This window comes from Nelumbo nucifera, chromosome 4 (genome assembly GCF_055504915.1).
Source record: "Nelumbo nucifera cultivar China Antique chromosome 4, China Antique-T2T, whole genome shotgun sequence".
NCBI lineage: Eukaryota > Viridiplantae > Streptophyta > Magnoliopsida > Proteales > Nelumbonaceae > Nelumbo > Nelumbo nucifera.
The window spans coordinates 1,373,594-1,445,463 of NC_142652.1; the positions used below are offsets into that span (position 1 = coordinate 1,373,594).

Consider the following 71,870-nt stretch of genomic DNA (forward strand, 5'->3'; position numbering starts at 1 on the left):
AGTCGTCTCCCCTGTCTCCCGAGCTCTTGGTGGCCCCAATGCCGAAAGACTTCAAGATGCCCCCATTAGACAAGTACGACGGGTCGTTCAACCCCAATGACCATGTGGACTCTTTCCAATCTGAGATGCACCTAGCTAAGACTGATGAGTCTTGTATGTGTGTGGTCTTCTCCACTATGTTCAAAGGGGTAGTCCACAACTGGTACCGAAATCTCACACCGGGCTCCATTAAAAGCTGGTCACAGTTCGCAGGCTTATTTACCTCGCACTTCATCACTAGCCAGAAGTGCCCGAAGTCACAAGAAAGCCTTCTCAACGTAGTTCAGGGAAGGGGAACCGATCAGAAGCTATATTAAGCGCTTCAACGATACCTGCCTACAGATACCAGACCTTGACCCGGCGGTAAGACTCTCTACAACGAAGAAAGGAATAACTCACAAGGAGTTCAAATGGCATGTGGTGGCCAACAAACCAAAGGACATCCCCGAATTCCTTAAGCTAGCCGATCAGTTCATCGGTACCGAAGAGGAAATCAATCAGAAGGTCGACAACCCACCAACAAAAAAGAGGAAAAGAGATAATGAAGAAACAAGTAGTGGCGGACAAAAAAGAAGGAAGAGCAAGTCCCCAAGCAGGGGAAGAAACAAATCCAGAAGCCGGTCTCCCTCGCAAAATCGCAAATCAGGTCGGCGCTCTAGAACCCCACCTATCGAAAGAACGAACTACACGCCATTGAACGCTAAGCAAGGAGAAATCCTAATGGCCATTAAGGACTCCTCCTTCGTAAAATGGCCTCCCAGGTTAAGGAGAGATCCTGCAATAATGAACCGAAACGTCTACTGTCATTTCCATAGAGACCACGGGCACAACACAGAGAATTGTAGGAACCTCCGCAACGAGATCGAGGAGCTTATCCGCCGCGGATACCTAAAGAGTTTCATACAGTGAGAAGAGAGAGGCCAAGCAGATCGGCAAATAGATCGACAGGGCGACCAGAGAAGGAATGCCCCCGAGACCAGTTGGCAAAATGAGCAATCGCCGCGACAATTGCCTGAGGAAAGACTGATCCGCAGGGTAATTAATATGATTACCAGTGGGTCCATCATCGCGGGGTGTACATCAGCAGCCGCGAGGACCTCAGTCTGCGAGCTAGAAAATGAAGAGGAAAACCCGCCAAAGCGACCTCGGCTTGAAGAATCAATATACTCCATGAAGGACGATGCATGTGAGATCCAGTACCCTCATGACGATGCCCTAGTAGTAAAAATGAGAATCAATAACTTCAAAGTGAAGCACATCTTGGTGGAATCAGGCAACTCAATGGATATATTATTCAAGGAGTCTTTCGACAAACTACAGCTACAGTGGAGCGATCTAAAATCGGCAAATGCTCCTCTGGTAGGCTTCAGCGGCGAGGAGGTCGGACCTCTCGAACGAGTCACGGTACCCGTAGAGGCCAACACGTGGCCAAATATCGCGAGATTTGAGCACACATTTCTGGTGGTCACGACTCCCTCTCCCTATAACGCCATAGTAGGTCGACCCATTACGCACATCCTACATGCAATAGTATCCACGTACTATCTGGCGATGAAGTTTCCAACTGACTATGGAGTTGGAGTTGTGCGAGGTGACCAACTTGAATCTCGCAAATCTTACGTAGCTGCTCTCAAAGGGAAAGCGAAGCTAGTGGATGATGTCGAGATCGAGCGGCTAGCGAAATATGTCGACGAGCGAGCTGCCCTGACAGAGGAGACAGTCCACATCCGGTCTCAGCTGATGACCTGGCCAAGACTCTCTAGATCGGTGCCTCGATCAATGAACCACTCCGCTCTCAACTACTAAGTTTCTTACTAAAAAACTTGGATATTTTGCTTGGTCCGCGGTAGAAATGCCCGGAATAGACTCCAAGATTCCAACTCACAGATTGAATACCAACCCCTTAGTTAGGCTAGTAAGATAGAAGAAGCATAACCTTGCCCCAGAACATTGGAGGGTAGTCGATGAAGAGGTCGGGAAGCTCCTAGCGGTCGACTTCATTAGGGAAGTTCCATAACCCGAGCTAGGTGGCCAACCCAGTTCTGGTAAAAAAGGCCAATGGCAAGTGACGCATGTGCGTCAAGTACACCGACCTGAATAGAGCCTGCCCGAAAGATTGCTTCCCGTTGCCCAAGATCGACCGCCTAGTTGACACGACCTCAATGCATGAGTTGCTGAGCTTCCTAGATGCCTATTCCGGTTACAGCCAGATTAGGACGGACCCTGCTGACGAAGAGAAAATTGCTTTTATAACTGAGCTCGGATTGTACTGTTACAAGGTCATGCCCTTCGTATTAAAAAATGCCAGGGCAACCTTTCAGCGCCATGTAAATAAAATTTTTGACCCGTTAATTGGCAATAAAATAGAATGTTATGTTGATGACATGGTCCTGAAGACCCAGTTTTCAAATTTTTGTTGAATGATTTACAAATTGTTTTTCAAATTTTGTGACAATACAATATGAAGTTAAATCCAAACAAGTATGTCTTCGGAGTCACCTCGGGTAATTTCCTAGGCTATATAGTCAACTGACGTGGCATCGAAGCCAACCCGGATAAAATAAAAGTCATCCTAGATATGAGACCACCACGCAAATAAAAGAGGTTCAGAGGCTGACTGGCCGGATAGCCGCCCTGAACCACTTTATGTCAAAGTCGGCAGATCGCTGCCTACCCATTTTCAAAGCCATAAAAAAGAACAAAGACTTTGAATGGTGAGGTGAGTGATGAGGCAGATCGCTGACTGATCGGATTGCTGCCTACTGCCCCAGTTTTAACTCGACCCGAGGAAGAGGACGTATTAAAGTTGTACCTCTCTGCGAGTGACGAGGTGGTCAGCTCGGTACTATTCAAAGAAGTAGATCGGGTCCAACGACCCATCTACTATGTTAGTAAAGTTTTCTAGGCCCACACTATCGTCGTCCTCACCAACAAACATCTGAGGCAGATTCTGCTCAAACCCAAGGTGCCTGGCAGATTGACGAAGTGGTCTATCGAACTAAGCGAGTACGATATTTGGTATGAACCTCGGGCGGCAATCAAAGCCCAAGCCTTGGCCAATTTTGTAGCAGAATGCATGTTCAGTACCGCGACCCCCGACCTGGCCGAGCTCGAACACACGATGGGAGCTTCAACCAGCGTGGCACTAGTCTTGGATAGAGTGGGATCGACCTGGGACGAGGAGCCCTGGATTTTCCAGGTCGACAACTCATCCAACCAGCAGGGAAGTGGTGTAGGACTGATTCTGTACGGCCTGAGCGAGGTGAAGCTAGAATACGCTCTCCAGTTCGGATTCGCGGCATCAAACAACGAGGCAGAGTACGAAGAATTGGTCGTTGGGTTAACCCTAGCATGGGAAATGAAGGCAGAGTACCTCGTCATATGCAGTGAATCACAGCTAGTAGTCAACCAAGTCACCGGTGAGTATGAAGCCCGTGACCCCACTATGGCTGCTTACTTGGCCAAAGTCAGAGAAATCCTACGCGACTTCGCCTCCTACTTCATCATACAAATTTCGAGGTTCGAGAACGCTGAGAACGACGCATTGTCCCGATTAACCAGCACAAACAGTAACACCATGCGGACCGTGTACATAGAGAACTTACCTCGGCCTAGCATTCTCGGGGGGGGGGGGGGGCAGAAGAGGTCGCTCTCGTAGCACAAGCAGAACCGAGCTGGATCGACCCACTCGTAAGTTATCTACTCCATAGGACACTACCTGTAGAACACAATTACGCTTAAAGGGTAGAGTGCCAATCAGCTAAGTACGTCCTTATATACGAACAACTGTATAGAAGGTCTTTTACGCTCCCCTACCTGTGCTGCTTGCGACCCTCAGAGGCCGAGCATGTACTCTACGACACCCATGAAGGCTTGTGCGGCGGACATTTGGCGGGTAGAGCTCTTGCACAGAAAGCGTTGCGGCAAGGCTATTATTGGCCCACGATGAAGGCAAATGCACTCGATCTCGTTAAGAAGTGCGATAAGTGTCAGAGGCATGCCAACATCCACTATCGACCTGCTGTTGATCTGAAATACCTCACTAGCCCATGAACCTCCGCGTAGTGGGGAATCGACATCCTAGGCCCTTTCCCACCAGAAACAGGACAGAGAAGGTTCCTAGTCATAGCAGTGGACTACTTTACCAAGTGGGTGGAAGCCAAACCCATGGTGATGATCACAGCCTGCAACATACAAAATTTCTTTTGGAAAAACATAGTATGTCGCTTCGGGCTACCTCGGGTACTTATCTCCGACAAAGGAAAGCAGTTCGAGGATAACAAGTTTCAAAACTGGTGTACCAAAATGGGAATTCAACAAAGTTTCACCTCGATGGCACACCCCCAGGCGAACAAGCAAACAAAATTCACTAATAGAGCAATACTTCGCGGATTGAAAGCTCGCTTAGCTCGACCCAAGGGGTTGTGGGTAGACGAACTGCCCAGTGTCCTTTGGGCCTACTGAACTACCATTAAGACCGCCACTGGTGAAACCCCTTTCAACCTCACTTACGGTACAGAAGCGGTGATCCCAATAGAAATCGAGGTACCTACACTACGTTTGGAGGCTTATGACAAGGGTTTACGGATTGAAAGCTCACTTAGCTCGACCCAAGGGGTTGTGGGTAGACGAACTGCCCAGTGTCCTCTGGACCTACTGAACTACCATTAAGATCGCCACAGGTGAAACCCCTTTCAACCTCACTTACGGTACAGAAGCAGTGATCCCAACAGAAATCGAGGTACCCACACTACGCTTGGAGGCTTATGACAAGGAGACGAATGATGACGAGCTCCGTACCAACCTAGACCTGGTAGAAGAGGTACGAGACCTGGCTTACATCCGGACTATAGCTTACCAACAAAGAGTACCTCGGTACTATAACGCCCGAGTCAGAAAATGACACTTCTACGTCGGCGACCTAGTTCTTCGGAATGTTATGGTACCTGAGCCTGGTGTTGGTAGGCTCGGACTGAATTGGGAAGGTCCGTACCGAGTAAGACGGGTGTTTAGGGAAGGCACGTATGAGCTTGAGACTTTGGAAGGAAAGCAAGTACCTCGAGCATGGAATATCGACAACCTGAGAAGATACTACTTGTGACTACCGAACTAGTCAAAAAGGATTACCGAACTGGAGAGAGGACTGCGAGCCACTCCTAGAAGCCTAAGGGCCATGTTGCCAAGATGACATAAGACCTCGGCACTACGATAAGTCCTAATCGCCTCTTCGGCATAGGCAGACAACTTCTAATCGCCTCTTCGGCATAGGCAGACAAGTCCTAGTCGCCTTTTCGGCATAGGTGGACAAGTCCAAGTCGCCTCTTCGGCATAGGCAGGCAAGTCTTAGTCGCCTCTTCGGCATAGGCAGACCGATTCTCACGCCTGAGGCATAGACAGTTCGGGTACAAACCCTACGACGTCTAGCCCACCTTGACACAGAATAACAGGTTAATCCCATTTGAAGTCAGGCCCGATGGCTCAGCACTAAGGGATAACCAACAATTAAGCGAGTAACCCGTGTGCAGACAAGTCGGGTATATACCCTACAATGTTCGCCCTCCTCGGCGTACAACAATATGAAGTTATCCCTACTTGGAGTCCAACTCGTTAGCTCGACAATTTGGGGTAACCTACACTTAGAAAAAAATTCACTCCTATTTGGTTTAGTTCGCTAGCTCAGGAGTTATCTACACTTAGAAGAAAAAAGAAATTATTGCACGAAGATTGCAAAAAACATTTGTATTTCATTGATATGGAATTTCGGGTAGAAAAAAAAATTTACAATGCACCAAGCTCGGTGTATTACAGAAGGGGGTCCAAGGAAAGAGGCATCTAGTCACTTCAAGGTTTTTCATGCTTATTGGAGGATTCGGCAGGATCCTCTCCATGCAGCTCTCGCCAGCACCGGTCTCCTCATCTTCATCGAGCAGGTCGCTGTCGCTTTCTGCTTCGGAGTCCGGATCTTGGGCATCTTCGACGGCCATCTCCTCTGTAATCCTCAAAGTGGTTATGACACTGAGGTCGAGCTGGGGGAACTCACATCGGGTCAGCCACCTGCTAAGTTTGAATCCTTTGCGGTAGCTCTCCCCACCTACCTCGACCATCTCTTTCTGGTACTCCGCTGAGGACTTGTACTCCTTGACAGCCTTAGCCTTGGCCTCCTCCATTGCTTGAAGAAGTAGCACGGTTCGCTCCTTCACATGAGCCTTGAGGTTTTCCACCTCCCTCTTCAGTGCCGCCTCTCGCTCCTCTCGCTCCCTCTTCAGTGCTGCCTCACGCTCCTCGCGCTCCTTCTTCTCCAACATCAGCAAAGTAAGCAACACCTTCTTAGCCCGCACATCATTCTTCAACTGGTTATTTTTGTTGCGGGCTAAGTTCAGCTCAGCGTGAGCCTTCTGGGAAGACTCCTCGGCTCCGAGGGCCCGCTTCAAGTTCACCTCAGACTAATAAGCCAAGGCGTGGATGGTGGAATTCACCTACCAAGAGAAGAAAACAAGCGCCAGTGCAAAAATCCAAGTACAAGACAGATACAAGATGATAAGTCCGAGAACTTACCACCATGCAGTGAGTAGCCACTCGGGCTCCGAGATGAGCAACTGGCAGTTCAGCCCAACTAGCAACCTCCTCAGCAAATACCGTGGCCTTGCTCTTGAGAAGGCCAACTTTCGGAGACAAGATACTCCAAACTGCGTCGTCGCTGCCCGAAGAAGCAACAACTGCAGGGACGGGCTACGAAGACGTAGCCTCCTCGGGCACGTAGGGTGGGGAGGACTTGCCTGAGTCCTCTTCGACCAGGTCTATCATAGGAGGTTGATTGGCAGTTGATGGCTGCTCAGGCTTTGGAACGACTATTGGTGGGGGCTCAACGCGATCCCTCTTGGTGGCTCTCTTCTTCTTCCCCTTCTTCATGCTCCCGAAGAGTTCGTTGGCGGGGATGTCCATGATAGCTGCGACAAAATCGAGTTGTCAGAAGCAATACTAAGGTAAAACAGAGAGAAAATACAGCAAACAACGACATACCAGGACTCAAACCAGCTTGCAGGAGCTTCTCCTTGATCACGAAGTCTTCGAACTTCAGGCCGAGCTCCGCCCAAGATTGGAGCGCCTCCCTTGTCTTCAGGTCCAACCTAACACCGGGGTCCTGGATGGCTGCCCTCCCATGAGTCAGGAAAGGCCACCCTCAGTGTTACAGACCACGAAATAGCGTATCTTCCAGGCCGGGACCTTGTTCGGGAGCTCGTGCAAAAGTTTGAAGCCAGGACGAGGTGACAAATAGTAAGTTTGCTTGTGCTCGGGTAGAGCACAAGACGAATTCTTCTTGATGGAAAGGATAGAAGAAAAAATGTCGAGGTCAAGGGGAAGATTGTAGTCGTGGAAAAGTGAAATGGTCCCTATGACATTGCGGATGAAATTCGGGTGCAACTGATCTATGGTGATATTGAACAACTTTATGATCTCGACTATGAGAGAGTGAAGTGGAAGGCGAAGACCAACTACGAGCTGCTCCTCGAAGATTGCGATCTCATCGTGACCGTGATCCCAAGGGGAGTTACCTAAGGGAATGCTAGAGACGAGGTTGTTGCGAAGTCTGTACTAGGCTACTAGGGTTAGGAGCCTGTCCGCCATCATTGTCGACGGGCCAAATTTATCTAAAAGCCGACCTCGATGTGAGGTGGAAGCCAGGTTACCTGAGGCCTCTCGCTCCCGTTGAGGTGAGTTCACCTCGGGAGGACCATGGATCTCATCTTGGCCCGAAGTAACCTCCTCGGTAGGACGAGGATCTACGGCCTGAGCCGAGGTACCCACCTCGGCTCTAGCGGATTCATCGCTCCTGTCTAAGAGACTATCGAAACTAAAACTAGACATGCAAGAAAGACACGAAATCGAAAAAAAAAAAGCAAAGGGGGACTCACCAAAAGAAAGACCGAAGAAAGGAAGGTGACATCGGAAAGACACCGAACTAAAAGAATCGAGCACGACCTCAGATTGCGGATCTGCGGACTTGTGGCGAAGGAAATGAGCCCCTTGGCCCCTATTTATAGCCAGTGTATCCGAGGATCAACGGTCGAGATCAACATGATCCAACGTCTCCTAGGATAATCGGTTGCACGACCCCTGAGGTTGAAATCGATTTAGCGCGTGTTTTGACGTCCGTGGAGTTTATAAAACGGCGTGACATCCACGCATAACTTAGATGTGACCTGGTTATTCCTGGTTGAGCCGGGCGGCCGAACAGGTCCGACCAATGATTCACTTGTCAAGCCGCCTAGACCTCGTGCCAAATCCACCTGGACTTGTCATGAACTCCCTGCACCGGGTTGAGACCCCTGGCTCGGGGAGTGGGGGGCAATTGATGAAGGGTGATTTGGCCCGACCTAGCGAGAAGAGGACACGTGGACATGACCTGACTAAGGGATGACAACTTAGCCTAGCAAGCCTAGTTTGCAGCGTTTGAACTCGGGTATTCAGCCACCTCGGCCTAAACTCACCTCGGCATCGAAGCAACTCGGCATCCAATCCAGTTCGGAACTAAAGAACCGAAGTATCAACTCGGGGCTAACAACCTGAATCGCCACGCATCCGACTCTAGAGGTCTCTCTAACAGATTCTGAATCTCTCGATATCACGATGAGGTAACAGATCCCGACTCTCCCGAGATCACGATGAGGACTTGTCCCAGCTCCATCACAGTCGGAAGTGAAACGATAAGCCTTAGCTACGTAGTGCTCCTTCGGAAGCGGAACGAACCATATCTCCACACCCCGGAGATCCCAGAGCTCTTTCGTGAGACCCACGACAACTCCGGTATATAAAGACGGGAACCTCAAGACAAAGGTACGCGTGATTATTCTATTCTCTAGTTCTCAAGCTCTCAAACTCACAAGCATTCAGCTCTTATTACAGTATACTAACTTAAGTATCGAAGCGACCTCGCCGGATTAACCACCCCGAATTCTCTGATCCACTGTCTTGCAGATAAATCTAACTCACTACTCTACTAGAAACCAGATCGCCCTCCAACTGAGAATAATCAGATTGCGCAACAACGGGAGCATTCCTCACCTCACCTGTTATCCCAACTGTTATTACATGGCCAGGTTGATGATGTTTCTTTAATCCTCTCCATATACAGAACCGAAGAAGAGTTTCCAAAATTGGAGTCCGGATCTGCTCCAAACAGATCGCCCCTCACTGACCTTACAATTTATCCTTACCGTGTTTTTATTATTCATGCGGAGATGTTTTTAACACAGGATGAGATGTGGCCGTGAGATCGTTGGAAGGCTTGGTTTATTAGGAGCAAATCCCAATTCCCAAAATTAATATAGACCACCCTTTTGTGTCTCCTGCCTGTCAGGTGGATTGAGATTAATTGGAGAACGCGCAGACACGCATGGTCAATGAGGGCGTCAAACCTACAATCGATTACTCTCACTCCCAACGGAAAATTAATAAAGAAGTTTGGAGAGAGATGGGAAAACTAAACCGGACCGGACCCAGACCAACTTGAGAAATGAGAACACTGCCATCTGCCCAAAACCGGTAGATGATTGGGGAGGGGCGAGAGAAAACAAAAGAAACTTCTAAACTGTTTCCAGCCTTTGAATAGACGAAAAAGTTGTCTTTCGTTTGCCAACACGACTTTGACTGACCTTCACAACAACTCATGTTCTTCTATTTGGTATTTACGGTCCTCTCCTCTCCTCTAATTCTTTTACTCATTAACAGTTTCAAAATTGGTAATGTATACACCACTACACCTAAAGGGCAAAAGGTCATTATTGGGTTGTTGATGCATTATGACTATGTCATTTGAAAAGCAAAAGAAGGATTGCACGATGATTACAGGATTAATTAGAAATTTTCTTAGTATGCGACGTAGGTTTGACCGCCAATCTTTATATATATATATATATATAAAGCCTCCATTCTCCAAAAAGTCGGCAAGAAAAAAAAAAGTGAAGGAACAGAAAGGAAGAATAAGAAGAACATATCTGATATCTCTTCTTCCCATACTTCCAAACCTCAATAATTGTCTCTCGGTTTCTTCCAAACTCATCCACCCAGGCCTCCAAATCTTCACCCGCCGAATCGGATTACAGTACGTCCTTGGCTTAATTGTATGCACAAAATGGGAACAGACGATGGCAGAGGCACCCTGCCCGATCACCACTCCGACACGGAGAGCGTCGGAAGCGAACGCTCCTCCGCCTACAGTGGTCCTCTCAACAAACGAGGCCGAAAGAGCGCTCGCTTCAACCTACCTGAATCTACTGCCAGAACCATCTCCGGGGTCGGCCGCACCAGTAGCAACAGCATCAATGCTGCGCCCGATGATGACGCCTACGTCGAGATCACCCTCGACGTCCGCGACGATTCCGTCGCTGTTCACAGCGTCAAACCCGCCGGCGGTGCAGATGCCGAAGATCCCGAGCTCACTCTCCTGGCAAAGAACCTCGAGAAGAGGTCCTCCTTTGGTTCGTCCGTCATGCGGAGTGCTTCCTCGAGGATCAAGCAGGTCTCACAGGAGCTGAAGCGGCTTGCTTCGTTGACGAAACGGCCATCCTCGACTCGGTTCGACAGGACGAAATCTGCCGCTGCTCATGCCTTGAAGGGGCTCAAGTTCATCAGTAGCAAGACTGACGGCACAGCTGGTTGGGTCGCTGTTGAGAAGCGATTCAATGACCTCACAGCTTCCACTAATGGGGTTCTCCCTCGAACCCTCTTCGGGGAGTGCATAGGTACGTAACTGACGGGTCTCTTCCATGTCCAAAAGAATTCAGGGACGAGTTGGCTTGGCTCAAAGGTCATGCCTGTGACTCGTGACTTGCTATATAATATTGTTTCTCATTAAGGTTTTTGTGATTTCGGGTACAGGAATGAACAAGGAATCGAAGGAGTTTGCTGGTGAGCTCTTCGATGCGCTGGCCCGGAGGAGGGGCATCACAGGAGATTCGATTACCAGGGACGAACTCAAGGAGTTCTGGGAGCAGATCTCTGATCAGAGCTTTGATTCCAGGCTGCAGACTTTCTTCGACATGTAAACGTCATCTAACGATTATCAACTAATTAGTGTCTTCTAATTAATAGAATTTGGACTTGATTAGCTAATACGAAATGGCATTAATCATCAAATTAAATGCAGGGTGGACAAAGATGCCGATGGCAGAATAACTGAAGAAGAAGTCAGAGAGGTAAAGGGGATAAGGGGTTAAATACTTAAATGATAAGAGATAGGAAATCCCGGGTATTAATTAATTAAGAAACTAACTTGTACTATTTAATTATTTTGTGAAGATTATCAGTCTCAGCGCTTCTGCAAACAAGCTATCTACCATACAGAAACAGGCCCAAGAATATGCTGCATTGATTATGGAAGAGTTGGACCCAGACAATCATGGTTACATAATGGTAATGTTTTTAATTTCCATTTAAAAAAAATAAATAAATATTTGAATGGGATTGTATCAACATGAGCTCGACTGAACAACCCAGTCGATACATATATAGCTAGTAATTAATTTTTGTTTGATTCTTGGGCACTAAATAATTAATTTGTTTGATGGAGAGCAGATTCACAATTTGGAGATGCTACTGTTGCAAGCTCCCAACCAGTCGGTAAGGGGAGGAGAGAGTCGGAACCTGAGTCAAATGCTGAGCCAGAAACTTAAGCCCACCCAAGACAGCAACCCACTGAGAAGATGGTCCCGAAAGATTAGTTACTTGTTGTTGGACAATTGGCAAAGGGTTTGGGTACTGGCGCTGTGGCTGGGCATAGTGTCGGGGCTATTCGCCTACAAGTTCGTGCAGTACCGGAACAAAGCGGCCTATGAAGTTATGGGCAACTGTGTTTGCATGGCTAAAGGTGCAGCTGAGACGCTCAAGTTCAACATGGCACTCATACTGCTACCGGTCTGCCGGAATACCATTACCTGGCTGAGGAACAAGACCAAATTAGGAGTCGTAGTGCCTTTCGACGATAATCTAAATTTCCATAAGGTACGTACACGTAGCTAGCTAATTAACAAAATTATTCAAAATTAATTAATAGGTACGTAGGTGGTAGGGTTCTAATTAATTAATAATGCTTGTGCTTGTGCATGTTTAAAGGTAGTTGCGGTGGGAATTGCAGTGGGTGTTGGAATACACGCGGGGGCTCACCTAGCGTGCGATTTCCCAAGGCTTATGTCTGCAAGTGAAGAAAAATATGAGCTAATGGAGCCATACTTTGGGGAGGAGCAGCCATCCAGCTATTGGTGGTTTGTGAAAGGAGTGGAAGGGGTAACTGGGATCATAATGGTGGTGTTAATGGCAATAGCATTCACACTAGCCACCCCTTGGTTCAGGAAAGGCAGGCTCAACCTCCCCAAACCCTTGAAGAAGCTAACCGGTTTCAATGCCTTCTGGTATTCGCACCATCTGTTCGTCATTGTTTACGCTCTCCTCATAGTCCATGGCATGAAACTCTATCTCACCAAGGAATGGGAGAAGAAAACGGTACTTTTCCAATACACACTTAATTACTACTTAATCTTAATTTGTACCAGCCGCTTAATTAATTAATAATTACTGCATGTGTTTTGTTAATTAATGTCTGTTGTCTGTTGATGACCATATATCTTAATTATCTAGCTAATTAGCTTCTTCTTAATTAATTATATACCCCCTACGTGCATGTATATATGGCAGACATGGATGTATTTGGCGGTTCCAGTGATCCTCTATGTTTGTGAAAGGTTGATCAGAGCATTCAGATCAAGCATCAAGCCTGTTAAAATCCTAAAGGTACGTAAAATGATAATAATCAAGTTAGTTAAAGGGCCATGCGTGCCGCATTTTGATGATGATCACCTCCTTGTACTTAATTTGCTGTTCTGAAATTAATGGGTTTCTTTATTAATTGTTCTACATTGAAGGTTGCTGTTTATCCTGGAAATGTTCTGGCGTTGCACATGTCCAGGCCTCAGGGTTTCAAATACAAGAGTGGGCAATACATGTTTGTCAACTGTGCTGCAGTTTCACCCTTTGAATGGTGAGTAGAATTGCCAAGCCAATTAAACTACTATTACAATGTCAATGTATGCATGTATATATATATATATATATATGTTGGCGAGCGTACCATACGATACACCCTGACTGGCTGCAAATTACTAATGTGAACAAATTTATTTAGTACATTGATTAATTAATGGATGACTAGCTATCTATATATGCAACAGGCATCCATTTTCTATAACATCGGCTCCCGGAGATGACTACCTGAGCGTTCACATTCGAACTCTTGGCGACTGGACACGGCAGCTCAAAACAGTTTTCTCTCAAGTGTGTCAGCCACCAACCGGGGATAAGAGCGGCCTTCTCCGGGCCGATCACATGCAAGGAGGGAACGCGCCAAAGTAAGACATATATGCATGTTTATTTCTCTTTATCCCATTGGCCGGCCGCGTTGGTATTGATGAGATCATCAGTTGAGCGTATAGTAGTAGTAAAAAAGAAATAATTAATTAATTTGTGACGATTGTGTTTGTTACGTTGATGAAAAACAGTTTCCCGAGGGTACTGATCGATGGGCCATACGGGGCACCAGCGCAAGATTATAAGAAATACGAAGTGGTGCTGCTGGTAGGACTGGGCATTGGGGCAACGCCTATGATCAGCATAGTGAAAGACATCGTAAACAACATGAAGGCTATGGAAGAAGAGGAGTCAGCATTGGAGGCCGCTACCCATAATCCAAATAAGAAGAACAGTAAAGCTAGTTTTAAGACGACTAGGGCCTACTTCTACTGGGTCACCAGGGAGCAGGGTTCATTCGACTGGTTCAAAGGGGTGATGAACGAGGTAGCGGAGATGGACCAAAAGGGAGTCATCGAGCTGCACAACTACTGCACCAGCGTCTATGAAGAAGGCGACGCCAGGTCCGCCCTCATCGCCATGCTTCAGTCCCTTAATCACGCCAAGAATGGGGTCGATGTGGTGTCTGGTACCCGTGTCAAGTCCCACTTTGCCAAGCCTAACTGGCGTAATGTCTACAAGCGCATCGCCCTCAACCACCAAAATGCTCGAGTTGGTCAGTTTGTTAATTTACTGCTTAATTAATTCCTCCATACTCCATCCACTACTCACTACTCACTTATTTTCTTATAAAATAAGATATATAAAACAATAATTAACTAAAGCTATATATATATATATAGATAATCTTTACTATTAATTTTGCATTTTAATTAATTTTATTAGATCAGTAATCACCACATGCATATCTTTATTATTAATTAAATAAGTTAAGCTTATGGTGGGAATGGTTTATTTGCGATATTGTAGGAGTTTTCTACTGTGGAGCACCAGCACCAACGAAGGAGCTTCGGCAGTTGGCCTCCGACTTTTCTCACAAAACGTCCACCAAGTTCGATTTTCATAAAGAGAACTTCTGACTTCAACGCATCCCAATAAAATGTCTCCTCCTCCTCCTCCTCCTCCTCCTCCTTGTGTAGTGTGTACATGCTCTCGCCGCTTTCTTTGACGTTTATTTTATTTTTATTTATATTTGAACGTGTTCATGCAAGCCAGTGATGGTGGAAGTTCTAGGACCACCACCCACCCACCCACCCACCCACTCAGCTGGTTATTAGGTCGAGATGGGAATAAGGGATTAGGTAATATGCGTGACACGTGCCAAGTGGATTGCCGAAAATGCATGAGTGGGATAACTCAAACCAATACTCAAATTGAAAATGAATATCTTCTTTCTTTAGTTCTTTCTCTCTCTCTTTGTCTTCTGTAAAGGTTGTAACAAACTCATACAGTTTAAATTTGTAAATGGACATAAGGTTGTCTTCGCCTATTGCATGGATCCGGAGGAGTATAGATTTACCAGTGAAAGTGTAATAGACCAAAAAGCATTTTTAAGATTAATTAATGAAGTTTGATACTCTTCACTCTAAGCATTTGTATCTTCATATTGTTCAATATAATACGAAGGAGGAAATTCATAAAAAGAAAATTGCTTCATTCCTTTATTAATTTGTTGTTTTGTTTGGAATATTAATAAAATCTCTGAATATGATTAAAACTAGGGGTGAGCATAATTGGTTAAAATCCAAAAACTGATCTAAAATTTTGGTTTTGGTTTAATTGATTCGGCTTAATCGGTTTTTCGGTTGGATTCAGTTTTACTATTCGGTTTATTTATATTTCAGTTTTCGGTTCTGGTTATCATATTTGATAAATTGGTTAACTAAAAAAATTGATTTAATTTTATAATTATATATTTTTAATATTATTTATAGGAAAAATTTTATATTAGTACCCCATACTTTGGGTCTAGTGCCACTTTGGTCCCTAAACTTTAAAATGCGACAATTTAATACCTGAACTATCAAAATGTGCCAATCCACTACCTGTCATTAACTAACCCGTTAATCGGTCGTTAAGTGCCATTTGAAAAGACATAAATATCCTTCGAGTGTCATCTAATTCTCATTATCAACCATCCAAATGTTGACAAAAAATGAATAGTCCCAAATCCTTACCTTTTCTGTTCAAGAAAGTTAAGGTCACTAGAATGGCCACTAAGACGTATTTCTTAAATAGAAGAGGCAAGGATTTGAAACTGATCATTTTTTATCAACATATGGATAGCTGATAAAGAAAATTAGATGGTACTCAAAGGTGAATTGACACATTTTGAAATTTTGAGTACTCAATTATCTCGTTTTAAAATTCGGGGCACTAAGGCTAAAGTAGAAGGTGTTAATCAGAAATTTTCCCTTATTTATATTATACTTTATAATTTTATATTAATAATTAGTAAATTAATACGTATTTGATTTAGCTATTTGCCAAATTTCCAAAATAAGCATAACGTACGTATTAGGTAAAGTCTAAAAGGAGTGAAAGTCTGAAAGTCTTTCACACTTTCACTCTACGACTCTTCATCTTCCTTCCTCAATCTATAACGTACGTATTAGGTAAATTCTAAAAAGAGTGAAAGTCTGAAAGTCTTTCACACTTTCACTGTTCGACTCTTCATCTTCCTCAATCTGAAAGAGTGAAAGCCTGCGCGGGCGTCAAAAGACAAAGACTAAGCCGCTAAGTCTTCCTTCCAGACTCCAGACTCTAGAGACCATCAGACCAGAGTCCCAGACCCAGACGGCCAGACTTCCGCTCTTCCTTCCTTCATCAGACCTCATTCGTTCTTCTTCACATCCAGTTTCCGTCGGCGTCGCCCTTCGTTCTTCTTTTTCTTGCCGTCGTTCTTCTTCTTCTTGCCGTTGTTCCCAAACAGCGCCTGGCGCCTACGCCGCCGCGCCGGCTGCCGTCGAGTGTTTAATCTTACTGCCGACTTGCCATCATTCCCAAACTCCTCCTAATTAAAATCCAAAATGCTCACCAGTCACCCCTAATTAAAATCCAAAATATTATATGCATCCCTGATCCAAACGTCTTAGCTATTGTGGCTAATATAAGTGTCCATTTGGGAGGGATTCTGAGACGGGACCATGCAGAGATGTTAGAAGCTGTGTTTGTTAAAAATCTGGAAAGCCAACATGAACTTCTGTCCAAACATCCAAACCACTACTTAAAGGCAAATGCATCCCAAAGGCAAACGGCAGAAGCCCTTCGGGCTCTAATTTAAAACTTTGACACAGGGAACAGGGTTATAAGGCGGCAGTAAAGTAATGAAAGGGGTGTTTTAAGTGTGGGTGCATCAGGAAATCTATTTTCTTTTTTTTTTTTTCAAATTTATGTGACAATTTTTTCACCCCACTATGGGGAAGTTGTAAAAATGTTCTTTTTAGTAATGATTTTTTTATACTTAAAACAGCAATTGTCATTTATCTAAAAAATAAAAAAACATGAATAAATAACTTACCAAAAAGCTAAGGGAACTTAATATGATTAATTGCAAACTTGCCCCCATATTGTTCCACAAAGGCCCCCATTGATTAATTGCAAATTTGCCCCGTTAATATGATGCCATGTTGTTCCACAAATGCCCCCATTAATTATCAACTTTCTTTCTTTCTTCGGTGATTAATTCAAATTTAAGAAGTATGACCAATAATATAATACGCTTTGGCCAATATATATGGCTGATCTATTTGAAATAGCTTTTGTTGCTTTGATGTTGAAGCTAGGGCCTATAGGGAAAAAAGCTTAGTATGCTCGATGATTCATGAATAACAAAGCCACCTTCCTGCCATGTTTTGCAGGGTTAATTACTAGTTTTCTTTTTTGAATTTTGCTCAAAGTTAGGTGAGGCTCAACTTTATTTGAAGACCTCAACTTAATTACTCTCCTCCCCAACCTCCATTTCTTAGTTCTTTCCCCTCCCATAAAAAACAGCAAAAATAAATATAGAATTTATATATGCATATTTTAATAGAATAGACATATAAATGTAACATATATAAAAAAACTTCATTCCGTATTTTTTAATACAATAAACAGTGTATCAAACAAGTATTCATTTTTAATTATACCAAATGTTGTTGCCATATATGAAACCGAAGGCAACAAGGTAATTTCCTTAGCATTCGAGGCCAATTAGTCTGATTTATAAATAAAAGAAGAACACACGTCAAAGGCCCCGACTACTACAGCTTCGAGAGTGGGGGGGGGCAAGTGATGTAGGGATACTTGGCAGGCCTTTGATCGTGCCATGTGGCGTTGGCTAGATCAAATCCTAGCCATACATCACCAATTGCTTCCAACCACTCCTAAGGCAAGGTTAGCTATAAAAGTGGGCACTCAATTCAAGGTAAGGATCCATGTTATCATTCTCGGCTATTAAGGACTAAACTCTAAACTCTCGTCTCTTGTTTGGTCTAACACCTGGGGCTTCTGACGTGTGTTCTTCTCTTCTTTACAAATCGGACCAATCAGCCTCGGATGCTAAAGAAATTACCTTATTAACCTTGGCCCCATATCTAGCAGCAACACCAAATATATTATTATTCATTGTTGAAACTCAAATTTGTTTTGATTTTTTCCATATCATATAGTCATAGGTTTGTCCTATACATGTTTGTTGAAATCTATGCTTACGACATTTGATTAACCATCATTTTTAGATATAAGATCATTTCTTTTTTTTTTTTTTTGTCTTATTCATTTGACTTTTCAAGAATGCCTAAAGCTCATTTTGGAAGGAGTACAAATACAAATACATACAAAATAATATAAAATATATAGTTTTGCACTCTACATATTTACATTTGTACTCCTTCCAAATTGACCGGATAAATGCAATTATCTGGGTAGGTTTGTCCTATACATGTTTGTTGAAATCTATGCTTACGACATTTGATTAACCATCATTTTTAGATACAAGATCATTTCTTTTTTTTTTTTTTTGTCTTATTCATTTGACTTTTCAAGAATGCCTAAAGCTCATTTTGGAAGGAGTACAAATACAGATACATACAAAATAATATAAAATACATAGTTTTGCACTCTACATATTTACATTTGTACTCCTTCCAAATTGACCGGATAAATGCAATTATCTGGGTAAGTTTTTCCTAAAAAACACTTATCCGGGTAAGTGCATTTATTCATGTTCTTTTATTTCTCAGGTAAATAGGGCAATGACCATTTTAGCCATAGAAATTCATTATTAAAAGGGACATTTTTGTCCAATTCAAGTGTTAATAACCTCCCCCTACGTGGAAAAGTTATTACCCACCTAGAAGATGAGTATCACTTTCCTGAGTAGCAAAACTAAACTTTCCTTGGTCCCTATGTAAAACTGAAAAAAAAAATGAAATTCTTGGTCAATACAAATCCCATTAACCAAATTTCCCCCTCTCAAAATCTAAAAAAAAAAAACACCCCCTAAGTAAAAAGAGCGCCTATCATTTTAATTATGAATTCTAAATCATTTCTGTACTTAAATTTGATATTTTACTAAACTTAACTTTACCGTAACGTCTGTTAACAGAGAGGTAGTGGAGCTTTGAAATTTGAAAATAGAGGGTACATAATTGTTGGAAGTGAACGTTTGGGCCTTAAGTGTCACTGTAGTTTACTACAATTTCCCCCCCAAAAAAAGCGGGTGAATATGATGACCAAATATGGACACCGCTTGGGTGCTTGTCATTTTGTCATTTTGTCAATTTGTCATTTCATTAACAAATTACACACAATCAAGACAGATATTGCAGCCACGAAAATCTAAATTTAATGACAGTTTGAAAGTTAATGTATATCCTCCCGAATGGTCACTTTCAGAAGATAATCTTGATTAAGAAATAGGACAATATGGCATGAAACAAACAAATATAGTACAATCCATTATCAATTTATTATTATATTTTGGGTAAATTGCTCAAAATCCACCATCACTTTTTATAAATTTTCTTAAATTCTCCATAATATTTTTTTAAAACGTTCAAACGGTAATTTCACTAACATACATTGCTAATTTACTATTTTACCCTTTATTAAAAATAAAACACTCGGATTTCCATTGTAGTCTGCCAAGCTATTGGTGAAAGTGATTCAAAGAGAAAAAGTACACAAATGGGAAGAAAAAAGAAAAAGGAAAAAATCGATTACGTGATCATTGATTAATAGATCTCAAAATGCAGAAGGGGTGATCTTTCATGGCTGGAAAGTAAAATGAGACGCTTCAGAGATCAAAAAGAGAAAGAGATTTTTCTTTTTACTTTTCAGAAAAGGACTTAGTAGATTGGATCGAAAATTCGAAATAGGAGAAGGGGGCAGTACTGGAGTTGAGAGAAGAGAACTCTACTGAATTTCTGTTATTTCTTCATCACTCCTCTTGGAGAGATTACACGAAACGAGTCCAACTCCATCAGGCACCAGCAAGGAAATCAAAGCAGTAGCAAATCAATCCATATCTTTATCTTCTTAGATATTCTCTGTTCTCTCTTTCTTCTAATTTTCTTTTTATTCTCTCTTTATTTTTTCCCTACCTTTTTAGCTCTTCCTTATTCTTCTATAGTCTACACCCAGTCACCAGCATCAAAGCGAGCGAGCGAGCAATGTCCCGTCAGATACCACGGCCCACAAGCAAGCCAGCGACCTTCACCTCCTACAGGTCATACGGGGCATTTCGCCAGAGTTCACGGCGGTCTATTCCCTTTCTAGATTGAGTTGATAGGGGCCTTTGGCTAATGTACGTTCAGGGGTATACCAGTCAATTACCATCTCCTCTAATGAGGTTTTCAGTACCACGAGTCCGTCGGTCGTTGTGTGGGTAGACTCGATTTATTCCGATTTTAAGCAATCTGTCTTTCTCATGTTTCACCATATGGATTACCTATCTTTCGGTTTCCTCTCGCAACTCCCTTCGGTCTCTGGTGGGCGTGGTTCTGTAGTTCTTCTGGCCTTCCGATGCAATTCGTGCTTCCTTCAAACCTCATGAATCTGCTTTCGTTCCAGATTCTAACTCTTCCCCCATTTCAGCAAATCTTCCTTCTTTCCGACCACTACCACGGTCTTCTCCAAAACAATCGAGTAATGGAATCTCATCCACTTCATATGTGACCGCACCGTATAACGATACCAAAACTATTAACTATCCAGCAGCTCCTGCTATGCATCAGTAGCATTCCCACAAGACAATCCAAGACCATTTGCAGAAGGAAGAAGTATCCAGTGAGCGGGAATCTTATATATGAAATAGGATTGGGCGCTTAAGGGCATTTTGGTTAAAAAAATATTTAACAAGTTGATTTACCATTTATTTAGGGGCAGTTTGGTCATGAAACTTGTATTTAAATTGACGTGAACAACTTGGGCCAATGAGAATTCATATAAAAAGTGAAAAGTGACGGTGGATTTTGGACAATTACCCTTATATTTTTTGCTTAAGTCTTTCCTAGAAATTAAAAATGTGGGAAATGATTTAATAGAACTTACGAGAGATTAAAGAAAGTATATTCAATTCAGGGAGGCTTCTGACGTTTAATACTACTGGAGAGTGGAGAGAGACTGAGGTGGAACAAGTCCCACCAAGCAAAAAATACAAGTCCAACTTTCACTTTTTGCCATTCTGGTCCGAACATCTTGATTGCAGGAAGATAATTGAGAAGGCTTGGGAGTCTCCGATTATTGGTCCGAATATCTCGTGAACTCTGGTTAAAAGAAGGGGACCGAAACAAGAAAATTTTCCACCGGGTCACAAAGCAAAAAAATGCGAAGAACAGTGAAGTTTGGATTAAAGGGATAGATGGCCAATGGACTTTGGATCCTGTAGAGGTATCAAATGCTTTTCCAAACTCTATTTGTCAAGTCGGGGGTACAGCAGAAACATTTAATCAGAACTCACTTCAGCACATCAAGTTCCCAGAGCATTAACAATATCATGTGGAATCCGTAATGTCACCCCCAACTCCTGAGGAGATTCACAGTGTAATCAAGCAGATGAATCCGCACAAAGCACTAGGTCCAGACGGATTCACAGTTTACTTCTGTTAGCAGTACTGGAATATTTTGGGCACTGAGATCTCTGACATGGTGATTGATTTCTTTCACACAGAACAGCTTCCACAAGAGATAAATAAAACCAATTTGGTTTTCATTCCCAGAAATAATTCCCTAGTGGACACTTCCAGTTACAGACCCATCAGCCTCTACAATGTACTTTATAAAATCATTTCCAAATGGATGGTTTAGAAAGCCCATCTTGCAAGAACAAATCTCTTCAACTCAGTCAGGGTTTTTAAAAGAAAGACAAATCTCAGATAATATACTTGTAGCCAAGACAAGCTAAGAATTCAAAAGAAGGGGAAGGGTCACATTGCCATAAAGTTGGATATGTCCAAGGCTTTTAACCGAATGGACTAGCAATATCTTGGGGGAAGTTTAAAGAAAATGAACTTTCCCTCAAAGTGGTGTAACTTAATACATCAGTGTATCTCTACTCCAACACATCACCATTTTTAGCTAAGTAGAGGGTTACGGTAGGGAGACCCTGCCTCCCCCTACCTCTTCATTATTGGAATGAAAACTCTTACCCAACTGCTGGAGAAAGCCGCTATCGAAGGGATTATACAAGGTGGGGAAAATGATTCAAAATGGGCTAGGAATTACATATCTACTATTTGCAGATGATGTCATATTATTTTGTAAGGCTAATCCTGCACAAGTCCGATCCTTGGCCCAAAACCTACAAGATTTTGAAGCTCTGTCTAGACAGAAAGTAAACTACACAAAATCATCCATCATGTTCATCAGCAGGAATGTGCTACGTCATGTACAAACGGGTTTTAATTGAGAGGGAATTGGAAGAGATTTTATACATACAACAGCTATCTGGCAACGGGTTTAACTGAGAAAGGGGAGGCCGGCAATGATCAGAAAACAAGACCAGAGGAGTAAAATTATGATTTCAATACAAAATAAGAGGCAAGTGATCATGTCATGTACAAACGGCTTTAACAATATGTAGTATATTTAACTAATTGCATAAAAGTAAACCACCGGCACTGGGTGGGGTAGGGTATTATATTTGAGTATTTATCACATACTTCATGGTATATTTAAGTAATTTAACTAAAACAATTTTAGTATATGGTATTTGGGTTTAACTTATGAATATATGATCTGCCAGTCTGGATTAAATAAATATGATTAAACTTTCTTTTGTTTTGTTTTGTTTTTGGTAAAGATAAAAGATGACTAAACGTTAAACTTCCTCAAATACATTATCTTCTACTCTACACATGCATCCGAGCTAATTATCATTATCAACATGGTGATGGGGTAGCTTCAAACCCCTCGTCATATTTCCTCCGATCAAAAGATCAACCTCTCCACTAGAAAAACTGAGAAATCTCTTCTGAAGACCATCCAAATCAGAGAATCCAAACATGGCTTCGGTAATGCTCACCACACCTGGGTTTTGGCTGTTGAGCACGGAGACAATGGCAGCAATCTCATATCCCGCATTCAGGCTAAAGTGAAGCAAGCCACGTGGGATCACAAATACATCTCCTTTCGAAAGCATCTTCTGGAATAACTGGTTTCCAGTGTCGATGAATCCGGCAACAACAACTCCTTCCATAACAAACAACATCTCCGAGGCCCTTGGGTGATAATGAGGCAATACCATGCCATCAACGTCCAGGTCGGTTCTGGCAATCGAGAGGCCAAGAGTATTCAGCCCAGGGAAATCGGCAGCCGTGATGATGTTCATAGACGAGCGGAGGAAGTTGTCAGTGTCTCCCGGATGGTTCAGATTTGAGTTCTTGAAATCTGAAGCCATAATGGTGATGGGATTCTTGCAGGGCAAGCCATTCATGAAGATGGTCTGCTGCTGTCTCAATGAGGCTGATGGACAAACATCTTGAAGGGGACTACTACTGTCTGCCAGGCAAGTCAAAATGGAGGTGCAGAGGCAAACAAGGACAAGAATGAAATAGAGGACAGATGATTCCATCTCGGTTTTTGCTTCTCCTATAACTACCTATTTCATACTGCCTCCGTTGTTTAAATAGAGAGAGAGAGAGAGAGAGCTCTTTCAAACTTGGAGTTCACTACCGGTTTTGATATGGATTATGTTATACGAGTGCATTGCTTGCAAGAAAGAGGAGACATGGGGCTTTACACTTATGCCCTATGTTTGAGATAAATACTAAATAAATTGCCAAAGAAGTTTTGCAGGACGCCGAGTGCAGGAGATCCATACACCTTGAATAAAGCTTACGGGCTGGATGCGATGTGCGCAGAGTTTTTGCTTTTCTTTTTTCTTTTTTTTTTTTTTGCATTTTATGAATTTCAATACCTAGGGCTGCAACCAGATCGAATCGGTTCAGTAAGGGCATAACCGAACCGATCCAATCCGTTAAGAAAATCCGACTAATCCAAATCTGATAAGAATCCATCGGATTTTCAAGAACATGATTCGAATATGTTATGGGATATCCGATTTGATTAGAATTATAATAAAAAAACTAGATAAAGTAATATAAATAATATATAATATATAATATATAATTATATAAATAATATATAGAATATACAAATATAATATGTAAATAATATATAATATTTTATAATTAACAGATCAGATTTTCCGATCCCATCCGATTTGTTAGGATCAGGAGGGATATCCGAATCCGGATTGCCATGTTCTAGGGCAATTGAAGCCAACACTCAATGATTCAAGTCTCAAGTGGTCCGCTCCTTGTATTCATTCCTTTGCCCTTGCAAAGTGGCAACAAGCCAACAATTTGATAGTAGCGAACACAGCTCTAGAAAAAAAAAAAAAAAAAAAAAAAAAAAGATAAAGTTTTCAATCCCAATTGCTAATTCATGTTTCATTTCTATAGAAAATAGACAGGAGGAAACGTGAATACCAAAGATGAATCTATTCTTGCTTCCTTGTCAGCTTGCTACCACTTTTCTTATTGATGGTAGTTTGAGACTGATCAACAACATTATTACAGTCATTTGTACTCTCACCAGAAGATGGTTCAGCCACTGAGATATCTGAAGTGTACTTTTTGATCCTCAATGAGATGAGAATGCTTGATACAATCCCAAGTAAGGGAAAGAGAGAGGATAATAGCTGAGATTTCTCTGAGCCAGAGGCTGAGGCTACAGCAGCACCAGCAAGACTAACAATGGACGTATTCTGTAAAATCATTGGCAAGCAGCCGAGTACTGTAGGGAGCAGAAAATCGACAAGAAATCCCACTTTTGTAGCAGCTAGAGCATAGTTGATGACATATGAGGGGATAGGTGAAAAACGAGCTAGGAGAACAAATTTCCAGCCATCTCGTTCAACTCCTCTAGATAGAAGGTGAAAGTACTGGCTTCTCTGGGCCCACTCCATTGCTGAGCTTGAATTCCTAAAAAGAAGCCTAAATAAACAAAAGGAAAACCAGTTACAAAAGGTCTTTGGCAGCAATAAGGAAAAAACACAGATGAAAGATATTATTTTCTTGAAGTTAAATGCAATAATGGCAAATAGGAAACAAAAAGAGAACAGGTGATGGCATTCCTTTGGTTTTTCTTGTCTCAGTGATTTTTTATTTCCTGAGATTACATCTTATTTTTCTTCTAAACAATTTTTATATACGGTTGAGGTGTGTGTGAGGGGTGAGCATGAGTCAGTTTGGTTCGGTTCCAAGGCAGAACCTGGAACATAATAATAATAATAATAATAATAATAATAATAATAATAATAATAATAATAATAATAATAATATGCTGCTTTTTCCTTTCAAAGCTTTGACTTTGTATAATAATTTATCATAGACATTCCACATTTCAAGTCCATAGAGTCATTCAATCTCAGTGAAAATAAAACATATCTATAAACCTATATACATCATCATTACTAATCTATAGCCCAACTTCACACACATAACCCATATGCCAAGTGCAAATTTCTAATTACACCCAGGCCAGTTCCACCAAGGTCAATTAAGGCTGGTTCTCTGTGTTGGTTTGGGTAGGGTAAACCCCTAGACCCTGAAACTGGCCTGGGTGGGGTTCAGTTCCAAGAATTTGGAACCAGACCCTACCCAAAAACTGATGGTTCAAGGTCGGTTCCAATTGGTACAACCAACTCATTTGCTCACCCCCGTGTATGTGTATGTGACCGCACTATATCGTCCAAAGAATTAAAAGGACGCTCACTTTATAACCTCACGAGTGATGAGTCTCTTCATCATGAGTTCGCTAGGTCCAATATCTTATGAGCTATTAAGATATATCAGTGCGCTGCAAAGCAGCATTATATAACCAAATATCTTTTTTTTTTTTTTGCGTTTTTGAAAAAGGTAATGTATATAGTATTAAATGTAAAATCAAAAGTGTACACAGTTAGATCTGTTTTGATCCCTCCTCCATATATATAATGTACTTGTTAAGAGAGGTGACAGCTATCTATAATAACAACAACAACAACAACAACAATAATAATAATAATAATAATACCCCAGATCTTTTCCTCTCTTAAAAGACCAATATATTACACTTTATTATAAGATAGCTAGCTATAATAATGCATGTAGAGCAAGCTATAGTAATGCGGGTGAAGAAGAGGCCTTCTTGTGATTGCAGAATGTTTTGAACCATACCCAGGAAAACCAGGCTTTTCACACATAGGTCCTGGAAGGGTAATTCTGTAAATTTCAATAATTACCAGAAAAGTTTCCTCTTTTTTCTTGAGCCATGTTTGAATTTGGAGTTTGGACCAGTAAACCCTACCTGTTGGGATTTTTTGGGTAATAAATAAAAAGGAATACACTGTTAATAAAAGAAAAACAGTACAGCTAGTGTGATGAGAAACCACCATAAATTCATTTCCACATACAATTTCAAAAAGAAAATACATCCAAAAATAAAGAGCAAAACATAAACTAGCTGCTTGATTCCACATCAAGAAGACCAAAAACGAGCAACAAGATCTTCCTTTGACACCCCTTCAAATTCTGGAAGTATAAGAACCCAATCCAATATCTTCCTTTTCCCGCATAATAAAGTGATTCAATCTCTTCCCCTAGCCTTGTCTTCAAAATCCTTTTGTTTCTTTCTTTCCATACATCTCAACATATGACAAAAAGTATACAACTCCACACAATCTTTGCCTTGATATTTCCTCTCATTGTAGGCCAACAAGCAAAAATATCTCCCAGAGGCCTTGGTTCCACTATATTAGCTTTGAAGAGACCAAAGAAATATCCCCAAATGAAGTTCGAGGAAGGACAACGAAAGCAAAGATGCAGCACATTCTCCTCAGCAGCATCAAGTAAGTAACACCTTCCAGCCAATTGGATGGCCCCTGTTTGAATGCAATCCAGCTTAGAGTACTGTCCAAAGCAACTAGCCAAGCAAACACTTCCACCCTACGTGGAATAGGATTTCCCCCAAAGTCCCTCAATTCCAATTTCTCCACTCAATTCCTTAGTAAAGCCTTGCAAAAGGATTTAGTAGAGAATATGTCATTATTGGATTCTTCCCACCACCTAAGATCTCTCCTATCAACTTGCACCTCAACCAATTGTAATTTTGAGAGTAAATCCACAAATTCCCCAACTCCCCATACAAGAGGATCTTCTGAATTTTGGACACCAAACAACTCTTTCTTGAATTGCTTCAAGATTCTATGCAATAAAGTGCTCTTTCTACTTAACCTATGCAAATGTGGGCAAAAATCACAAAATTTTCCAATTCCCATTGAATCATCTTCCCAAAATTTTATGGTTGAACCATCCCCAACCTTGAAGGAAACAAAATCAAGAAAAGCTAATCAAAAGCTCATTATTACTTCCCAAACACATACTCCAAAAGAAGACTTCACTTCTTTGGTGTCCCACCCTTCTCCACAAAGCATCCCTTTCAAGTCCAAATCTCAAATAACCACTTCTCCAAAAGCACCATATTAAATAACCACACTCTTCTAATTCCCAAACCTCCCTCCTTTTTATCCCTACAAACACAATCCCATTCCACTAGATGGTACTTCAGTCCCTTTAATCAATTTTCAGTTTTGATGAATGAATTAACATTTGAGTATTGGCCCCCCTCTCTCTTCTTCTCTAGTGCCAATCCAGTTTTCTAGTGATCCGAAATCTAGATCTGGATATCCTCTTTTCTTCTTCATTCTCTGGCTGCATTTGACCCTCTTTTCATATCTGAAAACCACCTTACAAGTATTCTCTTCCACTACATGCAGATTGTAGGACTTTCCCATTCCAATCCTATGTCATATAGCCAGCCACAACTCAGAAGCCCAAGTTCAACAATAAACTCACTCAAGAACACCTACCCACACAAAAAGGGGGCAAGAATTTACCAGTGGTAACAGTTTAAGTCTTGGATGACAAGACATGTAAACTAGTCTGAGCCCCATAACTTCCTATTTGTCAATAATCCAGATAATGAGAGCCAACACTTTAATGTGTCTCATTAGGAGATCAGTCAGACAAGATATCAGCTTAAAATACAATAAATTTCAATGGTGAAAACAAGTTCTATGACAACAGTTAGAAATCTCAATAATATAATGCATGAAGCAGCTGACTAAAAGTCATGTAATAGTACTGTAATTTACAATTTGAATGCCCACAATTAATATAACTTACCTACCTTTCATAAAAAAGAGAATGCAGTTAGGAACAAGTTAACATTTTCCTACAAGAGGCAACACTCTTCTTCACATTTGGAGAAAGATGAACAACCATTTGGGGGATGGGGGTCATAATAACCCAAATCCAGCTTTATTCTAAAAATTATGTTTGTCACGAAGTAAAAAGTGTGTATAGATGTGCTGAGAATAGTCTTCAAAGCATCACTATGCTTTGGGAATCCCCCCTGGCGGGGGCATGTTGTATTGGGTTTTTGCTGTACACAGTAAAAAGTGGTCGCTTGGTGGTTTAGCTGTTTGCTTGTTTGGTAGTAAAAGAAACAAAAGCAATCAACTAAATGTCAGTTATGAAAAGATAAAATGTAGAAAAATTGACCTTGAATGTAGTGGTATTAAAGATACTTAGGTCAAAATAGACCAACACCAAGTAATTCTTTTGAACTCTACAATATTGTTTATCTTTATTACCCTTGTATATTTTTCTCGAACCCAGACCTGCTGCTTGCACCACCATGTATTTTGGGCTACTTAACCAATCACAAGTGAACACCAGTGTTTTGTACAGTGACATGTGGGCCCCATGTGTATGGAGCACTGGTGTATTCACTTGTGATTGGTTACATAGAACACAATACAAGACAGTATGAGCAACAGATGTTGAGTGATTTTTCTCATATCTCCCCGTCTCTATTTACTTGTTGATTTAATAAAAACAAAGAAACCTCAATTTCTCATAAAGGTGGCAAACCTCCCTGGCAGCAAATTAATTATACTTTTTCCTCTATTTGACTAGGCATATTTAAACAAACAATGAACAGCTTGAGGCTAGTTGGAATTTCTGAACCCTGACTGACCCAAACCCTATTTGAATGCTGCCATGGGCCCACGGCAGCTGGTTATTGAAGCATCCACCTATGCTTTTTTCCCAGTTTCAGATGAGCAACTCTGAACCCATAATACTGAACGGGTTGGAGTTTGGACAGGTAGTGCATTTGCTTCAGTCACATACACACTTGGGCATGCACTAGCAGAACAAACATGTTTCTGGATATTCTGCAACAAAAATTTGTTTACATTGTATTCATTATTCTTATTATTTTTCATGTTCATAATGAAAATTATATAAGAAAATCCCCAGTAGAAATCTATTCTCCCAACCCCTCCCATGGCCAAGCTATCAGCCCAAGAGTTAGCTGGCCTTGGAATCCATTGGAAGGAGATGTTGACCTCTCTATGAAGTGCCGGTTTCCTTTCGTCATTCTTGTAAATACAAAGAAGTTGACAGGTGATTATTTCCTTTCACTTGAAACTTCCTTAACCAAAGAAAAAAAAAAAAAAAACACTTGACCTAAGTGAATTTAAAATACATATCAAAAGGAAAGAAGTAAACTATAACTTCCACCAAACCAACCTATGCATCTAACCTGTAGACAAACTAGTGGACCAGCTATAGAATTCTTCGAAAACCTAAGTTCATTTGTAATCGCCTACCATGAATCCCAAAAGGCTCAAATTTGACCAAGTCAATCAATAGCATGCCAATAAATAAATGCAGGAGATTATAACAATCTTAACATCCACGAAAGAAAAATTAAGAAAAAATACTATTCTTGCAAACAAGTTTCGTCGAAAACACTGACAAATCACCAAAAGAAAGACTATTAAGAACACAATCCCCCAGAAAGAAAAATTCTATACAACAATATAAAGAAAACGAAAAGAAATCACCTGCCGATCCAGAAGGAGAGAGAAGCCCCGAGAACCTTGGCAGAGAAGACGCAGAGAACACCAGGGAAAAAGCCGAAAAGAAGCGAAGCACCGGCTTCGAAGAAAATGGCAGAGGGCAAGCAGAGGGCGAGGGTAAGAGTGTGAAGGAGAACGTAGAGAGGGATGGCCCAGAATCCCAATTGGTCTGATAAATGTCGAAACACTTGCAGAGCCGCATCTTTATCCCATCCGTACTGCTTGCTGACGGCTCTCAGGATCCCAAAAATCGCCACCACAATAGCAACCGTCGATAATCGGCCCATCATTCCCATTTTGCTTCAACAACGAAGACACAGGAACGGATTAGGGGATTGGGTTATTGCTTCGTTCCTCCACAAGTCCTAATCCACCATGATCATCCCTCCCCCCACCCCAAATCTGGTTTTTGTCGGACAGAGTGTCTCTAGAGTGGGAGAGGATGGGAGAAGAGGAGTGAGTTGCGAATCGGCTCATCTAAAACAAAAATCGGATGCGGTGAACAGGTGCTTACAAAATTGTGCTCACACCGTTTTCACAGCACATTTCAGCCGTACAAGAGTTAAAAACTTAAAATCTGCGCCAACGGCCTGACGCCAAAAAACGTTTCACACAATGAAAGGCCGTCAAGTGTCCTTCCACACGCAAATCCCCTCAGCGCGTACGGAGCTAACTCCAAAGTCCAAACAAAATCCTATCCTCGCTTATTAGGGGACCGAACTGTGGGTATAGTTTTGAAACCGAACCGTACTACCGGTTTATCAAAAACTGGTAATGGAAATCGAATCAAGCCGATCGGTTAATCGACGGTTCAATCTTCAATTTGTTGTTTTTTGGTTTTTTACAGTATATATATTATAAAAAATATATAAATATATATAATAGTATATTTTAAATAATAAATAATATATTATATATTATAAATATATATTTATACATAATGCATATTTATTTATTTATAATATATATAGAAATATATGTATATCAGTTGGTTCTATTAATCACCGGTTTTATATATTGTTTAACTGAAACCGAATCGGTATCTTTGATTTTTAAAAATATCAAACCAACCGCTTTGATCAACCAATTTTTTTGCTTAATTTCGATCAGTTTTTTTTATTTGATTCAGTTCAGATTCGATTTTCTTGCTCACCCCTAATTCTCTGGACTTGGACCCATGCAACCCTGCATTCTACCGATCCAAACTTTCATCATCTCTGGCACCGATAAACGTTCTAGCAAATAAACCGGAGGTTTGTTTTGAAAACTAGGAAGATGGCATTCGTCGTCACAGAGAAGAACAAATTCATTTCATAAAAGTTTATTTTTTTGTTTGAAAATTTAATGAAAAAAAATATGTTAAGTATATCTATTGGTTATAGGCTTTGTGGCAACTCCCAAATCCTTTGTAATTATTACTTAATTCTCAATGTAATTGACTTAACTTTTCGTAAGGTATATATATATTTTGCAAAAACAAAAAAATGAAATAGAGCTTGGAGAGAAATATGGTAGGAGGTTTTGGGTCTAATATGGGGTTTTTATGAAAGACAAATAAAACAATGTTTTTTTTTTTATATATAATTTAAATTTTGCTCCTCCCCTAACAAAGAAGATGGATATGCTAAATGCTATCCACGAATTGTTTTCACATACCTACCCATAAAACACCACCGGTGTGTATTAAAAATATCTCCCCATAAACGACTAGTTTTACATCAGTGCCCCACAACACTCCACAGCACATCATTTTGATGTGGGAGATATTTCCAATACAAGGTCAGGATGTACTGTGGGGCGCCCCTTATGGGGTGCTGATGTGAATTCATGATTAACAAAAGAGATATTCCAATACATAACTGTAATTCTCGACGGGTAAAGATGTAAAAACAACTCGTGGGTAACAAACATTAACTTAAGGAAAGTTTTATGACACTAACAAAAAGACATGATACTAAAAAGAGGGAAGGAATTCGACCAATCAAAACTATTGAATTTTAATAAAAAATCATGCTATCACTTCTATGATACCAGTTGGAGGAGTCCACGTCTATTCCTCACGGAAAATGCTCCCCACACCTCACATGTTTCAAGACAAATTCAGAGAATTAGATGCAAACTCTATTCCATATTCGTGACAAAAATATTTTCTCCCTCCCCACCCCCGCATTATAGGGAGGTGCCTTGATTTTATAAATTATAGAGGAAAACTGACATTCATACTTATAAGACCTGCAAAATAGATGAGGCCGTGAGGTGCCAATGAAATGCCTAAGTTAAATCAATGATCCCAATCTTTTTGCAGATCATGCGTTTCCTTTTTTTATATTATAATAATAAATAAAATAAAAATCAACCATGATACTGGAAAGACATAATACTCGAAAAACTTATAATCAGTCAACAGTGTTGTGATATACTCCTCACACAACGCTACTCACAGCCACATCCCTCCGTGTAATGGGAACATCTCCCATGAATAATAAATAATATTCAAGTTCCTATTCAAACATGTTGTGAGGTGTGGGAGCATTTTGTGAGGAATAGATGTGGACTCCAACCGGTATCATAGAAGTGATAGTATATAAGGGCAACTTTTGCACCCTAATATCAATGAAAGTAATGTTTTTAAAATAATTTAAAAATAGGTTAACTTTTTAAAAATAATATCAATTAAGGGCAAAAAAAACTATTCACCTTCTTCCTCTTGCAATCCATTCATCAGTGCCATCGGCAACGCCACCTCTAGCAATGTTGTTGGAGGTGGGCGGCGGCGGCGCTGGTGGTCATTCCCCTGCCCAACGATGCCACCTCCGCCTCTGGCAACGTTGCCGGAGGTGGGTGGAAGTAGAGGCAGCGGCTGCGCTAATGGTCATTCCTCTGCCCAACGCTGCCACCTCCGCCTCCGCTTCTAGCAACGTTGTCAGAGGTGGGCAGAAGTAGGCGGGCAGAAATAGGCAGAGGCGGCAACGGACAATGACGCTGATAAATATATAAAAAGAGGAAGAATATGAATACTGTGTTTTGCCCCTAATTGATATTATTTTTAAAAAATTAACATATTTTTAATTTTTTTTAAATATTACTTTTATTGATATTAGTACCTTAAAGTTGCCGTTAAAATTGAGGAGTTTTGATTGGTCAAATTCCTTCCCCCTTTCAATATCATGTCTTTTGGACAACATTGTATTGGGAATAACAAACCTGTGGGAATATCTCCCAATGATGTTTTAGAAATAACTCCCTTGTCATTCATGAGTTTACATCAGTATCCCAAAAGGGGGCGCCCCACAATGCCCCATAGCACCTACCAACCTTGTATTGGGAATATCTCCCATGTACAGTGGGACGTTGTAGGGCACTGATGTAAACTTGTCATTTATGGGATGATGTTTCCGATACACAGTAACGGTGCTCTGTGGGTATATGTATGTGAAAACAACTCATGGATAGCATACAATGAATGCCATTTTCTCTATGATGATGTTTCCATTAAGTTGGTCTGGAATTTTGAATTCATTAAATTTTCAAAACAAATCTTTATGAAATGAATTTGTTCTTCTCTGTGATGATGAATGCCATCTTCCTAGTTTTCAAAACAAACCTCCGGTGTATTTGTCGGAACGTTTGGTGCCAGATATGATGAAAGTTCGGATCAGTAGAGTGCAGCGTTGTACGGGTCCAGGTCCAGAGTCAAATAATTAGGGTGAACAAGACAAGTCGAAAAAAAAAAATCGATTAATCAAACTGATCGGTTTGGTATTTAAAAAAAAAAAAAAAAACTGAAAGTACCGACTCGATATTTTTAAAATCAAGGCACCTCCCTATAAGGTGGGAGTGGAGATGAAGAAAATATTTTTGTCACGAATATGGAATGGGGTTTGCATCTGATTTCCTGAATTTGCCTTGAAATTGTGGTAAATTAATAATTTTTTTCTAGATTTAATATTAAATTTTAAAATATCCTTAATTTTTAAAACTCGATTTTGATACTCGATGTCAAAGAGATGGTCAAACTGCAATTGTTTGATTGAAAGAGAGATATAAGGCAACATCATTAATCTCCATTGTAAGAAGATTGGCATGTATTCAATTTCAATTGTTAAAGCGCGGACAGCCTTGGAAGCCGTATTAAATGTGAAGGGGTTATAATTGAGGGAAACTCACACCTAATTATTGACACTATTACAGCAAAGTAAATCCCCATGAACATATCATCAAAGAAAATGAGAGTAAAGTGGAAAGCTCATTCAATTGGTTCACATGTTCCGTGAGGCAAACCAGCTTGTGGATTGATTAGTCAACCGAGGTCACTTTGCTTTTGGACCTGGATAACATCTCTCACGACCAGGAAACTTGTAGAATTAAGTTCCAAAAGACATTTGGGGTTTCACTACCCCCTAGTCCTGCTAGTACTCTCTTCCTTTAGAAACCAAAAGAAATATCCTTGAATTTCTCTTAAATTTCTAAAATTTCTTGAATCTAATAATCATATTTCTAAAACACCCCTACATTTATAATCTAATTTCTAGAATATTCATAGCCTCATTTCTAAAGCACTTACAAAATTAATTTAATTTTAGGTAATTACCTTGGGTGGAAAAAATTCGAGAATTACGCAAAGAGGGGTGCCTTGCGCCAAAACCCACCTTGCTAACATTTCTACTTACAACACAAGGGATTGATTCCATGGAGGATAGAGTTGTGACACACGATATGGGCCATGCCAAATACGGCTTGGTCATTGTAGCAATTGCGTCGTGTAAGTTTCACGTAAAAGCTGCAATTTTAAAATTGCCCTTCATATCAATTGTTTAAAGGGAAAGCTGCAACTTTAAATTTTATATTTTTTTTATTTATAAAGTTTGTATTATTTTTTTCTATAGAAACCAGTGTCAATAATAATTATATGGGTATTTTGGATATTTTAATGTTTCTTCATAGAAATTTCTAACAAAAGAGATCTACTTGCAATTATGTCAGGAATACAGGGAGGTGATTACCATTATCAAATTTGAGGAGAGATCTCAACAACCGTGAATAACTTTAGAAAATGTTTCACAAGTGATTTAAAAAGCGACCAAAAGCTAAACCATTTTTACCTCTAGATCATAGGCCACCGGTTTAACCGAATGGATCAAACATTTCAGACCATGCCACCTCAACGTCTATATATTTTAAGTAGGGCTTTTTACAAAATAAATGACTAAATTTGGTCATTTGACAAAATCAATATATTTTTAAAATAATGGCAGAAAACATGAACAGAAAAGATTTTTAATTTTCTAAAACAAAATTGTTTTCACTAAAAGACAGACTCGTAAGAGGACTTTTTCCCCTTCGAGTTCTTTACTTTCTTGGCATCTCTCTCTTCTATCAAGCTAAAGAATCGTTCGAACGCTATTCACCTTCTTCTTCCTTTCACACCGAACTAGGCACGACCATCTTCTCTCCAATTTGATCTCTCTCACCTTTTCTCTTTCCTTTTCTTTTTTCTCTTTCATCCTCTTTCTCTTTTTTTTCTTTCTTCTCCTTTCTCTCATTCTTCTTCTCGGCATCATCATCAGACCATATACCACTTTACCAGAACCTGGTTCAGCTGATGCCTTATCACCAGTTCTGACAATTTTCCTCAAATCCTGATCGCTTCATACCAAAATGCATGGGCATAATAATAGAACTTACCTGCTCGTATTTTGGTCTGGGTTCATTTGCTGCAACAAGGGATACCACAATCTGTTTCGACTTGTTATTTGTCTTCAAACAAAACATCAATCCGCGATATGATTAGCAACGCGGTAGGAAGAAGCGATGCTTAAGGTGTAGTTCGTACTCGAGGCTTATCAACCAATGGTGGCAGGTGTAGAGAAACTGCCAACAACATCGCTCAACTGGTATATGAACAGGGGGTTTTGTATATTGTTGGGGAAAGCCGAAATGGATGAAGGAAACTGATGTTAACGTTGTGAGACAATAAGGATTCGAAAAAAATGGTGATAAATCACCGAAATACTTGTAATACTATACCGAAAATTGACAGGCCACTGTTGGCTTGAGCTATAGTGGCGGGCGGAGATAGGGAAAGGCAGAGTAAGGAAGAAAGAGAAGTCAGATAGAGAGTAAGAGAAGAGATCGAAGGAAGACTTTCCCGCCGAGTTCTGTGTTTGAGTGTGGGAGGAGGAAGATAATGAATAGTAACTTCGGCTATTTCAGGTTTAAACGGGCAATTTGGTCAAAGAAATTTATTTTCTTATCTCGATCACTAGTTTTGTCATTCTTGTAATGTATAAGGAGAGAGATGGCATTCTTATAATTTGAAAGAAAAAAAAAAACAAGAAAGAGAGAGAAAGAGTTGGTAAAAATACATTCTTATAATTTTTATGAAAAAAGTCAAAAAATAATTTTAGATTACATTTACTTCATCCTAAGGCCTTCTTAAGTACATATTTCAGCTTAATATATATATATATATATATATATATATATATATATATATATATATATATTCAATAAATAATATATAATTATGTTTTTAAATTTAATTTTATTATTTTATTTATTAAAATATTAAAAATTGTAATTTCAAGCAAAAAGGAGTTTTTCGTGAAAATAGCAGGGCGTAGGTGCTTTGACATGCGTAGATCTCAAAAGGTTATTCAAAATCAAAAATCAAAACACTTCAATCAGACATAGGAGTGAAAAGTTATGGCCTCCCAAAGTTTATATGCAACTTGCAATCCCATCATTGGGTTGACTGGCTCAACAATCTAACCATCTGAATCGAACGCTTTTAACAAAATCAACGAATTTTAACATTTCTCCGGATTTTGCTCAACGGAACTTGAAATCTTAACCGATTAACAGTTCAAACGATTCAACTAACTAAATTAATAACGAATTGAAAACATTGGGTTTCAGCAATTTATCCTAAAAATTAAAACAAAACATGTAAAACACTTGTAGACTTATGCTTTGCTTCGGCATTTAACGTTTAATTAAGAAACCTTGTTTAAATATAAACACCAAACAAATAATATAATTAAAACACCTTCAAAATTCATATTACCATCAAATATAAATATAGAACCTCTTGAAGCGGAGGTGCAATATTAGATTACCAAAGTCAATATTCATATTATTGACGATTGAAGGTGGCCAAACAAACAAAATAGTTATGTCCGTTTCATATAGCAATTAAAATTTTGATTAATTCTATCCGCCAGTGTTCTGGGAAGGAACAAAATTCTATCATGTTGTTTCACATGATAAGTTCCGCGCGTTAATTGACTTATTTGGCCACAAAATAGTATTCAATTTAATAACAAACATCACAGTTTAAATAAATTGATTTTTCGGAAGTAGGAAGCCGACGTAAGACTTTGAAGTTTGAACTGAAGTATATATATAATGAAGTATGATCACCAATTCCTTCTCCCATTTCGATGACTTCGGTCTTTTTTTCTGGATGTTTTATATCTCTGACCAATATATATCTAGTTGGATAAAAGAGAGAGAGACTTTTTTTTGGAAATTTATTATGATCTTTTCTTTCTCATAAATGTTTATTGATTTTCTAAATGTATTATTGTTCCAAACTCCCACTTTTATTATACCATTCCTTTTCCATTTGTCATTTTTCTTAATTGTATAAAATCCTAAAAATTTATGCAATGGAATAAGCAATAAAAACCCCCAAAACTTAAATGTATCTTGAATTTTCATTAATTAACTTAAATATGTCCTAGGTTTTTCAAGAGGGCTAAACAACATACCTTATACCCCCTTTTGTCCTTTATTTTCTTTCAAATTTTCAAGAAGAAAAAAAAAATCAATCAGAAAGACAATCTCATGAGTTTCATACTCAATTTTGCTTGTTAAACCAAAAGAGTAAAAATTAATTGAATTACCCCAAGAGTAAAAACATGTGAGGTCTTATTGATGGAGAGTATGTTTAAGTCATGTGAGTTCAACTCAAAAGGTATACTTAAATTTAGGGTCATATATTTAAACTAAGGGTATGTTTAATTCTTTTACCCTATTAAAAGTATTAGTGTATTTAAACCAATTAATTTTAGTGTTGTTCACTTGTACCCATAACTTTAACACAATTAATCACTCACCCTCTATTTGTTATCCCAGACCCAGCACAAACTGGTCTTGCCTTAAAGCACAAACCATGGAGGAATAGAAAATTAGCAACCGCTGACGCAGACCCTGCATCAGAGTAAGGATTAGACGTTCATATACGTCACCTAAACTAATGTTTGTCAAAAGACTCCAAACAAATTAGATATTGTCTTTCAACATTTATATGTTAATATTATAAAAATATTCAAACTCAATTCAGCCTTACTAAACTTACCATATATATAGTCAAAGCCTCAAAGGTGTTAGAACGCGGATTGAATTGTGTAAAGTTATCATACAGACCAACGTGTCGTGTAAGGACCTGGGAAATCCCTGTAGACAGCGCATGCTGTCATCACGACAGTCAAACATTTTACACTCAGTAATATGATAACTTGTCAAAAGACCCTAGAAAACACATCCCTGGTATTGTATTGTATAAGCTTTGAATTCTTTGAAATCCCCCTCCCCCCCAGGTAGACGTTCAATTAATTGAAAGATAAAAGTAGACAGTGTGAACGTAAAGGGTTGAGATTGAGAAGAAATAATAATTTGAGAAAAAAAAAATAATGCGAGTGCAATTAATAATGGTTATTTCGACCCTCAATTCAAAAAATGCGATGTCACCTAAATTGTTTTACTCGATTACCGGAAAAAAGTTATTACATATTTTTATTAATTAACCTCCTTTGTCATTTTGTTTTTTAAAAAAACATACTTTTTATTTATAACAATTAAGAAACAACATGGGACCATGCTTCTATTTTGATGTTTGCATTTTTCTATTTTCTCATAAAAAACTCTTGTTTGATGTTTGCATTTAAGGCCCCATTCGTTTAGCAGTGAATAAGGAGGTAAAGTTGGTCGGTGGATATCTTTTTACTATTGATCAATTTTATTATATATATATATATATATATATATATATATATATATATATATATATATATATATATTGCATTATGAATAAGTAAAATTTTATTCATCTCCCGAATGAATAAGTAGCTTTACCTATTTTAATATTAACTTTTTATAAGTAAAAATATAATTTTATTACTTACATATATAAGAAACATTTATCTGAGTAATCGCACTTACTCTGGTAAGTAGCAAATTTTTTCTTAATAAGTTGCAAATTGAGTTCTAAACAAATGATGCCTAAGATGTAAGCAAACTTTATTACTCAAAATTGTTCAATATAAACAAAAATGTATTTTACCCTTGTTTATACCTATCACAACTAAACATAAAAATAAATTTATCAATGCAAAACCATACCAAATTTGCATTATCACAATGCACAGCCTTAAAGATCACATATTTGCGTGCGTGTAATTGAGCAGTTTGTCTGCATTTGGTACCTTATAGGAAACATTTGATGAAAACTATGGATTTTCATTCATTGATTATTTCCTTGTACTGAGAGTGGGAACAATTCATTCATCGATTACTTGTCATTTGGCATTTTTTTTTTTGTTTTGTTTTTATTCATCTTTTAATTCAGCTGAAACTGGTATAATATTTGAAATCGAAATTGGTTTTTATAAAATGAATAATCTGTTTTTTTAGGGTAATAAAAAAGCTAGATATTTAGGAGGCGAATGCAAAATTGATTCTATAGTGATGTCCAAACATTTGTCGGGTAACTAAGTTTCCGTTTATTTATTTATTTATTTGAAGTTTGGGTGATGCATGTAGCATCATAGGAAAGAAGATCGAGAATGGCTCTTTTTTCCGGTGCATTAACGTTTCTGTAGAGGAGTGTTTACGTGTAGGCGGAAGAGAATTTTTAGTCAGCCGATGCCCGATAACATTACACATTAGACATGGAAAACATTTTTCCTAGCTAAGAAACCTGCAAGTATTAATTGCATTATTTCTCATTAATAATATAATTAATTCAAATACATAAGGCTGACCTGGTTCGGTGGGTGAGGGGAATGGTATTTTCAAAGTGAAGTGAGAGGGCGACCAAATAAATGTGAAATGTCAATGCTGAACGGTGGTTCTCTCGTTAATTTATTATGATAAATACAAAACATTGACGAAGAGGCCTTAATTAAGATGACTTTTACAAAACCCTATAATAATAATAATAATAATAATAATAAATATCTAATTAATTGTCAATCCACTGGCCACTGCTTGCTACGGTAGTAATGTTATAAATATGGGGTAAGAAACAGGAGATGTACTACAGTCGAGCTCGAGCTCCCTCGCTCACTGCTACTGCTTACAAAAACAAAAGGAAGGGAATAGCGCGCATGCAATAGCTCTAGCTCCTCCGCTCCTCCCTTATTGCATCGATCGATCCAACGAGTTACGACTGACGATGGATCCTTGCCGGAGTACTGAGTAGAGAAACAGAATAGTACTACTACTAATTAAATATAGTATGGTATGGATTTTTCATCACTTCCTCTCTTGTATTCTAGTGCGACAACGACTGTTGTAACCACGACCCTGGTTCTGGTTGTCGTTTATGGGCTTTATTGGATCGGATGGAACAACGGCGTCGTCGGCAACTACAAGAAGAAGAGGGATCAAGCACGCCCACGTCCACCCGAGCCCCCCGGTGCATGGCCCATATTCGGCCATCTTGCTCAGCTAGGGGGGCCCAAACCACTGTTCCGTACCTTGGGTGACATGGCCGACAGAAACGGTCCGGTGTTCATGCTCCGGTTCGGTATGTACCCTACCCTGGTCGTGAGCCGTTGGGATGTGGCAAGAGAGTGTTTCACCACCAACGACAGGGCTCTGGCCAGTCGTCCAACTAGTGTCGCCGGGAAATACCTGTCCTACGGTGGTGCTATCATCGGGTTTGCTCCATACGGTGCCTACTGGCGAGAGATACGCAAGATTGCCACACTGGAACTCCTCTCTAACCGTCGGATAGAATCGCTGAAACACATTCAGTTCGCAGAGGTAGGGAAATGCATCAGAGAGCTGTACGAGCTGTGGGTGAGGAAGCAAAGGCGTCCCTTCACGGTGGAAATGAACCAGTGGTTCGGGGACCTGACCATGAACGTTATCGTTAAAATGGTTATCGGAAAGCGATATTTCAACACCACCGACCCATCGGACGAGGACAAGGAGGCCCGTCAATTTCGAAGGGCAATCATCGAGTTCTCTAAACTGGCAGGGGTTTCAGTGGCATCCGACGCCATCCCATTTCTGGAATGGATGGATTTACAAGGGCACAAGAGTGCCATGAAGAAGGCGTCCAAGGAAATGGACTCCATCGCCGTTGGCTGGCTGGACGAGCACCGCGACCGCAGGCGCGGAAACAGAAACAGAGATGATCAGCAACAGGACGACGACTTCATGGATGTTCTGCTTTCAATACTAGAGGAGGATACTCACCTCTCCACCTACGATCGCGATACCGTTGTCAAGGCCACCGCCCTCGTACGTACCTCTCTCTCTCTCTCTCTCTGGTGTCAATTATACTGGGACCAGGTCCAATTCAATAAATGTTTTGGACCAATTTGGACTGCTCCAATTCAATCCAATCTATTCAAATTTATTTTGATGTAGATTAGTTTAATCCAAACCCGGTTCATTGACACATATATCTTATCTTAGAACAGATAGTGGCTTAATTCAACCCAATCTAATATAAATTTGTTATAGACAGACCAGATCCAATCCAATCTAATAAATATTTTAGAGAGAATTGGTTCAATTCAATATGTCTTATTGGTTCGTCTAAATTGATTTTAGATTGAAGGGACAAAACCGGTCCATTTACACTCTTATATGTACCCTGCTCCTGCCGATTATTATACCTAATTATATCTAGTTAGAATTACGATATAGCTAAGTTAATATTTCATTATAATTAATTTATTATAACTTACAAGAGAATCCACAAATTAATTAAGCTTATTAACTTCATTCTTATTATTCCATAAAATTTTGTTAATTTTACTGCAAGACCTGAAACCTAGCTCGATCCATATATAATTCCTTAATTTTCCCTTTCTACACACTTTATTCATTTATTTCTCTTTCTTAATTATATTTACAATATAAAATTAAGTTGTGATGAGACCGTGGAAAAAAAAAAGATTGATTGAACTGCTAATAAATAATAATCCTCCATTAATTCTTGGCTACAATAAGTAATACAACAGACAATTCTACAATAGTTTAATTAATTAACTCAAATATATTTTTTTAATATACGTGGATGCAACTTGATGGAATGTGATTGGACAAGCAGGCTCTGATCTTGGCTGCCAGTGAAACCACGGCAATCACCTTATCATGGGCGCTCTCCTTGCTGCTGAACAACCGGCACGTGTTGAGAAAAGTCCGGGATGAATTGGAGAAATGTGTTGGGAAGGATAGAGAAGTGAAGGCGGATGATATAAAGAACCTGGTGTACCTGCAAGCAGTTGTGAAGGAAACACTTCGCTTGTATCCTCCGGGTCCACTCTCCGTACCACATGAGGCTATCGAAGACTGCTGCGTACACGGCTTCAGGGTCCCAGCAGGGACGCGTGTTTTGGTTAACCTTTGGAAGATACAACGCGATCCTACGCTGTCGTCCGACCCTTCCCAGTTTCGTCCAGAAAGATTTCTCACCGTCACCGGGGCCGGCAGCACCACCCACATCAACGTTGATGTCCGCGGTCAACACTTCGAGTTGATTCCGTTTGGGTCGGGCAGAAGAATTTGCCCAGGGATTTCATTTGCTCTTCACACCATACACATGACGCTTGCCCGCTTAATTCATGAGTTTGAGCTGGGGACACCCTCCCAAGCACCTGTCGACATGACCGAGGGTTCCGGTTTGACCATGCCCCGAATTACGCCATTGCAAGTCATTTTCACCCCACGCCTTCCTTTCCTTCAAGTTCAATATAATAACACCAACCAGTAGACAAAAATTTGATCTTTGAATAATGAATCTAAACCTCCTTATATTTAACTACTAAAAGATAAAATAATAAGTTCTCTCTCCCTCTCTTCTTATTTCTCCTAGTAATCTACCTGAATACATAGTTTGGAAATTGTAAATAAAATTATTGATATAAACCAATTGGGGCAATGGAGCGTGTTCGGTTTCTGTATTTTGCTAGCTTGGGCCAGCTGTAAATGCCGCTCGTTTATCCAAATTTGGTGGATTCGTTTTCAATAATGGTGATCTGAATTCGATTCATTTATAATTGCAAGAATTCACCGCACCCGTAAAATATAATTCCATGAAGATATATGATTATATAAACTTAAATAGAACTAATATTATCATATCACGTTTGCACTTCCATGAGTTATTTATCCAGGTAAATACACTTACCAGCTAATTATTTTCAAGGAAATATTTATCCAGGTAATTGTATTTATTCATGTTCTTTTATTTTCATGTAAATAAGGTAATGACCACTTCATCCATAAAAAAACATTATTACAAAGAGCATTTTTGTCCCTTTCAAGTGTTGGCAACTTTCCCTCAAGGTGAAAAGAACATGGGATTTTTTTGTCAATGGGAATCAAAATCCCATTGACCAACTTTCCCCCCTATCAAAATCCAAAAAAAGAACACCTCCATAATGTAATTCATACTAATCTGTATTTTCCTCTTTGGCTCGTTCATTTCCCATTTAATAAGCTGTAAGATCAATATTTTAAAAACTGACCCAAAGTAAGATCCACTTTCACCACTAATTTTTAGGTCAACAGTTTGACAGTCCAATTCAAAAGGATGGCCTTAGGGGTGGGGTATTCATGGGTTGGTTTCGTTCAGTTTCAGGCTATTTAGTCAAATGAATTAATCTAGATGGGTCGGGGAGTTAGTGGCTTGAAACCGACTGACCAAGGGTGAAAACTAGCTATCTCAAGTTGTATCAGTTTGAATTGCTTTTGGATGTGGGTTAGCTTGGCCCAGCCCAGCCCATAACGTCTGACAGTGTCAGCCACAGTAGGAGGGAGCCCTACTGGCTTCGTACGGAACCAACCGCATGACGATCAGATGTACCTACCAGGGCCTACCGCCTGACATCGTACGACTCTCATCCGAGGCATTCATCTTCACCTACCTCCAGTAGCTCAAGTATAAATAAGAGGTAACTCCCCCTTAAAGGGGATCCGGAATAGAAAAATCCTAACACAGATTACTCATTTACACCCTGCACCTACCTTGCCTCCTTAGCATTTATTCTGGTGGAGATCTAGAGCATCCGAGGACTATCTCCAAGACTTGGCTTGCACCCTCTCCTACTTTAGGCCCCACACTAACTTGAGTGTCGAAGACTTTACCTCGAGTACCTGCCCGAGGCCTTTGACATTCACTGTCTTGCAGTATCTTTGGTCACAAGGGACTTCGCCTCGGCCTACAGTCTTCGGCTACCACGGTCCTTGGAAGGAATACCTCACCTCGGCCTGCAGTCCTTGGCTTCAACTCACCTCTTCCGAGGCCTCGAAGTTGTCGACCAACATTCAAAACTTGTAGAGTGAATTTAACTCATTGCCCTCGGCCAATCTGGGCGGCAACAATTGGCGTCGTCTGTGGGAAGCGTTGCTAAGACGACCCCCACTTTAGGATAAAAAAGAAAAGAAACAACATACTCTAAATCCAAGCCCTCTTAAGCTTTAAAGCCATGGTGCGGAGAGCCTGGAACAATCAGAACCTTGTCACCTTTGAATAGTTACAGGCTCTCCTCGTCTAAACCGCCTTACTCAATGCGTAGAAGAAGTTTGCCCCTGAGCAGGAGGCCCCTCTCGAGGCGACCGCCCCACTGGGGTGTTAGAGGATCAGGGCCGACATTAGCAGGTCGAGCCACCAGCCCTTGGCCTTGGTAACTCTCTAGCCGAGCCATCAGAATCGGGCAACAATCGTCCCTTGGATTCACCACGAAGGAACATCTGTCCTCCTAGCTGAAGGGAAGCATGCCCGTTCAATATGAAGATAGTCATCAACCTTTAGAGAAACACCACCGCCACCGGAGGAAGGCCCCCCGGGACGACAATGGGCATCTCGGCCGCCCTGGAGTTCGCTCTCGAGGCGAGAACCGATGCCACGCCACCTCCCTCCCATCTCGGATCTCTGGGACGTTCTGAATGATCGTCACGCCCATAGAGGAGCGTGCGATCCTGTCTCGGAGTATTTGGGAGTCCGAGTCGACACGCACTGGGTCCGCGAGGACAGAAGTGGGGCCCATGCCCGTGCTGACCCGGGGCTTGCCAGGTTGTGAGCCGAGATTGGGGCCGTCAAGGACGAGCTCCGCCAGGTTAAGGAGAGTCGAGCCGACGCCTCAACCAGTCATGGCAACTCCGTTGGCCGCATGGACGCATTCACCACATAAATCATTTAGGAGCCTCTTCCCCCACACTTCAAGGCTCCCACACTGGAAACGTACGACGGGAGCACCGACCCCGATGACCACCTGTAGGGTTTTAGGGCGCTCATGATACTGTACGTGTATTCCAACACCTTGACGTGCCGGACCTTCCAGGCCACCTTTAGGGGGGCCGTTCGTTGTTGGTTCTCCAGCCTCCCTCCTTGATCAATCAGCTCGTAGGAGAAATTTACAACCTTGTTCCTCGCTTACTTCATCAGTAGTAGACAATGCTAGAAGAGCATAGTCTCTCTGGTGTCGCTCAAACAAGAGCCAGGTGAGAGCCGACGGTCCTATATTGACCGCTTTAAGAAGGAAGAGCTTGAAGTTCGAGACCTCGACCCTATGGTCTCTATGCAAGCAGCCATCAACGGACTCCGCCTGACTCAACCCTCAATTTTTCGGTTGCTAAGACCTCGCTGAAGACTAAATTCGAATTCCTCAAGAAGGCCCAAAAATACATCGTGACTAAAGAGGCTTCGGTCGGGGATAACCAAGAAAGGGCAGTCGACCGAGAAGACGGGCGCCGGAGAAGAAGAGGAAAGGCGGGAACCAGCGCCGCCCCAGCAACCATGGTGGCAAAAACAACAAGAAGCCATTGGCTCCAACCTTGTCTTACAAGGACTACACGCCACTCAACTCCACCCGCACTCGGATACAGATGCAGATCGGGGAAGAGAAGTTTGTGAAGTGGCCAACGAAGCTGAAGTGGAACCCCAAGAGAGGAGCCCAATGAAGTACTGCAAGTACCACCGCGGCACGGACTATGACACCGAGGACTGCTACGATCTAAAGAATGAAATAGAGTCCCTTATCTGCCGCGGGCACCTCAAGCAGTTCGTCAGAGGAGAGGTTGGCGCCACGTCCTTCCAATAGTAGCAGTATTAGCAAGTGGCAGGTGTCATCGATGGGGGCATAACGTCGGGTGGAGCCTTGGCCTCAGCTCGAAAAGCCTACACCAGGCAGCTTAACAAGTACCCGGACGCTTCGTAAAGGCCGAGCTATCCACATGACCTCATCTTCACCAATGAGGACTTAGAGGGGGTCGCAGTCCCCTACGACGATGCCCTCGTGGTCACCGCCATCATCTCCAATTTTATGGTGAAGAAGATCTTGGTGGGTAGTGGCTCGTTATCCGATATCCTTTTTTACAACACCTATGAGATAATGAAACACACGCCAGAGCGGCTCCAGCCCGTCAACGTTCCCCTTGTCGGCTTCTCCGACAGCGTCGTCTGGCTGGAAGGAAAAATTACCATACCCATCACGATAGGGACAGCACCACACCAGGTGACTAGGATGCATGAGTTCCTAGTGGTGAAGGTTGTCTCTCCCTACAACGCAATAATGGGGAGACCAATCCTTCATGCACTAGGGGCAGCCCTGTCCACCTATTACCTGGCCCTCAAGTTTCCCACCGAGCACGGCGTCGGAGTTGTTCGTGGGAACCAGCAAATCGCCTGCCAATTCTACGTTGCGGCACTAAAAGGAAAGAATAAGGAGGCCCTATCACTAAAAGGCCTCGATCTCTGGGAAGAGCCAACAAGCCGAGGCCAGCCAGCCAAGGACCTCGTCTCGGGTCTCCTGGATGAGTTAAGCCCAGAGAAGGCAATCTGCGTCGGGTCCAACCTTCCCCCTGAACACTTATCTGAACTGGTAAGTTTCCTTAGAACTAATGCCAACGTATTTGCTGGTCCACCGCGAACATGCCTGGAATTGACCCATCGGTCAATACTCACAAGTTGAGCATGGACCCGAGCTCTAGGCCAGTTCGGCAAAAGAAGAGGAACTTTACACCAGAACGATGGAAGGCCATAGGAGAGGAAGTTGATAAGCTACTCGACGTCGGCTTCATCCATGAGGTACATTACCCCAACTGATTGTCTAACGTGATTTTAGTATGGAAATCTAATGGGAAATGGTAGATCTGTATTGACTTCACAGACCTTAACCGAACTTGCCCGAATGACAGTTTTCCTATGCCAAGGATAGACCACCTCGTCAACACCACTGCAGGGTATGAACTACTTAGCTTCATGGATGTCTTCTCTGGGTACAACCAGATCTAGATGCACCCCGATGACGAGGAGATGACCTCGTTCATCACTAAGCATGGCACGTACTGCTAGAAGGTAATGTCGTTCGACCTTAAGAATGCAGGGACACCTACCAGTGCCTTGTCAATAAGGTTTTCAAGAATCAGATGGGGAGGAACATCAAAGCCTACGTGGATGACATGGTGGTGAAGAGCCTGACGGCCGAAGCTCAACCCGAGCAAGTGTGCCTTCGGAGTTACCTCTGCAAAATTCTTAGGCTTCGTCATCACTCAAAGAGGCATTAAAGCCAACCTAGACAACGTACATGCCATACTAGACATGGCACCCCCTCGATCAGTAAAGGAGACCCAGAGACTCACCGGTAGGATAGCAGTTGGCAGACCATTTCATGTCAAAGTTGGTAGGCCACTGCCTTCCCTTCTTCCATGCCATTAAGAAGCTGAAAAGTTTTGAGTGGACGGAGGAGTGTCAGCGTGCTTTCGACGAGCTCAAGCTACACCTCGCCTCACCCCCGCTCCTTGCTCGTCCAACACCAGGGGAAACTCTATATTTGTACTTGTCAGTTGGAGAAGAGGTCGTCAGCTCGGTCCTATTGAAAGATGACGGAGTCCAGAGACCTGTATACTATGTCAACAAGGTCCTCTACGACGCCGAAACCAGGTACTTCAAAGTGGAAATGCTCACCTACGCCCTCGTTACCTCGGCTAAAAAGTTCAGGCCGTATTTCCAAGCCCATACCATCGTGGTCCTCGTCAAGCCAAAGACTTCGGGACGCCTGATTAAGTGGGCGATCGAATAGTAAGATTTTGACATCCAATACCAATCGGGGCCCGTGATCAAAGCGCAAGCCTTATCTGACATGGTAGTAGAATTCACTTTCATCAGGCCCCTCAGCCAGCCTCACGAATATGAATGAGAAGAAGCACGCCCGGTTGAGGAGCCCCCCCCCCCCCCCCACGTGGAGAGTTCTTGCCAATGGTTCATCCAACGCCAAAAGGAGTGGAGCAGGCCTCATCCTCCTCACCCCGACGGTGTCGTGACAGAGTATGCACTGAGATTCGAGTTCCTTGCATCCAACAATGAAGTCGAGTACGAAGCCTTCTTGGCAGGGTTACAACTTGCTAGAGATCTCGACTCTAAGCACATCCAAGTCCTCAACGACTCACAACTGGTGGTGAATCAAGTCAACAGTGAGTACGAGGCCAGAGAACAAAGCATGGCTAAGTACCTTGCCAAGGTTAAAGAGTTAGCCTGCCACTTCCAACGTTTCTCCCTACAGCAAGTCCCGCGAGTCGAGAACACCCGTGCCGACGCCCTCTTCAAATTGGCAAGCACCTCGGAAGCAGCCCTCGTCCGCATTGTGCACGTGGAAAGGTTACCCCGGTCCTCCATAGAGGACATCCAAATCCTCCTCATAGAGGCCGAACCATCTTGAATAGACCCTATCATCGACTTCCTACTGAAGGGGAGGCTACCCGACGACAAGAACGAAGCCAGAAGACTCCGACGTCAGGCAGCACACTACACCCTACTGAAAGGTAAATTGTATAGGAGATCATTCACCGTGCCTTACCTCTAATGCCTCCGCCAGGAGGAGGGCGAGTACATGCTCCGGGAAATTCACAAAGGCATATGCGGCAACCAACTTGGCGGCCGAACCCTAGCCCAGAAAACATTAAGGCAAGGGTACTTCAAGAAAACCCTTCACAAGGATGCGGAAATGCAACCAATGCCAAAGAAATTCTAACCTTTGTCATCAACCAACCACCACCCTTTCGGCCCTCAACAACCCCAAGCTCCTTGCTAAGTGGGAAATGGACCTCCTCGGCCCCTTCCCTCAAGCAACATGGGGCAGGAAGTACCTCGTCGTTGCAGTGGATTACTTCACCAAGTGGGTGGAGGCCGAACCCCTAGCCACTATCACATCATGGGCAATTCAGAACTTTTTTTAGAAGAACATTATTTGTCGCTTCGGCCTCCCCCAAATGCTGGTCACGGACAATAGAAAACAGTTTGATGACGCTAAATTCCGAGAATGGTGCACCTCACTCAGAATTAGACAACACTACACCTCGGTGGGCTACCCTTAGACGAACGGCCTGACTGAGGTTATGAACAAAAACATCCTAGACAGACTAAAGACTAGGTTGGATAGAGCTAAAGGCCTGTGGGCAAACAAACTACACAGTGTCCTCTGGGAGTACTGATCCACACCACAAACAGCCACGGGAGAACCCCTTTCGGCTTGACCTATGGTACGGAAGCAGTGATCACAATAGAAATCAGCCAACCAATGCTTCGGATCGAAGGGTATACTAAGGTCGAGAATGACGAGGCGCTTAGAACGAACTTAGACCTACTGAAAGAAGTCCGAGAACAAGCACAGATTAGAATGACCGCCTATCAGCAACAAGTGGCCCGCTACTATAACTCTAGGGTGAAAGAAAGGCACTACCTAGAAGGAGACCTTGTCCTCGAGAAGGTCATGGTCCCCGAACCTGGAGTGGGAAAGTTGGGCCCCAACAGGAAAGGCCCCTACCTAATTAAGAAAACTCTCATCCCCAACACATTTCAGCTGGAAAATCCAGATGGAAGACCCATCCCTCAGACGAAGAACTCGGAGAACCTCCGGATGTACAACAAATGAATGTAATTTTTTGACGAAGTAATGAATGAATGAAGCAAAGTTCCTTTTCACCTCGGATGATCGAATGAATGAATCCTAGGTCCAAAAAGACCCACAACCTTGGGACCTGCCGACATGGGAAGCCCTCTCCCGAAGGACAAACCCTCGACACGAGCCATTGCGGAAAATAGCACCTCACCCATGACATACACACCAGGGCGAAAGGCCTGTTATGCCTTGTCACCTCGGAGCGTGGTGACCCCCTTGGCTATCCGCACTTAGCACAAAGAAAATAGCGAGACAGAGCCCTCGGCTTCACCGGTGGGACGCCTCGGCCTCCCTCGAGAAAACACTTGGTAAGAACGAGTTAGGGGCACTGCACCTCGTTGGTGCTACTCCACCTTGGCTTTTCGTCCACCCAAGAGCCTCAGTGGCATACCTCGGCCCTGGACCTTGGCTATGGCGCCAAGTCCCTTCGGCCTTGCCTAAGTTAACACAAGGAATTTGGGAGCCAGGTGAGCCCCACTTCAGACGTGTGACTCCGCCTCAGCTCCCAATGTCCCAAATACTTGAGGCGAGCGTGCAAATAAACAAGTAATACGAATGAATCGTGTGTGCCTTGTGTATCATGGTCTTGATTGTTCGTAGGGGCAAGGACCTCTCACAAAAAAGAGAAGAGAAAGAAAAGGGAAGAGACAACATGCATAGAGCACAGTAGATACAAAAAATGGCTTCATTCATTACTCGGTTTTGGTCTTGTATAGCCTTTACAAAAGTTTTGTATTTCCTTCACAAAAAGAAAAAGAAGAAAAACAAACAACAATGTATTACAAGAATTGAAAAAAAGGGGAAATATACGCCTGCACCTCGTCATTGGCAGGAGAGGAAACGGAGTCTTCGACCGGCTGTGCCTCGGCAGGAGCATCGGGGATCACTTGCAGCCCCTCAACGTCAAAATCTAGCAGCACCAGTAGGAGTGCCTTCTTGGTATCTTCAATACCGTCGAGGTAGGACGACGAAGCATACTTTGCCTGTGCATCCAGGTAGTCGGAGGACTTCTTGTACACCTCCACCACCTCAGTCGGTGCCTTCTTTGGCTGTTCTGTTGAGGCTAGGCTTCAGCAGCTTTTGCCTCTGCCTCGGTAGCCTTCTTCTTGGCCTCAGCTACTTGTCTCTCCACTTCCGTAATGATGCTTTTCTACCGAACCCGCTCCATTTTCTCTTTGCAAAGCCCTTGTTGCGCCTCCTTCAACTGAGCCTCGAGGCGCTCCCAAACTGATTGCTCATCCAATAGCGCCTTTAAAAATTTCTGGTACTTGTCCTCGACGGTGGTAGCTGCCTTCTGGAGCTTCTCCTCAGCGGACTTCTTCTCCTTCTCTACCTTGTCAATGTAAGACATGGTCAGTCTTGTTCGGTCCCCTAAACAGACGAAGTGCAAACAGACCTGCAACAACCCTAGTTAGCAAACAAAAGGGTAGGGAGAGAAGAAAACGTGAAACCGAAGAACATTTTACCTAAACCAAGTGATACAGGCCTTCATCGTAAATCGCCTTGGGGTCGCTTTGCAGTAGACGGCAACGATCCCTCGGCAGGATGGCCCCGCTCACCAGCTCCTGGCTGACCCCCTCGTCTTGAATGGAGTCCCCCTCTCAGAGCTGCCATTGTGGGCGGAAGATCTTCCCGACTCTCTTGGGGAGCCCCTGTACTGATAGAGGGGCTGATGAAAGCCCGGATGGGTGCTCCCCGAGCGTGGACCACCACACCATCTCCTCGGCTTGCCTGTCAATGTTGGCCACCTTCTGCGGCACCTCCTCCCTCGGCGTGTCTACTGCAGGCCTCTTCTTACCCACCCGGGCCCGTTTGTGGGCTTCTTTGGTGCCTCGGTCCCGGTGGTGGGCTTCTTCGGCACCTCCGTAAGTTTTTTGGCCCCCTTCGAGGGCCTCTTCATCCCACCAGTGACTTCCTGGGGTGCCATCACCGACTGCTTCCCCTTGGCGGGGACCTGCGGATTTTCCCCCTTCGCTGGGGCAGGGGGGCAGCTTCATCGCTGGGCCTCTTCGTCGTTTGCCCTCGAAATTTCTTCTCGGCCTGCTTTGCCCGGGCCTTCTCCAACAAACGTTGCTTGGCATCCATTGGCACTTTTGCGAAACAACAAAGGAAAACAGTTAGTACATTAAAGTGAAAAAGAAAAGAACGTAGAAGACACACTAACCACAGAACCTCTCCTACCGAGGGGGGCTGAGCTAATCCCGGCAAAGACTAGGGGGACCTCCTCCTCCACCAATGACTTCGCCTGGAATGTCCCCATCACAAGCAGGTGAGCTACAACTATAGCCTCTTTGTCTTGGAGCGGTGGAGGACATCTCTCAACGATGACACAGGCCTCCCCCCAGTCAGACCTGAACTACCATCCCTCAGGATAGGAGATGTAGAAGAACTTATCCTTCCACACGTGGACGGATGAGGGGTTATGCATAGGCTTCCCCCTTCTCGGGTGGAAGTAATACATGTTGGCCTCGGAAGCATGCTTCCTCGGCACGAACATGGCACGAAACAGCCTCAACATCAACTCCACGCCCCTGAGCCGAGCCAACACCATCATCGCCATGATGGTCCAGAGGGCGCTATGTACAAACTAGCTGATAGTGATGCTGTACCACTCCAGCAACTCGGAGATGAAGGGAGGGGAAACCTAAGGCCGGACTCCAAAAAATGCTGGTAGACACAAATTTCCCCCTCCTCAAGGGTCTACGACCGATAGCCCACATCGAAGACCCTTAGGTCATAAGACTGGGGTATGTGGAACCTCCTCACCAGGGATTTGACCTGGCACACATCCACGGAGCTGTCAAACTCTGAACGCGGGACACCAGCGTCAGCCACCCTTCGGGCAGGACTCCCTCCCACTGGTCTGGCGACGAGTTCCACAACATCATCCTTGGAGAGAGGAGACCCCTTGGCAACGCCGAGGCGACACTTTCATGGGGAGAGTCACTCCCCCGGTGACTGCCCTCGGCACCCCCTGAGGTTAACCTTTCCCTGAAGACGGCCACCTCCCAATGAAGGGGCACTACGACTAAGGAACCTAGGGAAGACAGGGGAGAGGGGGTTGCAAGAGAGGTCCCTCCCGAGATGTACGGGAGTTCATGGCATTCATGGCCAGAATCTGAAAATGACATATTCGATTACCTAAAAGAGGGTGAAATGTTCCAAAGAGAGGAAGACATAGGAAAGTCTTGGAGAATTGAGAGTTGGAGAGCTGCATTCACTCGAGAGCAAGGGCGTCAAAGTTCAAATGAAGGAGAAAGTCACCGCCAGGGTCCCTATTTAAAAGAAAATAGGCAGCCTGGATCTCTCCAAATCCGACGGCTGAGACGAATCTACTCCCACCGTCTAACTGTGATGCGCCACTTGGCGCTCGGCCTCAAAAGATGAAACGACGCCCAAAGCAACGGTTCAGATCGACGCATATCCAACGGATGCGGGATCCCTCTGTTTCTGCAAACCAGTTCCACCGCACCTCCTAGCGCATGCCCTCGGAAGGCAAAATGATGTCAGGTGGATCGCGAAAATTGCCCGCGGCAGCCCGTTGAGCGAACCACAGGGCCCACCCATCATGAACCACCGGGCAGACTACTCAACCCGACAAATGCACGACCATTGGAATAACCGTCCCCCCGCATGGTAGCCCCCTAACGCGACCTGCCCAAGCATGATACGGGACACCTCCACCAAACTGAGGTGTCCACACCACACGTGTTTCCGAACCAAAGAGGGACGATGCACACGGCGAAAAAGACGCCACTACAGGACACCCCTCGATTGACGAATCCGAAGGTATAGCGACCACTACTCCCAACGACCGAAGCCGATGCCTTACCTTGACTACTACCCTCATTGCCAACCGAAGCCAAGGCCTTGTCTCGACCACGGGAGTGGGGGGCAAATGATGTGTGCTAGCTTGGCCTAGACCACCGCGGATTGGGAGGCCCAACCCACTAATGTCTGGTAGCGTCAGCCACAGCAGGAGGGGGCCCTGCTGCCTTTGTATGGAACCAACCGCATGACAATCAAACGTTCCTACCAAGGCCTATCGCCTGACCAAGTGCGGCTCTCATCCGGGGCGTTCATCTTCACCTACCTCCAGCACGTTCAAGTATAAATAAGAGGTAACTCCCCCTTAAAGAAGATCCGGAACAGAAAATCCTAACACTGCTTACTCATTTATTCCTTGCACCTACCTTGCCACCTTAGAATTTACTCTGGGAAATCTGGTGCATCTGAGGACTATCTCCAAGACCTGGCCTGCACCCTCTCCTACATTAGGTCCCATACTAACTTGAGCGTCAGAGCCTCTGCCTTGGGTACCCGCATGAGGCCTCTGACATTCCCTGCCTTGCAGTTTCTCTAGTCACCAGGGACTTCGCCTCGGCCTATAGTCTTCGGCTACCACGGTCCTCGAAACAAATACCTCACCTCGGCCTGCAGTCCTCGGCTTCGACTCACCTCTTCCGAGGCCTCAAAGTCTCCGACCAATGTTCGAAACCTGGAGAGTGAATTTACCTCATTGCCCTCAGCCAATCCGTGCAGCAACAATTTTCAATTTCGTTAGTCGGTTCAAAAGATATAAATTTAAAAATAATATTTACATTTATGAATTGTAGTGGTATTATTAATAAAGTAAATTAAAATAAATTAAATTTATAATATAAAATATTTTAAACTAGAAATATGGTTGGAATTTTCCCACTTTCCCTTATAAAAAATATAATTTAAAATATAAAATATTAATATGTATCTATGGTCAGATAAAATTGGTTTTGGTCTATTTACAAATATCCAAACCAAAACCGACCTAACCTCTCAAATTAGCATAAAAGTTTAACCAAAACCCACCAAAATAATTAAAGAACCGATCAACACAGGTTGGACTGATTAGTTTCATTGGTTTGGTGAACAGTCCTAGATGGTTCGCTGCAATTTAAAAATAATTAAAATAAAAATAACCAAAAACCATTGTTTAAATCAAAGATATTGAGAGTTTGACTGCCCCAGGTCAATAAATTTTGCTGACTAAGTCAACTATTTTCGGCAAAGAAACAGTTTCAAAAGTGAAATGAAACCAGTTTCCAGGGCAAATGGTTCGAAAACCATGTTTAAGATGATTATCTATGATGAATTAAATTTGCCTTCGGGCTCTTTCAAAAGAAATACATATATACTTAAAAATTTATATAGTCTATCTATTAGTAAAGTTTGTTCCAACGTTGTGTGTTTTATTGTAGAGCGTCATTGGTTCAAGTTTTAGTTTTAATATGCTTTGCTCAGAAGGACAAAGATTTTTTCTATGAACTATGAACTAGATTTCATTGCAGTCTGCAGACTCTCCATAAAAAGGTTTTAACCCTAGGTCAAACAAAGAGTAGTGTAATGATGTTTTAGTCGCACACTCGTACTACATATATACAAGAGAGCTCTTTCCAAACTTTTACCAAGTGATGGGCCAAATGGATTTTGGAGTCGCTTTGTTTTGGAGAAAGTAAAATATGATTTCATTAAGAGAAAGAAAAAAAATGTACAAAGATAAGAGGAGGCCCATGGAACTAAAAATATGGACCAGACAAAGCATGAAGGAAAACAAAATCTTTATGCTGTGTTTGATTGCAATCCAAATAAATTTACACTGATGCAAAATCATGCTAATTTGAGTATAAATTCTAACTTAATACTATTTCAAATTTTAGATTATTTTGTTTGATTGCAGTACAAATAAAGTAAATTAAGATATAAAGCAGAATAAAATAAAACCCAAAATAAAATTAAACAAGAATGTGCATTTTTTTCATTTGCCTATGCTAATAAAATTGCACTGCAACCAACCAAAAAATGCAAAGCGAACCAAAACCCACCAAAAGTTTTACAACTCCGATAAGATTCAAGACCCAAAAAAAGAAAGAAAGCCTGCGCTGCACACACCCCCATCCACCCAGACCCAAAAAATCAAGGCTCAGTTTGGGAAGAATATACAAAGTATACAGTGTTAAAACTTTATTTTTTGTATTTAAAACCTTATATCATTACTGTAAAAGTTTGTATGTGTATACTCTTTTCAAACTGAGTCTCATATTTTATATTATTAATTTGTACTATTCTCATGAAAATTAATTTTTATTAGAGGAAATGAAACGTCCAACCAATTTCCAAAAATTCATAAAGATATCTTCTACTTGCTTCTACCAGGAGAAAGGCTCAACGCATCCCTAGTCTGTTGCTGAAACCTCTGGGCCTCTGGCTCGACTACCACCAACCAAAGTGGTAACCCCCGACAACACCTTATCATTGGGTGCGGGGCCTGTTCTCTGGGTTCTATATTTTCCTCGCTATTCAGCTAAACCTTCACATTTTTATTTTATTGGGAAAGCGCCATCCTTCTGCCAAACTAGATTAACGCAAAGATCCGACTAGATCTTCTCAAAGAGATTTTGAAGCCAACTTGCCCCTGAGAGAGCCTTTGGGCCGGCCTATAACCCTTGGACCATGAAGAAAATAGTGTTGGGCCTTTTGTGGCCCCAAATCCGGCTGCTTCAAACGGTCCCTTGTTGAAGTAATTGGGACGATCAAACCGGGCCCAACTTCTTTTAGATTGGACGTTAGGGGCCTTTGCAAATGCCACGTTACCATGAGAATGGATAAATTAGTAATTACCGCTTAATTTATTTTGACAAAGCATGAGCGTGAAATAGGTAAACCGCCATAAACGTGTCCACCCCAAAAAACTCTCTCAACAGCAACAGCATAGGCTGTTGGCCCCCAACAGCCAAAGTTATCTCATAATCAGTATGGGGTAACACTCCGAAATCTCTCACCCATAAAATCATCCCACATCCCTATCCATAAGGCACTACTGTCGTGTACCGGGAATATCACTCCATAGATGATAAGGGAAATATTTCTTAGTGCAGCTGTAGTGTCCACCACTAGTAGGGAAGTGCCTATGGAACCAAATCTGATGATGCACAATCCGGTCGGTCTTGGCTATCAACGATCTTGCCTCTGAACTGAGCGGCAGGGGACCTGAAACGGAGGGGGTGAAGAAGCTCCGGGGAGAACCCAGCGTAAGGGCTCCGAAGCTCAAGTTAGAATCTTTCAAAGGCAAGATAAGCCAGATAGCGCAAAGTTAGCATACCTCGTTCTTGGGGGGTAGGGAGCCTTTTATAACCACCTCGCGCACTCATTTCCAGGCTTCTGTCAGATCGGGCATGATTATCTCTAAGCTCCTGCCAGTTCGGATGTCATCCCCTCTAGCCGGACAGAACCACCACTGCTCCTTTTGTCGGAGCCGTCTCTGCGGCTGGTAATGACGGTGGCAGGTGGAGGTGGCAGGAGGCCCTTTGAAGTGCGGCTGTCAGGCGTCAGATCCCAAATCAGTCAGGTGCGCCGCCCTTGGATATGGACGTCCCCGGTGTCAGGTACATTTGGTCAGTCTGGTGTTTCGGAAGCGAAGTGTTGGAGTGGCGAGCGAGATGTCTTGAGTTCGGTTTGGGGAGTGTTCCGAGCTGCCATGGGCCAGCTCGGGTCACGGCTTCGTGAGGCTTAGGACCCGAGATAGTTCGGGCTCCTTGCAGGGAGCTCGGGTTCTTAGTAGGGAGCTCGGGTTCTTAATAGGGAGCTCGGACTCCCAGTAGGGAGCTCGGGTTCTCAGTAGGGAGCTCGAGCTCCTAGTAGGGAATCCGGTCTGGTGGAGTTCGGGCTCAGTAGCGAGCTTGGACTTACTTTCGGTGCTCGTTTTGGGCGCTCTGCTACCCCGAATTGCTTGCTTTTGCCACGTGTCGGGTGATTGCGAGGTCGGGCCAAATTTCCCTTCATCAAAATCCATTGAAGACTTTAATCTTTTCATCACAAAACCAAGAAGAAAATGTTAAATACTAAAAATAGAACTAGAGGAAAAATTGATGGTCCGTTTGGTTTCTTGGAATAGGTGTCTAGAATTGGAATCAAAATGTTCCAAAAGTAACAATAAAATAATAAATTATTAATTATGAAATAATATTAAAATGATAAAACAAAAATTATGAAATATTAATAAACTAATATAAGAAAATAGTAATAAAATATTATTAATGTAATAAAAACTAATAAAATATGAATTAATATTAAATACTAAGGCATTAAATATTAAATACTAATAAATTATTAGTAAATGTGTAATAAAATATTCATCATACAGTGCTAATAAAATAATAATTATATATTCATAGAATATTAATAGATTAATAATAAAACACTAAGATGTTGATTATTCAATACTAATAAAACAATAATAATAAAATATAAATAAACTAATACATAATTAAAAATTTTCTATTGGTTCCAATTCCGACCAAATGAACCAAACAACAATAATTGGAATCTGATTATAATTTCTATTTGAACCAAACATGCATCGAGAATAGGCAATTCTATTTCCAATTTCAAGGGATTCTGATTCCGGTTCCAATTTCGATTGTGAACCAAACAGATCCTAATTATTTCCAAAAAAAGAAATAGAAAAAAAATAAACACCGGGTTTCTATATTGAATCATGGAAAGATAGAAAGATGTACTTTATCCCGCAAACAAAATAAAGCATGTGTTACTTCATGAAAAAGAGAGACCATAATTGAATGATGGTATGTGAAAATTGAAAATTTTGAACGGGCACATATTTCACCAACAAACGAAACAAATAAGCGAGTCAAACCAAAGGGGATGTCGTACATACATTCACTTTTTTTTGCAATATAGTTAGGGCAAATTTCATAAACTATCTCTAAGGTTTAGAAAATTAATTAATTATATTTTTATTGTTTCACTTAAAGTACCCTTACTTACTATTTATGACAATGGTCGCGACCATTAAATTAAAATAGAAAAAAATAAATAAAATGTTGAATTTGTCCTTCATTATTATTCAAATTTTCAAAATAAAACTCAATTGCTGAAAAAATATCACCACCATCGCCACCGCCGTTGACATCCATTGCCCGCAACCGCCGTCACTACATCAATTATATCTTGTTTCTTTACATGGCATCTCCGGTTGATCAAAGTTGCTGACCAGGAGACGAGATTCGGTCTCTTAGGGGTACTTTGTCGCCAACTCTAAGACCTCCATCACCGTCTTCATCTTCCTCTTTCTAACGCATATACATAGTCCCTCAAATTGGGCATGCTTTGTTCACTTCTCGTTGCTTAATCCTTAGCTCCTCTTCTCTCTGTCTCGACAACAATGCCTGCCCTATCGCAAATTGCCCCAAATTCCAGTTAACCTAGATGCTACTCTAACTCTTCAGTCTTCGCATCAACAGGCAATAACACCAAAACTACCATGCATTCATCATCAAAGATAAGATAGAAAGTCACCCCTCACCAACGATGGAAATTCCAATAAGCTTGATCAACTCCTCGTCTCCTCTGCCATCTACAATGCTGAAGATTTAGGTCCCTTCGTACGCAAAGCATTCGCCTCTGGAAAACCTGAAACTCTCCTCCACCACCTACGCCACTTCGTCAGATCAAAGGAATCAAAGATCAAAGAGGTATGTAAGCCCATTACCAAGACTTCATCATGGTCGTCGATGATCTTAGATCTATGCTTTTCGACACCGATTCACTCAAGTCTTGCGCTCTCCCACTCCAACGAGTTGCTACAGTCTGTCGCTGGTCCGCTTCTCAACTCTCTTGACGCCTTCGTCGAGGCCAGGAACATAAGCCACAATAACAATCCTGCTCTCGACTCTTATCAGACTTGTATTCGACTAATTAAACTCTGCTCCAAAGTAAACATCTATTTGGCAATAATTTCTACATGGCCTTGAAGTGCCTAGAAACAATAGAGAGGGATTTTCTCGAGAGAACTCTGTCCTCCACGCTTAGGAGAATGCTCGAGAAGTATTCTTGAGATAACTCCGGTCCAGGAATTAAAGGTTGGGTTGTCAATTTGTCGGGTTAAACCCGATCGAACCGGGCCGACTAGGGTGGTTCTAGTTCTAGAACTAATTTGGATGGGTTGATTCTGGTTCTTAAAAAAAATCCCGATTATTGTCGTGTTGGAACCGGGTCCACCTTGTCCTGAACCGATTTGGACCCGACCCCTATATATATAATACAATTATTATTGTTTTTTATCAGATTCCTTTTTAGCATGTTTTTTTATTGTTTTTAGTAGGGTTTTCGTTGCATTTTAGGTTTTTATAGGGTTTTTATTACATTTTTTAGCAAAGGTATTATTAACATACATATCAAAATCGAGTCCATCAAGTTGGACGCGATTGTCCCAAGAACCAATCGGTCCGGTTCTAGGTCCAGAATTACAAACCCTATAGGGTATGGATCAGTTCCAAGCCCACAAGTTCTTTTACCGGTTCCGGGACCAATTCTATCTTGTTTCGACCCAGAACTGACCTACTAACAACCTAATTAAAGGGTGAACATTAATCCACACACCGGAGATGAAGATGTCAATGACAAAAACTGTGCCAAGCTTTCAAATGTCACTGGATTCCAGCTCTCTTGGTCGCTGCATACTAATGGTTATGATTCTCTTCATTACTGTGGCATTAACTTGTCTTCTTCTCAGTGCAGTGGTCAATCTAGACGAGAAGGTTGAAGAAGAAGAAATAGGGGAAGTGAAGAGAAGAGGGATGAAGGGTAGTGTTGGGTTTTAAAAATATTTATAGGTCGCATGGTGTTACATGCGTACGAATTTTGATGGAACATTAATAGACGTTAATGATAGGGGTAGATTTAGTCAATTGTTAGAAACAGTAGAGGTACTTTAAGATAATAGTCAAATTGTAGGGGTAGAGTTAGTCAATTAGCTAAGCCTTAGGGGTACTTTAAGAAATTTTCCCTAAAAGTTAAATACCCTAGGCAACAACAACTTACTCTATTGTATTAAGATTGATTATATTCTTTATACATTTTAAATAAACATTTCATTACCATTATCATATTATAATAATGCATTTAAATAATCTAAATTTTAAAATGACTTTTTATTAAAATTAATTAATAAATATATTATAAGTTTTAAAAATTAGTTAAAGTTTAACTTAATTGATTAAAAAATAAAATTATCATATTAATAATTTCAATTTTCATTCTAAAAATCACTAGACAAAATAAAAATTAATTAATAAGAATAAAAACATTATAATTCATTAATAAAGATGAAAGTATAATTAAACAAGTGGTACTTAATTAAAATAATTACATTGATTTTAAAAAATAAAACTTAATAAAATTCTACGATTTTAAATTGTTAAAATTAGTAAAATTATAATTGTAATTTTAAAATTAATTAATGCATGTCACCATGGATAGATAAATCACCAAAAAATAATGACTGGGTTAGACTCTAATTAGCTCAAGTAAATTTGAAACGCTATAGGGTTCATACTATTTCAATTTTGCATATCAAAGTCATGTTCTTTTCTTAAGAAATAATATATCAAAAAGTGGTTATTCATACTCTAAAACAAAAGCTTTGTGATAATTGTTTATGGTACTTAACTAAAAAAACAAAAACTCGTTTCAAATAATATAGGATCCACAAAGTGAGTTATTATTTAAAATAAAACTTGATTTAATATATTAAATTAAATAACCAAAAAATGTCGATGTTAAACAAAATTTATCAAAATTCTAATCTCCTAATTAATATGGGGTCATTCTCTATTATATATTAGAACAAAACCCTCATCATAGAGCTTTTCTTTTGACAAGAGGTATCCTACTTTTTCAAGAAAGAGCATCTCAAAAGTGGTTAATTCCACTTTCAAATATAAACTTGATTCTTGAGAAATGTATGCACCCACTCTTAAAAAAAAAAAAAAAGTGAATACTTAACTTCACTTTGAGGAAAAAATGCTAACTCTAGAAACATGGCTATTTGCAAAAACCAGTTTTCACTCCAAACTAACTCTAGATATATATCTAATGGCTATCTAAAAAAAGTATCAACTAAAGGATATAGGACCTATATTAATCTTTGTAGTGTAATTGATTAATTTAAATAAAAGAGTTATTGTAGATATTTTTAAATTACAAAGTGAACCAAATTTAATTATTTAAGTTAAATAAGAATTTCAAATTAGATATAATTACAAAATAAAAAGTGAATATCAAATAAAATGATACTACCAAAATTAAAAAGATAAAAAACAAAAGGAAATACAGGTATATTTGCAACTTCCTTGGTACGGAGTTCTTCTCTACTTTCAAATGAAGGTGTGATATAATAATTTTTAGGGTAAATTGTTGAAAGCTCCCCTAAAGGTTCTGTCATTATTGAAATATCTCCTAAAACTTAATAAATGCAATCACCTCCTCAAAACTTTTTGACACGTCTCTAAGTAGACCCCTATGTTAGAGTCTTTTAACAAGGGGCACAAAAAAGTCCAAATTACCTATGTAGTTACTTTTGACTAAAACGTTTATCTTATAACGATCTCTACCCCAAGCCTTTTCAATCTATTTTCTGAAATTAATTTATTTTCCAAAATTGCCCTTCATATCAATTTCTCAACTATAAAGATGCACATTTAAACTCTTTTTTTTTGTACATAAAGTTAGTATACAATCAGCCTCAATAGTAACTATATGGGTATTTTGGGCATTTTAATGCCTTTTGTTAGAAATGTTTAGATGTTTTATTGCAAATGTGTCAAAAAGCTCATGCCAAGTGATTACAATTACCAAACTTCAGGAAAAGTTTCAAGCAAGGTTTAGCTGAACCTGATGGTTGTTCAATAGGGGTGGATTTGAGCCAAGCCAAGCCGAATAGTATGAGGCTTGAGCTCGGCCTCGGTTCGAGCCAGAACCTTGAGCTCGAGATCGGCTCAGCTTAAGCTCTATTTTGAGAAAAAACTATTTTATAAAAATAAAAAATTATATATAAGAATATTTTTTATTTGATATTTAAAAAAATTAAGAATTATAATATTTTTATTATATATATATTATTTTCTATAATTTTATTATATATATTCGATCCAACTCGCGAGCCGAGCTCTAGTAAGCTCGAGCTCTAGTCATTTCACAATCGAGCCAATAAATTAGACTCAAACTCGGCTCAAAGCTCGATTGAAACCAAGCCAAACTGAGTTTTTCATGAGTTGAGCTCGAACAACTTAGGAAAAGCTCGACTTGTTGCCACCCCTATTGTTCAACGACGATAAACGAATTATAAGGTTCCACGGACCCTTGTCTTTTCCATTAGGGCCTACGAATTTATTAATGACGTGGAACTTCATCATTCGTCTCATGTATAACCTATGAACAGTCATCCCATTCAATTAATCTGAATTTGAAAGTTTCAACAAGAAACTTTAAATTTTATTATGCCACAATTTTTCCATGCCACCAGCTGGGGAGGCCGGGAGGGGTATGGTAAATTGGTAATGGGCTATCCCGGTTGTATGCCCGATGAATTAAAAAAAAAAAATCACGACAAATTAATAGGGGCTTGGAGGGTTTTAAAAGTGTGAGTAGGTTAAAGAGTAATAAAGAAAAGTCAAGGGGGCTTTTAGATAATAACCCTTCCATTTTTTTTTTTTAATTTTTCAAAGTTCAAACCGTATCAAATGTTGCTCCAGCCAACACAATGGTACGGGGAGATAACGTGGCGACATATAATTGGCTAATTTCACGTGGCTTGTGATACCATTGGTCGAAACAACTCAAAAACCGTCTTTTTATTCTACCAAGGTCCTTTCCAGCCCCTTGTTATCAGATCCACGATCTGTTGCGCCATCGGAAGAGGGGCGACTCCTTTAGAACATCGCAGCTCTGACGTCGATTTCTGACTCTCGGTAAGATATCGTTCCAAGGCATTCCCCTAGTCATCGGATCTCTTTTGTATTTGTTCTCAATCCGTATAGAATTTTCCTCATCCCAGATCTATTTCTTCAGTAGCTCACAGTTACAGATCCGGAATTTCTAGTCCAGGATTTTGGGAACTCGGAGACTTTAGTTAGGGCTTCAGCTAGTGAAGTTCTTCTTATTCTTACTATTATTACTTCTTTAATCTTCCACTGGTGATTTCTTATAGGGTTATGAAAACGTTCTGATGGAAGCTACAAAAATATCTCTGCAACTTATCTTCCTTTTGATCGCATGTGCTACTGTCCGGCTCGGCGCGTCCGATGCGGTAAGGGAAAAAAATTTATCTGATAGAATATTGATTTTGTTTTTGCCCTCGTTGGAGAACTTTGTAGTGTCTAATTATGAAATTATGTTGTTTTTTTAGCTGTTTTATGAGTCGTTTGACGAACCATTCGAGGGGCGATGGACCGTTTCTGTTAAGGAGGACTACAAAGGTATTACTTCCGGGCCCCGGTTGATAATTTAGTACTCTCGTCCTTTGTTTTCACCGTAAAATTTGTACGCCGATATCTTTTACATGTTTTACTATTGCCAAGGACATGTTATTAGTGGCTAATTATATGACGAATGAAATTTATAAGGTAGAAAACTTGTCAAATTCTTAGAGTGGATCGGTGCTTAGGAGTATAACGAATAAATATTAGTTCGTCCCTCTCCGTTCGCGTTTTGTTTCTTTCTTCTGTGTTTCCCTTCTAACATTGCATTGTCTAAACCTAGTTGGATCTCTCTGTGATATCATACGTAAATGCAAATCTTATGTGTTATTCTTGATTTAAGTTAATAGAAGGAAAAAAGGCTGCATTTGGCATTCCTTATTTTAAGGACTTATCTCCTTTTTGCAGTTAAAATGCCCTTATGAACACTGAGTTTTTAACAGCGAAAAGGAGATAAATCCTTAAAATAAGGAATGCCAAATACAGCCTATTCATTTCATGCATTCTCCTATAGTTTGGGTAATCAATAAATTCCGTGCGTTTTATGTGGTTTTCCAGAATCATTGATTTCAATTTAGTGGCTCTGGTCTGCCATTTGTTTCACTTGCTCATTAAGTGTAAGAAAGAACAAAGAGGAAACTTGTATTACTACTCGGACATTTGACGCTCGTCTTGTCGGTCTTTCCTCCATTGCCATATCTTCCTGGTTAGGACGTTTTTTTTTTTTTCCAATTCATAAGTGATGACATTTTGTTTGACCACTCAACATGTGCTGATGGAATTTCTTGACACACATGTGTATTTGTACGCATTATTGAAGTCTATGACTTGCTTCTTTCACTGGAAAAAAAATCATCTATAGCAATGGAAGATACATTGATTTTGTAGTTCATGCTTATGTTTCTTATAATTTGACTTCATTGCGTTGTTAACCTTTTGTGGGTCATGGACAAACACTAGATGAATCATTTGCAACACCACCTCAAGTACCCTCAATTTATTCATTTAGCAGACCAACATGAATTTCACCATTGATGTGTTGAACTGGTATTTGCTCCACCAAAGTTGATGGACATTTCCATGATTTGCATTCTCAGTGTTTCTCATTATGTAATTTATGTTCATTCCATTAGTGATGCATGGTGTATGTATGACACTTGGGTAGGGCCGCTAATGGATTGAAATGAATTGGATATAGGTACATCCAAATTTGATTCATTTATTTTCAGATTCAAGTCGAATTGTATCCATTTGTGTGTACTAGGCTGATTTGCCAAAGAAGATGAAACATGTTCACCTGGTCTTTTTTCCCGATTTCTTATTCCTGGGTTCTATTCACAAATTTGGTCCCCTTGCTTTTCTCAATTGTTCTCCGATTGTACTTTGTGCTGATCTCTGTGTAATTGGTACCAGGTGTATGGAAACATGCAAAGAGTGAGGGGCATGATGACTATGGACTTCTTGTGAGTGAGAAAGCGAGGAAGTATGCCATAGTGAATGAGCTTGACAAACCTGTGGACCTCAAGGATGGTACAGTTGTCCTACAATTTGAGGTTCGTCTTCAGAATGGACTAGAATGTGGAGGAGCATACCTGAAGTATCTGCGACCTCAGGAGGCTGGTTGGAAACCCAAGGAGTTTGATAACGAGTCTCCTTACTCCATCATGTTTGGACCTGATAAGTGTGGATCCACAAATAAGGTGCATTTCATTCTTAAGCACAAGAACCCCAAGAGTGGCAACTTCATTGAACACCACCTCAAGTACCCTCCATCTGTTCCCTCTGATAAACTATCCCACGTTTACACTGCCATTCTGAAACCTGATAATGAATTGAGAATTTTGATTGATGGGGAAGAGAAGAAGAAGGCAAATTTCTTGTCAGCTGAAGATTTTGAACCAGCACTTATCCCTCCCAAAACCATTCCAGACCCAGATGATAAGAAGCCAGAGGACTGGGATGAGAGAGCAAAAATTCCCGACCCAGATGCAGTTAAGCCAGATGACTGGGATGAGGATGCTCCCATGGAAATCGTAGATGAGGAAGCTGTGAAGCCAGGAGGGTGGTTGGACGATGAGCCTGAGGAAATTGATGATCCTGATGCATCGAAGCCAGAAGATTGGGATGAGGAGGAGGATGGTGAGTGGGAGGCACCAAAGATTGATAATCCCAAATGTGAGACAGCACCTGGTTGTGGTGAATGGAAGAGGCCTATGAAGAGGAACCCTGCTTACAAGGGAAAATGGCACGCCCCTCTTATTGACAACCCGAACTACAAGGGTATTTGGAAGCCCCGGGAGATCCCAAACCCAGACTATTTTGAGCTTGAAAAGCCTGATTTTGAGCCTGTAGCAGCCATTGGCATTGAGATTTGGACAATGCAGGATGGTATCTTGTTTGACAACATCTTGATAGCAAGTGATGAGAAGGTTGCAGAATCATACAGGGAGACTGCATGGAAGCCAAAATATGAGGTTGAGAAAGAGAAGCAGAAGGCTGAGGAACCGACGGCAGGTCTTTCAGATGGGCTTTCAGGCATTAAGGTGTTGTTCTAGCCTTCATTTCTTTTCAACTTGCTCAGATAATTTATTGTATTTATTATATATTCTAATGAAATTTAAAACTATGGGATTCAATATTGCAGAAGAAAGTATTTGACCTCCTATACAAGGTGGCAGATATTCCTTTCTTGGATGCATACAAGCTGAAAATCTTGGTGAGTCACGAGGCTGAGACCGTAATTTTTTCTTATCATTGAATGTGTTTTGTGCAGCTTAGTAATTTTCATTATTGAACATTGATTAAAATCTTGTTGGAAGTTCATATTAGTTACTGTATGTCTCTTGCAGGATCTCATTGAGAAGGCAGAGACACAACCGAACCTCACCATTGGCATTCTTGTCTCCATTGTGATAGTTATCTTGACAATCTTCTTTAGGATTCTCTTTGGTGGAAAGAAAGCATCTGTGAGTTTTCAATAGGCGATATTGCTCTTTATCTCTTAAACTTAATGATTTGCCGGATTACGTCCATCGATAAGCATTGGTTCTGAGGTTGTTTTTCTATGCATGCAGACTAAGGTCACCAAGGAGCCAAGTAGTACTGTAGCTGCAGAGGCTAACAATAATCAGGAAAGCAGTGGAGAGAAGGAAGAAGAGAAGGAGAAGGAAGATGCTGTTCCTCGTCGGAGGTCTACCAGACGAGATAATTAGAGAATTAAGTGTTAGTTTTTAGTTTGTAGACTTCTGCAAAATTTTGATCAGTGGCAAACTATATCGCTGAACTCCTGATTTAAAGGCCCATTTTTACTAAATTTTTGAGCTCTGTTCTGAAGAAACTCAAGTGTTGTGTAGTGTAAATGAGAAATTCTGTTTTTCTGACGTTTTGATCATCAATTCCGAAAAGCACACTTCCCTAAAATTCTCATGCATTGAGATATTTGTTATGCCATCTGAAGTTATCTTTTTTTATGCGGTGGCATATTGTTAAACAAGTTGATATGATGCCCTTCAATTCCAGTTGGGATCTCTTTTTCCAACGCCTCCATACTACCAACTTGAAAGTGAGATGGTGCAGTGTTTGAACGTATTTTGTTGGCAGGTGACTTGCAGAACAAGGTTGTTACTTGTATTAAAGTGCTAAAGCCTAGCGCCCCTCCCCCTCGGCATATGGTTTGGCCAAACCATGAGACCGTGGAGGATTATATACTGCAAGCTCATTCGTCCATTCTTCAGATTGTCATTACTCTTTCGCAAAAGCTTCTTCATTTTTTTTTGCTCCGTGAGTCCGTGATGGGAACTTCAAAACCTAGTTTTATGAATATCTAATGAGAAAATATTGATTTGACAATGATATGATAACATTTTGATAAATGCTTATTTAATTTATGCTTAGTCTGTATTTGGTGGGGTCTTTTGCCTCTAAACTGACTTTTTTTAGAAGTACTGTCTGTTTCAATCAAGGTTCAAAGTATCGGCCCATATCAGCTGATATTTATTGTTCCAGGGCCCCTCCGATATGCTCCTACAGTGGGTGTATGGGTGATCTGACTGTTTCAGGGGGTAGAGGAGCCTTAAACCAGCCCCCCTGAATCGATTGCATCAGTAGGGGCATATCGGGCATATATCAATATTTTGAATCGCTTTTAAAAAAGCATTTGAAATCCATTTTATAAGTTGTCTTTTATAATGAAAAAGCACTTATTTGACAACATTGCTTAGTTCAAATTGGGCTTTTGTCGATATAAGATAATATTACCTTTGATCATGTATATATATGAAAAAACATGTATAAACATCATTGTATGCCCATTAATTGTCATTTTCTTTGTCACTAATAAATTGCCAAGTCCATAGATGTTCTCCTCTCCCTCCATCTCCACATGGTGTAATTGACCCCAAACCACAATTATTCAAACCTGTTTGTAGCTTATCACCACTGCAAGTGGTGAGAAGTGAAAATGGAAAGCAGGTCCGTTTACTGCCCATTTAAGAAAAGTTTAAATGGGCAAAAACAGGGATGAATTAAAAGAAGCAGACCATCAACTGCTCTTTCTAATGGGGGCAAAAACAGGGATGGATTAAAAGAAGCTGCCCATCAACTACCCTTTCTAATGGGCTTTTTCCATCAAGCCCGTTTACTGCTTTTTCACCAGACGCCTTTTAGGGATGTTTTTTGGCTTCTAAAACGCAATAAGCGTTAGAAGCACTTATTTTAAGTCCTGCCAAACATGTCCTTAATTTGTCAAAAAGAAAAGCAAAACTATTTAAGAGCTATTTTCTGTTAGGCAAGGCTGATGAATGACCATTTCTCGTTTTCTAGATTCACTAGCTTCATTTATCTCTTCTGATATGTAATTTTTTTATTGACAAAATGGAATCAGCCTTTGGACTTTCAAAAACAACAGTGTTGGCATATTCATTTCATCTCTCTCTCTCAACTCTCCATCCATAATTTCTTAAGATCCGTTTGGTTCATAGTCGGAATCTGAATCATAATTAAAATTAGAATGACCTATTCCTATAGTCTGTTTGGTTCAGACAGGAAAGGGAATAGGAATTGGATCAGTAGGAATGGGATTTCATTTCTAAGGAGGGGCAGGGAATGGCCATTCCCTCAAATAGGGGAATGCCATCTCAGCAGGAATGGAGATAGGATTCCAATTCCATCCAGTGAAACAGTTGGAATCGGAATAGCCCATTCCAATTCTGATTCCAGACCCCTATTCCTGTGAACTAAACAGGGCCTTAGTTATTTTCGATAGCTTATTTGAATTTTCTTATTTTTGTTAAATTTTTAATTTAACTTTGAGTGAAATTCGTGTTTTTTTTAGAAATAAAGTTTAGGACCCATTTGGAAGGGCTTTAATTTTGATTGAGCTGCTTTGAAAAAGTTACTTATAACCCATTTGAAAGGGCTTATGTTGTGATTAAGCTGCATTGACTGAACTGCTTCTGAGAAGGTACCTACGATGGTTTTTAAGCTTTTCAGACTTTTACCAAACAAAATTTATTGATTTTTAGATTTTCTTGACTAATACAAAACCAGAAACCGCTATGTGAGAGCCCTCTCAAACGGCAAAAGGTAGTGTATGAAAATCCTCCTAAATAGGCACTAATACTAGGTGTGTATATTACGAGTTAGGACAGAAACTCTTAACACGGAAATGAGAACAGAAAGTCTAGTCTCTAGAATCCTGTCATTTCTTCTATATTGCAATAATAAAATAATCCAGATACTCTACACCGTGAACATCTCTTCCATGGGAGATATTATTAATATACAACTATTGTATCCCGTGGAAAGATTGTGAGCAAAATTTTTGTGGATAGGATATCTGGATTCGTAATAAAGCAACAAGCGGAGGGCCCCTGCGTTGCAGGGGTTAGTGAAATTGTGAAAGTAATAAGTTCAATAAAATGATAAAACAAAAACTATGTGCTTAAAACGGTGAGAGGAAAAAATTAGTAATTTCATTTGATGTAATTATAATAAGTCAATTAATTATGTTTAATAATTAATAAGTAAACACAAATAAATCATATAAATATCACTATATATTTATACTATTATATATAAATAAGATAACGCTTGCAACATTTGGTGAAACATCAAATTATATGTATCGATCTTTTAACAAAATGAGAGGGGGAGTGTACTGAACCCTATACCCCAAATCTTACGAGAAGTAGTTAAGAGAAAAAATGAGAGCCCCCTCCTCCATCTTTTATGATTTCAGGTCCATAAAAAACCGTTTCTTTCCTTCTCTCTCTCTCCCCCCATTCTTTATGTCTTAGAAATATGCTAAAGTAAGTAATTTAATTTAAATAATTACAGTAATACTAATAAATTAATTAGGTAAATCAATTATTTAATCTAAATTTAGTTGATTAAGTGATTTAATTAATTATTTATTTTAACTGAATTGTATAAAATAATTACTTAATTAATTAATGAATTTTGAATTGAGAGGGGGAGAGACAGTGTACGTAAGAGAAGAGGAGGTAGAGAGTGTATAGAGTACCGATGGTCGATGCTTGGGCTGAGAAAGAAAGAGAAGATGTCTATGGTCTGAAAAATATTCAATTGGATTTTTTTTCTAAATTAATCCAAGAAAATATTTTTTATTTTTCTCTAGAAAATCAAAATAAAATTTAAAATCAGCAAATATGACTTACGCAAATCCAAAATGAAAAAATTAAAATTATCCCTCCAAGAAGGGTATTAAATCTCAAAGTCATAATTACTTAGACCCCGTTTGATTTAAATTGAAATAGGGTCAAGAATGGGAATAGAATAGGCATTCCTCCATTCCCTCCCTACCCCTCTCTTTCTTGAGAATGACATGCCATTCCTATTCCTACTGATTTCTTCCATTCCTGTGTGAACAAAACAGACTATGGCAGGCAAATCTCGCAAGTGTTAAGTGTTGGTTGCGGGCTTTCATGGAGGAAACGATGTTCACGCTATTGATAATGTAGGTCTGAATGTGAATGTGGGTTTCAATATACAACTATAATTATAATTAATTATAGTATCCCGTGGATAGATGATAGATGTGGGTAAAATTGTTGTGGATTGGAATATCTGGATTCATAATAAAGTAACTGCATGCCTTATGCCTTTCAGTTTAATGGAGTGCAGATCTTTCATCTTTACATGTCCAATGGTTATTATCATTTTGTCTGCCATCTTGGTGCATCGCATTTGGTTAAAAAGAATGTGGAGTTATCAGGTCAATCCACACTCTCTTCGGCTTCAATCAAAAATTGGTACAGACATTCCATGAAACCATCTCGAATTAACCGCATACGACAATTTAACTATGGTGATTGGTGAAGTTATTCCAATCGGATATTGGGATGGTTGTCTATCAAGTATGAACCCCCTCTGTCTTACTTGTGTGGGACAGGACAGTTGTCCTTGTCTAAACTCAGATCGTAGAATCCCAACCTTATTTTGTTGTATCATTTAATTAACACATCCTAATCAATAGATTTT

The 71,870-nt window shown here is 41.0% G+C and overlaps 5 protein-coding genes across 5 annotated transcripts; 3 read left to right on the forward strand and 2 right to left on the reverse strand.

The window, feature by feature from the left end:
- Positions 1-9,982: 9,982 nt before the first annotated feature.
- LOC104591920 (respiratory burst oxidase homolog protein C) lies at positions 9,983-14,987 on the forward strand. The gene is made up of 11 exons (XM_010251068.2): positions 9,983-10,781; positions 10,918-11,080; positions 11,186-11,234; positions 11,338-11,451; positions 11,614-12,039; positions 12,151-12,537; positions 12,730-12,825; positions 12,957-13,072; positions 13,263-13,439; positions 13,590-14,113; positions 14,368-14,987. Exons 1-11 carry the CDS (start codon positions 10,163-10,165, stop codon positions 14,475-14,477), a joined length of 2,781 nt encoding a protein of 926 aa, XP_010249370.1. The 5' UTR covers positions 9,983-10,162; the 3' UTR covers positions 14,478-14,987.
- A 7,617-nt stretch (positions 14,988-22,604) lies between these two features.
- LOC104591138 (RmlC-like cupins superfamily protein) lies at positions 22,605-23,568 on the reverse strand. Its single transcript, XM_010249925.3, has one exon. The coding sequence runs from the start codon at positions 23,453-23,455 to the stop codon at positions 22,751-22,753; it is 705 nt and encodes a 234-aa protein (XP_010248227.2). The 5' UTR covers positions 23,456-23,568; the 3' UTR covers positions 22,605-22,750.
- A 480-nt stretch (positions 23,569-24,048) lies between these two features.
- LOC104591919 (SNARE associated Golgi protein family) lies at positions 24,049-30,341 on the reverse strand. Its single transcript, XM_010251067.3, has 2 exons — positions 29,843-30,341; positions 24,049-24,881 (listed from the first exon to the last, which is right to left on the reverse strand). Exons 1-2 carry the CDS (start codon positions 30,151-30,153, stop codon positions 24,386-24,388), a joined length of 807 nt encoding a protein of 268 aa, XP_010249369.1. The 5' UTR covers positions 30,154-30,341; the 3' UTR covers positions 24,049-24,385.
- A 9,832-nt stretch (positions 30,342-40,173) lies between these two features.
- LOC104591918 (cytochrome P450 CYP82D47-like) lies at positions 40,174-43,058 on the forward strand. The gene is made up of 2 exons (XM_010251066.3): positions 40,174-41,392; positions 42,210-43,058. The coding sequence occupies exons 1-2, from the start codon at positions 40,385-40,387 to the stop codon at positions 42,870-42,872; spliced, it is 1,671 nt and encodes a 556-aa protein (XP_010249368.1). The 5' UTR covers positions 40,174-40,384; the 3' UTR covers positions 42,873-43,058.
- Positions 43,059-63,723: 20,665 nt separating this feature from the next.
- On the forward strand, positions 63,724-67,790 carry LOC104591917 (calnexin homolog). The gene is made up of 7 exons (XM_010251065.2): positions 63,724-63,863; positions 64,103-64,201; positions 64,301-64,370; positions 65,784-66,913; positions 67,015-67,086; positions 67,220-67,336; positions 67,445-67,790. Exons 2-7 carry the CDS (start codon positions 64,121-64,123, stop codon positions 67,580-67,582), a joined length of 1,608 nt encoding a protein of 535 aa, XP_010249367.1. The 5' UTR covers positions 63,724-63,863; positions 64,103-64,120; the 3' UTR covers positions 67,583-67,790.
- Positions 67,791-71,870: the final 4,080 nt, after the last annotated feature.

Excerpts from the sequence above, each read along its gene's own strand:
- LOC104591920 (XM_010251068.2), top strand. The coding sequence starts at position 10,163 with ATGCACAAAATGGGAACAGACGATGGCAGAGGCACCCTGCCCGATCAC. Across the intron at positions 10,782-10,917 it reads CCTCTTCGGGGAGTGCATAG|GAATGAACAAGGAATCGAAG; the intron begins GTACGTAACTGA and ends TTTCGGGTACAG. Across the intron at positions 11,081-11,185 it reads CTGCAGACTTTCTTCGACAT|GGTGGACAAAGATGCCGATG; the intron begins GTAAACGTCATC and ends AATTAAATGCAG.
- LOC104591138 (XM_010249925.3), bottom strand. The coding sequence starts at position 23,455 with ATGGAATCATCTGTCCTCTATTTCATTCTTGTCCTTGTTTGCCTCTGC.
- LOC104591919 (XM_010251067.3), bottom strand. The coding sequence starts at position 30,153 with ATGGGAATGATGGGCCGATTATCGACGGTTGCTATTGTGGTGGCGATT. Across the intron at positions 24,882-29,842 it reads CTCTCCTTCTGGATCGGCAG|GCTTCTTTTTAGGAATTCAA; the intron begins GTGATTTCTTTT and ends TTGTTTATTTAG.
- LOC104591918 (XM_010251066.3), top strand. The coding sequence starts at position 40,385 with ATGGATTTTTCATCACTTCCTCTCTTGTATTCTAGTGCGACAACGACT. Across the intron at positions 41,393-42,209 it reads TTGTCAAGGCCACCGCCCTC|GCTCTGATCTTGGCTGCCAG; the intron begins GTACGTACCTCT and ends TTGGACAAGCAG.
- LOC104591917 (XM_010251065.2), top strand. The coding sequence starts at position 64,121 with ATGGAAGCTACAAAAATATCTCTGCAACTTATCTTCCTTTTGATCGCA. Across the intron at positions 64,202-64,300 it reads GGCTCGGCGCGTCCGATGCG|CTGTTTTATGAGTCGTTTGA; the intron begins GTAAGGGAAAAA and ends TTGTTTTTTTAG. Across the intron at positions 64,371-65,783 it reads TGTTAAGGAGGACTACAAAG|GTGTATGGAAACATGCAAAG; the intron begins GTATTACTTCCG and ends AATTGGTACCAG.